The following is a 72,089-nucleotide window of genomic DNA, read 5'->3' on the forward strand; positions in this document are numbered from 1 at the left end:
GCAAGCAGGCCCAAATGGGACACTTTGTGAAACTATGAGGGTGAAGCCAAGGTTGCAAGAAAAACTCCTGAGATTTAGGAATGGCAGAAACGTGGAACGACCACAAACTATGGCTGCTAGCTACAAGCCATGGAGCAGACTGGATAGTGACAGTGAGCCCCTGCTTCCACCAGCCGAGCCACAGGAGGGCGGCAGTGAGCCCTTGCTGCCACCAGGCAGGCCACGGCAGGGCGGCAGTGAGCCCCCTGCTGCCACCAGCCAGGCCACAGGAGGGCGGCAGTGAGCCCCTGCTGGCACCAGCTGGGCCACAGGAGGGCGGCAGTGAGCCCCCTACTGCCATCATCTGGGCCACAAGAGGGCAGCAGTGAGCCCCTTCTCTCACTGGCCAGGCCACGGGACAGCGGCAGTGAGCCCCCTGCTGCCACCAGCCAGGCCACAAGAGGGTGACCGTGAGCCCCTGCTCTCACCAGCCAGGCCACAGGAGGGCAGCAGTGAGCCCCCTGCTGCCACCAGCCAGGCCACAGGAGGGCGGCAGTGAGCAGCCCCCTGCTGCCACCAGCCAGGCCACAGGAGGGCGGCAGTGAGCCCCTGCTGCCACCAGCCAGGCCACAGGAGGGCGGCAGTGAGCCCCTGCTCTCACCAGCCAGGCCACAGGAGGGCAGCAGTGAGTCCCCTGCTGCCACCAGCCAGGCCACAAGAGGGTGACCGTGAGCCCCTGCTCTCACCAGCCAGGCCACAGGAGGGCAGCAGTGAGCCCCCTGCTGCCACCAGCCAGGCCACAGGAGGGTGGCAGTGAGCCCCCTGCTGCCACCAGCTGGGCCACAGGAGGACAGCAGTGAGCCCCCTGCTGCCACCAGCCAGGCCACAGGAGGACAGCAGTGAGCCCCCTGCTGCCACCAGCCAGGCCACAGGAGGGCAGCAGTGAGCCCCTGCTGCCACCAGCCAGGCCACAGGAGGGCAGCAGTGAGCCCCTGCTGCCACCAGCCGGGCCTCGGGGCGGAGCTGCCAGGGTCCCTTGCAGATGGCATCTCACCACTGCGCCCTGGATGCCAGAGGTGGAGCTGCGACATCAGGCACTTTGGATCCTTCACCTGGCTAGGAAAGTGGCTTTGAAGTTTAAGCAGCAGCTAGTCCAGCTGCTGAATGTGATGAGAGAGGAATGTGAGGGGTAGCTGTGTCACTGATTCTTGTTTCCCCAGTTGATGAAAAGCACAGGTCAATGTGCAGTGCCTCTGCCTTCGTAGTCATGTAGCAGTTGTACAGCCCAGGGATGAGACATCTGGATTTATTTACCTGTTAATGTTAGACACACTTTTTCTTGATCTTTGGTGAAATACAAGCTAGGCAGCTTAACAGAGAAATAAGGGAAAGAAGCAGTTGAGGGGAGCCCTGCTGAACCCCATTGGGCTGGGCGTGGCTCCTCCATGCGCTGAGAACATGTGCAAGGCCCTGGCTCCATACATCCTGCCAAATCGCTGTCATCCAAAAGTGACCAGGCGTGCCCAAGGCCAAGGCTGTGCCTCTGGAGGAGCACCACTACAGCCTTTCCACCGGGTGGGGAGACCAGTAAAATGGCCACACAAACCATTAAGTAACAAACGTCCTTAGATGGAGTGAGTAAATTGGTATCCATATTCACTTTAATGTGTTATATTAAGTATCTAACCTTTAGCTTAAAATTATGAGTCATTCAAAGAAACAGTTAAGTATGAGCCATATTAAGAAAAAATGTAGACAACAATAAAAAATGCTTGTGAAAGTCCCAGAGTTGAACTTAGTAGTCAGAGACTGTAAATATATTCACAGAATGGAAGCAAACCATGCTTATACCGTCAAAGAAGATAGGAAACAATTGCTGAACAAGAACATCTGTTTGTATGTTTTACCTATAATCTCTTTTAAAATGTTTAGTTACCATTGTCCATCTTTTAAATTTTATCTAGAACATTTTTATCACACACACGAGAGAGAGAGAGAGAGAGAGAGAGAGAGAGAGAGAGAGAGAGAAAGAGAGAAAGAGAGAGAAAGAGAGAGAGAGAGAGAAGTAATGTTAACCTTGAAAAATATTTTTAAATGTTTTAATTTTATAGAAATGGACACAGAACTCTTTACAGACACTGCTGAAAAAGTATAATAATAAAAGAACCAATCAAGACACAAAGAGTTTTTCTAATAAGAATAAAATGATTCACATTAACTATGTTTTGTGTATATTCCTGGAGTTGAATCAAGTATGGATCTTCAGTGACAATAGTACCTATCTGGCTATACTACATAGCTGAAATTCTTCATTAATATTCTCCTATAATTGGTTTAACACTAGTATTTCCCATCAATAGAACATGAGGTAGACATTATTAGTTTTAAAAACTCATCTATTTAGAAAGCCATCCATGAATACCTAGTGCTCCAATGATCCTAGGATAAGCTGGGTGGGAATCTTTCCAATGTTATTGCACTCACTTTTTGTTGACGGCCTAGAAATGTTTCGGTTTGAAAAGGCAGAAAGTCCAGCTGATGGATATTGTACGGAGAGCACTGTCGCGTGCCATTCCGTTGTCACAGCTCGCCTCGTCTGCCTTGCACGCCTCACCTGCGGTGAAGTGGCCAGCTGTGCTGCGCTGCTGACAGACTACATGTTAGTTCCCACACCACAGCGTCAAACACAAGTCTCTTTGGTCCTAGAAAGACTACGGTTATGAACCTTTCCAGAGCTGATATTGAAAGCTAGAGTCTGGGATTTGGGATTGGTACCCTCAGAAAAGGGGTGCAGAGATCTCCGCTGGCTCCTCGTGAGGACACAGCAGGACCACAGCATTGTGAGCCAGCCAGGCGGCTTCACCAGGTCCCAAATGTGTCAGCACTGAACCTGAACGTGCAAACACCAAAATATGTGCTTCCACTAAAATTTAAGCTCCGAGCAAGACCTTATGACTTTGGCTTTGAATTTCATATATATCACAATATATTCTCACATCTATTACTGAAAAATAGAAGTATTACTAAAAATAAATGGAGCCGGGCATGGTGATGTACACCTGTAATCCCAGTACTTGGGAGGCTGAGGCAAGAGGATCGCAGGGTCGGGGTCAGCCTCGGTGACTCCATGAGACCGTCAGCAACTCAGCAATACCTTGTTGAAAATGAAGGGGGCAGGGTGTGGCTGGGAGGTGGAATGTCTCTGGCTCGATCCAGTGCCATGGACACACACACGTGAAACTGAGCAAGACGCAAGCAGCCTCCAACACGGGGAGCGAGGGCTGGAAAAGGAAATCGTCTGAGCCAAGCGTTCAGATTTGTTTTGTGTTTCTCCCTAAAACACTTGTGCTTAGGAGGAGCCAACTTTCTGTCTTTAATTTTCAGCATCTTTGTTTAGGCACCTTCCGTTACTTCTTGGCGCACTGCTGTTTAATACGGGGACCCGTGTTACTTTTGAGTAACAACCGTAGACTCAGTAATAAATTCTGTCATCCCAGTCACTCCATTTAAACACTATTTTGTATTAAGAACCACAGTGCTAATTAATTTATAACTAATGAATCCTGTATAATAAAAATGTTCTAGATAAAATTTAAAAGATGGACATTGAAAACAAAAAACATTTAAAAGGAGACTGAAGTTTAAATATAGGTCCTTGTTCAGAATAAAATGGGGTTAGGGTAAAGGCCAAAATTAAGAAAGATTGTGAACGCCGGGCGTGGTGGCGCACGCTTGTCATCCCCGCGCTTGGGAAGCGGAGACAGGAGGATCGCGCAGGTTCGAAGCCAGCCGCACTGGCATAAGAGACCCTGTTTCAAAAATATAAAATAGGTCTGGGAGTGTAGCCCGGAGGTATAAGGGCTTCCAGGAACCCCAGTACCAACAAAAAAAGAAAAAGAAAGATTTGTGCCAGGTGTGGCGGCGCACGTTTGTAATCCCAGCATTTGGGAGACTGAGACCTGAGGATCACGGTTCAAGGACAGTCTCAGCTACTTAGTGAGGCCCTTTGCAACTCAGTGAGACCCGGTTTCAAAATAAAGAATAAAAAATACAGCTGGGGGTGTTAGCTTGGAGGTAGAATGCCCCTGGGTTCTATCCCCAGAACCGAAAAAAAAAAAAAATTAAGGAAAATTCTGTCAAAGAACACAAAGCAAAAATAAGAGAAAATGATAAAGTGCGTTATGAAATGTGGAGTAATCGACATGTGGCTACTCTATAAAACGTGGAAAGAAAAATTCCAAGTTCAGAAGCAAAAACTATACATGAAGTTTTGGAGTAGTGTGTACACAGTCATAGTGTCAATCGGTGACTCTGTGTTTTATTCTAAGTCCAAGTTTATTTATAAACAAGAATTTGCTCACACACCATAAAGAAGAGATCCTTACCCGCCCTATCACCCCAAGCAAATTCCAAACAAAATCACCCATGTGCAGTCAAAGTAAAAGAGATCAGTAAGAAAAGCATCTCCCCGCTTGAGGCCCCGAGGATAAGCACCCAGCTGCTTAGACTGGTGTTAGTGGTGGGCCTTTCATCTGAGTCTTGATGAGCTATTTTAAATGTTCAGAAAATATGTAAAGACTGCTTAGCTCAGGCTTAAACTGCGTGTTTAGCCGGGCGTGGTGGCGCACGCTTGTAATCCCTGCTCTTGGGAGGTGGAGACAGGAGGATTGCGCAGGTTCAAAGCCATCCTGGCTGGCTTAAGAGACCCTGTTTCCGAATAAAATATAAAATTGGTCTGGGAGTGTAGCCCGGAGGTAGAAGGGCTCCATCCCCACTACCACCAAAAACAAACAAACAAACAAACAAACAAACAAAAAACCCCAAACTGGTGTTTATAAACAGCAGCACTTTATTCCTCTCAGTTCTAGGTGCTGGGAAGTCCAAAACCAAGTTGCTGACAGACATGATGTCTGGTGAGTGTTTACTTTCTGGGTCCCTGATGGTGCCTCTCTGTGTGCCTGGGGAAGGGGCGAGGCAGCGATCTGGGCCCTTGGTTTCGATAAGCTTTTATTGGTGCATTATAGTTACACACCATTATGAAGTTGAAGGTCACACAAGCATGCCCACAAGCACTGCGTGGCTCCCATCAGGTCTCCAGCCCCCACCACCCGACCTCCCCGACCTGCCAATGAGGGTGGTTAATGACGCCTGCATGGTGGCGGGGGACAGCATCACTTCAGCTGCTTGTTTCCCCTCCCACCTCGCTCCCACTTCCAGCCTCTGCTGATCCCTCTCTTCGATTATCTAGAGCCTCTCTGGGGCCTCTTCTATGAGCGTTCTAGCCATGTTCACAAGAGTCAAGCCCTGAGGACCTAAGTCCTGTACCATCAAAGGGTGATTGGGTCTCAACAGATGAATGGGGGAAAGGCACAAACTTTCAGATCACAGAGAAAATACAAGCCAGGCATGGGGCACACACCTGTAATCCCAGTACTAGGGAGGCTCAGACAGGAGGTCTGCAGGGGTAAAGCCAGCCTCAGCAACTTAGCAAGGCTGTCAGCAACTTAGTGAGATCATGTTTCAAAATAATAAAATAGAATAGGGCTGGGTTCAATTCAATTCCCAGTAAAACAAACACACGCACATGCACATGCACGTGCATGCGCGCGTGCGCGCACACCCCCCCCCACACACACACACACGCCAATATATTCATAGTTCCCTTTCCACACTGTCACAATCTCCTTTTTGCCACACTTTTGCTGCAGACTTTTTTAACACAGGCATAAATTATACACATTGCTGTTCTGAGAAAGAATAGTCCAAATGTATGCACATGCGTGTGTACAAACATGTGTGTGTGTGTGCACGCGCGCGCGTGCGCGCGCCAGTGAGCGTATGGTGCTGGGCATTGAAGCCAGAAGCATTCTGCGTCTGAGATATACCCCCAGCAATATTTTATTATTATTTTTATTTGGAAATAGGGTCTCGAGTTTCAGAGGCTGGCTTTGAGCCTGTGATCCTCCTGTCTCAGCCTCTGAAGTACTGGGATGACGTGTGAGCTACCACGCCTGACCTCAGTTTTTTTTGTTTTACCCCTTTGTTTCTTATTTCCATTTCATTATTGAGTTCCCAACATCTTCTTCCTCATCACCTACATTACTCAATGTCAAGCATAGCTCATTAAGAATATGCACCTAAATATATACACAGAAATCTTGGCATCGACTCCAAGTTAAATGCTCTTTTTTTAAATTTGGGGTCTTTAGCACACATTTTTGCCTGTTAGCAATACTTTAGGACTATTTGTTCATTTCAACAGCTAGAATTTTAGCTGTTGAAATTAGGACACTTGAATTCTGTATCCACAATTACATTTAACAATAATATCAAGATGTGTCACATATATTTTATGAAAGCAATATAAAAACACATATTTGACGGATAGACCTATCATCCTAACATGTTTTAAGGTTTTTATTTTTAGTGACTCACAAGTTTTCCCAGCTTTTACCCTTATCTGGCAAATGTGAATATCTAGTGTAAGCCCCAGATTCTGAAATAAACTGTGTCAATAATAATTCCTTCTCTCAATGGTTTGCAGTTACAATCTTTGATTAAAACCTCTTGCCCTCTGGCCTCAGTGATTAAAGAATCTGAGGTTTGTAGTGCTCTGTTGAAATGGAAGTCTTCTACAACAACCTATATTAGTTTTATCACAAGTATGATTTCCCCCAAAATACTATTGATTTATTTATTTCAGAAAAATAAAGCACTGATTGAATTGGGGCGGGAGAGCAGTGACTTACACATCAGATGTTCTCTAAAACTCTTCTTCTAAAGGTATCTTTCAAGTGTAGACCACTGTAGATCAAAGATAGTAATCAAGGTGTAGTCCAAAGTCAACTGGGGCTGAAGCAAAGGTCAAAACGAAGGGAGACCCAGCCACAGGACACAGCGAAGACGAGGGTGATGAGGAGCACGCTGCAGGAGCTGAGGTGACGCACAAGTGGCCACTCAGTGAAGGTGGGGCAGTTATCAACACAGGAAGGAAAGTTAACATCAGGGTGTGCGGGTAGTCAGAATACTCATGCAAATTTGGTTCTACATTTAATTTCAGGTATGGATTTACATAAAAACAAAGATACATCCACCCAAAGTCAAGAAGATATTGTTAACAAGAACACCCCACAAAGCAGATTTCCAACAAAAGTGATCAGTTTATCACCCTTTAACAAGAAAGGTAAAGATTATACATGAAGATATTAAAGTATCTAAGTACTCCATCTCATTTGCTCTTTTCGCATCTTATGTTTTTATTCGACAATATTTTAGAGAATTCCATGCGTGCCTGAAAATGGAATAGCTTTAACCTTTTAGCTGACAGTCCATCATCTGTGGTATAGGATACTTTACTATTCATGAAGGAGCGCTGCCTCTCTTTTTTAAAGTTTTTCATGCCACTACTAAATGTATTCATATTTATCTACCAGTATTTGCTTGGGGGAAAAGAAAGTCCAGGATTGAGATTTCTTGTTCAAGTGTACATGAGTTTTTCATGTTTGAGATATTTCCAGATTGCTTTCCTAAAGTGCCATTAAAATTAACAGTTTTCCATGCATGATGGCTCATGCCTATAAGCCCAGTACTTGGGAGGCTGAGACAGGAGGATCACAGGTTTGAGGTCGGAAAACTGGGAAGGAGGGAGGTCTGCGCATAACTATCTGCAAAACAGGTTGATTTGGTTTTATTTATGCACTTCTGAGATTTATTCAGTGATACTTTAACCTTATTTATATTTTGATTTTTATATTTGTTAATGTTCCTTTGTTGCATAACTATGCCCTGAACTTTTAAAAATTAGGTTATTTTCACTGATACATAAAAACAAATATTGTACATATTAATGGAGTACCGTGTAACGTTTTCATATATGTATGTATCATGTAAGGTTTAAATCAGATTAAATGAGCCAGGCGTGGTGGCGCACGCTTGTAATCCCAGCCTTTGGGAGGCTGAGACAGAAGGATCGTGGTTTGCAGACAGCCTCAACTACTTAGTGAGGCCCTTTGCAACTCAGTGAAACATTTAAAATTTTCCTTTACCTTTTTCAGATGCATAGTCTGTGGTTGTTATCTGTCATCATTACTGTGAGGTAGCATAACAGAGCTGCTTACTCGTGTCTAACTAGAACTTGGTACCCGCTGCTGCTTTCTCTGTGATTTCTCCCCTCCTCTGGTCACCATCATTCTACTCTTGACATGTAGGGATCAGGAGGTGGTTGTCTTTCTGTGCCTGACTTATCTCACATAACCACCTCCAGTTCCATGGGTACTGTCACAAGTTACGAGACTTCGTCTTTTGTCGCTGAGTAGCATTCCCTTGTGTATAAGTACCACATTTCCTCATACATCTGTCAGTTGATGGTCACTTCACTTGTTTTATATCTTGTCTATGATGATACAACTGCAATAAAAATGGCACATACATATCTCTTCAACACACTGATTCAATTCCTTTTCACATATGCCCTGTAATGTGATTTCTGGGTCATGTGGTAGTTCCACTTTAATTTCAGGTGTTTGTTTGTTTGTTTGTTTGTTTGTTTGTTGCAGTGCTAGGGATTGCACTCAGGGCCTTATAAATACTAGGGAAGTATTTAATCACTGAGGTATACCCCAACTCCTAGTTTTAGTTTCTTGAGAAACTTCCATTCTGTTTTCTACAATGGCTATACTAAATTGCAGTCCTACCAATAGCATGCAAGAGTTTCCTTTTCTCTACATCCTTGCAAACACTTGTCATATTTTGTCTTTTTGATAATGGCCGTTCTTACTGGAGAGAGGTGCTGGCTCACTGCGGCTTTGATATGCATTCCTTTGATTATCCATGATGCTTCGCAATTGTTCACATACCTACTGGCCATTTGTATGTCTTCTTTGGAAAAATGTTTGTCTAAACCTGTTGCCCATTTTTAAATTGAGTTAATTTTAGCTATTTAGTTTTCTGAGTTCCTTATATATTCTGGATATTAACCCCTTGTCAAATGTATAGCTTGCAGCCGGGCACATTTGTAATCCCAGCACTTGGGCGGCTGAGACAGGAGGATCGCACAGGTTTGAAGCCAGGCTCAGCTACTGAGCGAGGCTCTCAGCAACTTAGTGAGACCCTGTTTCCAAATAAAATATAAAAAATAGGTCTAGGAGTATAGCCCGGAGGTAGGAAGCCCTTGGGTTCCATCCCCAGTAACACACACACACACACACACACACACACACACACACACACACACACACACATGTATAGTTTGCAAATATTTTTTCCATTCTCCAGCTTTTCCCTTAATTGTGAAAATTGTTTCTTTTGCTGTGCAGAAGCCTTTTAGTTTTGTGTAACTCCATTTATCTATTTTTGCTTTTGTTACCTGTGCTTTTGGGATCTTCTAAAAAAAAAAAAAAAAAACATTGCCAATTCCAGCATCCTGAAGTCTTTCCCTTATGTTTTACTCAAATAATTTCCAGTCTTACATTCCTGTCTTTAATCCACTTTGAGTTAATTTCTATTCTTCTACACATGGATATGGAATTTTCCCAGTATCATTTTTTGAAAAGATGATTTAAGCTCCAGTGTGTGTTCTTAGCACCTTTGTCAGTAATCAGTTGGTTGTGAGTGTGTAGGGTTATTTCTGGCTCTCGATTCTGTTTGTGTGCATGTGTGATTTGTCAGTGATCATATCATGACTCCTTGGTTACCATAGCTTTGTAATATATTCGGAGTCATACTGTGATACCTCAGCTTTGCTCTTTCTACTCAAGATTGCTTTGGCTTTTCACAGTCCTTTGTGCTTCCACATAATTTTTTTTAAAAGAAAAAAACTCATACGGAATGTGGAAAAGGTGAAAGGAAGTTTTCTTTTAAAATTTGGAAGGCAACACTACTCTGATTAAATATAGTTCTAGAAATTTTAGTCAGCACAATTAGACAAGAGAAAGAAATAAAAGGCACGTAAATAGGAAAAGAGGAAGCAAATTATACCTGTTACGATTCTCTATATGAAATAACCCAGAGACTCTACTAAAGGACAATTAGAACTGATGAATAAATACAGAAAAGTTGCAGAATAGAAGATCAGTATCCAAAAATCAGTAGCATTTTTATACATCAATAACAAGATTGGTAAGAAAACAGTCACTTGGTGGAAACCATTAAAAGAAGATGCCACCCTTAGCGATGATGGCTGCCTCAACACAGGGTGTAGCTTGGGCGGTACCAGTGTCCCTGATTTGACACGAGGAGTCTTGCACCCACACTTCTGATGAGGGGATGCTGAGCATCTACTGCTAATATCTCAAGGGCAGGAGTTTTAATAATGATACTGGCTCTGTAAATTTTGGAAAAATACAAATCATTTGATGCCATGGAAGGAACTGCTGCTTCTGAAATGAAGAGGTGGACAGTAGGAGGTGCAGTGGCTGGGTTGTATGAAGACCTATGTGGAAGAATTCCTTTAAATGACAAACTATTTTCCAAAGTGGCTACCATTTTATATCCCCACCAGCCAGGATGAAGGCTCCTATTCCTTCATGCCCTTTTGACATTAACTGTCTTCTGTGCCCCCCCACCCCAGCCGGCACTCCAGCGAGCACGCCACCGCTGAGCGGCACGCCAGCGGCCCTTGCCCGTGCTTTTGGTTGCAGGTGTTGAGTGCAAGGTGGCGCCTCACTGTGGTTCAACCCTAATGGCAAATAATGTGCATTTTAGCCTTTGTATCTTCCTTTTCTTTTTTTCCTTCCTTCCTTCCTCCTCTTTCTTTCCTTTTTTTTTTTTTTTTTTTTTTGCAGTACTGGGGATGCATTCTACCTCTGAGCTACACCCCCAGCCCTATTTTTTATTATTTATTTTGAAACAGTCTCCAGTTGCAAAGAGTCCTAGGTTTGAGGAATTTCTTCTATTTTCCCCAAGAGACTTATACTATGGCTACTTCATTTTGGCACTGGTTAAATGAGTTAGCCTTTGTGCAGAGCTCAGTGTCATTTTTTGCAAGTGAGATTCAATTCTCCCGGCGCCATCTGTGCACAGCATACTGTTCCTGTGGAGTTACCTCGGCTCGTGGCCATTGCAGAGGTGTTTACTACTTGACTCTCAGTTCTGTTCTTTGGGCCTATTTGTCCTTAATCGTGCCATTACCACACCACTTTGACAATTGTAGGATTACAGTAAAATTTGAAATTAGGAACCGAATATGTGCAGTTTTATTTGCCTTTTTTAAAACATGGTTTTCACTATTTTAAGTCTTTTGCATTCTCATTCAAATTTTAATTTCAGGTTGTTAATTTCTAACTCCCCAAAGCCTACTAAAATATTAATGAGGATTATATTGAACCTATATACTAATTTGAAGAGAATTGCCATCTTTATTAAAAAGAGGAGTCTTATAATTCCTTACTGTTGGGTTTATTTAGGTATTTAGTTTCCCTCAGCAGTGTTTTATAAGTTCTAATGCACAAGCTTTGCCCCCTTTTGTTATATTTGTTTGTATTTTGCTCTTTTTGATCTAACTACAAGTGAGAAATTTTAAATTTAGCTTTTGGATTGTTGTTGTACATGTCCATCAGTGCGTGGGGGCGCACGCTTGTAATCCCAGCACTGGGAAGGCTGGAACAGGAGGACTGGGGTTCACAGACAGCCTCAGCTATTTAGTGAGGCCCTTTGCAACTCAGTGAGACCCTGTTTCAAAAGAAAGAATAAAAAAAATAGGGCTGAGGGTGTAGCTCGGAGGTAGAATGTCCCTGGATTCCATCCCCAGACCTGCAAAAAAAAATAAATAAATAAATCAACCATTCACAGACAGAGACTACAGAGTGCTTGCTGTCTTACTGTCTTTCACATTTACTAGTGAAATGTGTTCTTTCCTGTATTTGATTTACCATCTGGTGTTATTTGTTTTCAGCCTCAGATGGATGGAAACTGTCCACAGGATAGAACAGGACTGAAGCGGGAGTTGCATTGGTTGGAAGTTCTGGCTTTTCATAGTTTCTCAAGGTGGGATCTGTGATCTTTGGGCACATTTTTATGTATGTAACTGATCTGGAGCTCACCTGCTGTTCCATATCACCAACAGCATTGCTTTTCACTAGTGTAGCTCCTACTTTTACTGATAATCAGGCTTCCTCTTCTCAGCCAAAGTCTTTTCTGTAAGAATTATTCATAAGCAATAATATTGCCTAAAGAAACAGCAAAGAGAAGGAATAAAAGAATTAACAAATGGTCTGAATAATATACTATTGACATTTTTACCCCATAATTCAATGGAAATAACAATAGCATATATTTCTTATTTTCAATCAAAGCATCAGGCTTTGAGTCTGAAAAGAATGGAAGAAATACATTTTTAAGCACTCACCTTAATTAATGGAGGAATTCTATGTTTCATTTGGTGCAAGAAATACATTATTGTATTTCAACACATTAATGTAAATTTTGCCCCACACATTTTGAGAAAATGTGTGAGCTAAATGGCCCACATTCTGGTTTTTTATTTCAGCATTATTTCTGAAAACCAACAGATATTGAAGCTATTTTCATTATGGTTTATTTATAGTGTTTATAAATGTATATTAATAATAGTATTTCTTAACATCTCTCCCTCCATTCTTGCACTAGATTTTCATTGTGGAAATGTAAACTTTTTTTTAATTAAGATACTCTTTTATATAGAGATAAAACATAATCTGAGGATTTATAATTTAGTTATTCATGGTTCTTATGTTTGTTTGATATCCTGTTGTTGTTGTTGTTGTTGTTGTTGTTGTTGTTGTTGTTTTTGGTACCAGGGATGGAACTCAGGGGCATTCTACCTCCGAGCTACAGCCCCAGTCCTATTTTTTTATTTATTTTATTTTTTGAAACAGGGTCTCACTGAGTTGCAAAGGGTCTCACCAAGTAGCTGAGGCTGTCTGTGAACCGCGATCCTCTGGTCTATGCCTCCTAAATGCTGAGATTACAAGCGTGCACCACCACACCCAGCAACATCCTATTGTTTTAAAAAGCCCTTTTCCTGATATTTATATATATGGTATTTCTACTCTTTCTTTTTCTTGATTTGTATTCAAAATATAATTTTATAAATATCATCTACCAGGCAGGGAAAAATCAGAATATATTCATGTTAATTAAGCTGTTTTATGTAGCTGGGCATGGTGGAGCACACTTGTAATCTCAGTACTTGGGAAACTGAGATAGGAAGATTGCAGGTTCAAGGACAGCCTCCATGAATAATGAGACTGTCATCAACCTAGCAAGACCCTGTTTCAAAATAAAAAAATATATAAAATAGGTCTGGTGGTATAGCTTGGAAGTAGAATGCCCCTGGGTTCGATCACTGGTAACACAAAAATAAATAAGTAAATAAATAAATAAAATGAACAAATAAATAATTACTAAAAATTTATAAGGAAGCTGCAGTTTAGAAATGTATTAGTTTTTAACTTCTTAAAATTTGATATTAATTCATTTCTAGTGTAACTGGATACCACTGTTCTCACTTTTTTAGGGCAGCCTAAAACTGTAGCTGTAAGGCAAACATCTCTTGAACTTCCAGATCTTCTTCCTTTTGTGATCTCTCCTGATAAAAGTCCTGGCTCTAAAGGTAAAAGAATCACTGAAATATAGACATGTTAGACAAAACTTTGTTTATTCCCATTGTCTCTGTTGACCAGTATCCTCCTACTTTTGTGCTCATTTGACTAAACAACCAATATGATGAGCCAAAGCATATTTTCCCTATAAATTTTTATGTATAGAGAGTTTTTGTGGTTCTGTACAATATTAGGATCATATGTGTAGATCTGTTTGACTTCTAACCAAGGTAAAATGATAGACTTCTTTAATCTTTCACCCTTAATTTGCTACATGATATTCTAAAATGTAAATATGTCATAGCTTATTCAACAAAATATATACCAGTGTACACATATTTCTATATAAGTAGGATTGCTACAATAAGGATATATATCATTATTTGAATTCACAATGTCCTTGAAGAACGCATACATTAATGGTCAGAGCTGACATAATTAAGCCATGAGGGTTACAGTTTCTCAGTGAACCTGGGTGTATTGTAATGGGTTCACTGCGTGTTCACTTAGCAGTGGTGGCTGGAGGAGGTGAGGCCCGCGGGTGTGGACTGAGGACTGTGCGCGGCCCTGGACCCCGCTTGCTCTTGCTCTGGCTTCTGGCCTCACTCACAGCATTGTTCTCTTTTATTTTATTCTGGAAAGTAAATAATCTCCTATGGAGCTAGAAGTAGCAAAAGTATAAACCATTATTTTATTAACTTAGAAAAGTATAATTTAATTATAAAGATCTATAGTAATGTAAATATGTATATAGTTAAGGTGTAGACAGTATTATTCAGATAAATTATGCGTTTTTTCTATATTTTCATCTTTTCTCTTTTTTTATCTTGCTCTCTTTCTGTTTTGTTTTGTTTTCTATGGTCGGGGATCCCAGGACCTCACATTTACTGGGCAAGTGGTGCTCTACCACTGAGCCAGACTCCCCATTTCTACTTCGTACTTTAAAGTATAGTAATATATCCTGAAAATTTTTCCATAACAGCATATCCAAATAAACCTAATTCTTTTAAAGTTGCTTTTATTCAGACCTACCATAGTGTGTCTCACTAAGTCTGTTAAATGGGCACTTTGGTTGTTTCCAGTTTTTTCTCTACAATGAGCAACGTTGCAGTCATTGAAATCAATAGAGGTTTTGTGGCCTCCTCTTGGCTCCCGCCAACTTGGAGACGAGTCTCCTGCCCCAGTGGGCTGCCTGGTCCCTCTCTGGTCCTGACATGCCTTTCTCCTTTTCCTCTGCACTTCCATTGAAAACCATTGAAAACCAACTGATCTTTTGAAGAACTATCTGGAATATTAACCTTATATATTTTATGTATGCCCAAAGGCAAGACCCCAGTGGATTCTCAATGGGGCTTTTTGAACTGCTTTGATGACAGCTTTCAGTGCGTGGACTCTGGACACCACAGGAGCTTCTGTGGCCCACCAGGCCTAAGACTAGCATGGCCCTGTGGCCAGCGCCCAGGGTCTGTTTGAACAAGCCTCCGGGGTGCTTCTAAAGTGGGCTAATGTGGGAGAACTGTTTCTGTGCTGTGTTCTAAGTTAGGGATGCCCCAGGACTATTTTTATAAAAACAACAGGTTGTCAGACTTAGGCACAACTTTCCATTTCCATAGTTTGTATTACTCATATATCTTGGTTTCTATGATGCTAAACATAATAGCAATTCTATCACGTAGAGTGACGTAAAACCGAATTTTTCAATTTACACAATATCTTTTTTTAAAGCATTAAAAACTGCTACACGGAAAAAAACTGTACCACGTCCATACTTTGGAGAAAAGAAGAAATCGTAGCCAAGTAAACAACGTGAACACAGTGAGGAGAAGGCAGGTGGGGCACCTTGGCAGGGACTCTGACAAGTGTCATTGACTCTGACAAGTGTCATTGATGGAGCTCGTGAGCAGGCGCGGAGGCCCCGGGCCCTGGGTGAACGGGTCGGCCCAGCACGGGAGCCCTTCTACAGCAGTGTGTGAGTGTGGATATCTCAGGTTACTTTCTCTTCCATTTAATTGTTTAAAAGTTAAAATTATTTTTAAAAAATCACAAATAGTGAAAGTAATCACCCTATTCAAAATGTTAATGTTTACAAACTGTATAACCAACTTCAAAAGAAAAAGAAAGTAATAATATATAACTATAATAAATACACATTAAAGCATATTCTGTGGAATTTGCAGTGACATAAAATATAAGTGCCGGGAACTTTAAGGATATAATTTTTGGAAACCAAAGGTATTAAAAATCAAAATATCTTTTTAATTGCATAAACATAATTGGATAAGATTATATTTATATCCTATATTCAGTGTGGATTATCACTGACATAGGTATTTAGACTTGCATAATTTTCTTTTGTACCTTGAATATTTCTATTTATTCCCAGTAAAAACTAGAGCACTTAGCAACAATACTAATCTAAATATTTTAGAGATTTGTTTTGTGTCAAAAATTAATAAAGAAAATTGGATTGCTACTGAAACAATATAAAGTGAAATAAAATGTTTGAAATCATTCCTATCCTTTATAACCTCTCACTGTAAAAACATTGTTTACATTTTACACAGTAGTAAAATGAACCACTTTAAAAAAAAACTCATGAAAGGAGCGAGTCTCTTGTCGGCCAAGGGCCAGCCAGTCTTCTGTTCGGGCTGCTTGCGCTCTGGCTGGGAAGGCCCTGGAGTGGGCTGGGTGGTGACCGTGGTATTGCTGTGTCTGTTAGAGAACACACCCAGACACCAGTGGGGCCAGTGACGCGGGCCAGAGCTGAGCTGGGGGCCAGGTGGGCTGACACGACTCTTGAGTTGAGCACAGCTGGCTGTCCCATGTGTGCTGACTCCTGGGCTCCTCCAAACTAGATTCAGCCCAGAGTCCCAGTTCGGTCCTAGGAACCACCCAGATAAGACTGCCCCCGTGTACATGCATACGAGCTTTCGCTATGTGGCTAGAGCAACTGAAAAGCTAGATTCGTAATTCTACAGAAGTTGGGTTTAAAGTTTCATAACTCTCCGTAGGTCGTGGTTCTCGTACTAGGGATCACAGCCTGAGGCTCAGCAGAGGCTCAGGGAGAAGGAGAAAGAATGCTGTGTTCTGTCTGGGTCGGTGACCCGTGGGGTCACAAACACACAGGGCTTTTAATAGGGCGAGCACAGCAATTGTAACTTAGAAAGTGTGGCTTCCCAACAGGAGTGGCTGGCTCGGTAGCCACTGAACTTCAGCTGAAGCCAGTGCACCCAGGGCTGCGTTAGTCCTTGATCCAGGAAGCTGCCTGACACTTTGAAGTCCACTTCTCCATTGAGAGAAAACATCATTGACCCTGAAGTCTAAGACCTCTAGAGACTTTGAAATATATTACATATTTTCAAAATGCTGTTAGTCTAAAGTATGCTCTAATACCAAGAAATAAACAAAACTGAATGCTTCTGTGTTATTAGAATTTGAATTAAGTAAAAATGTCAATTTCTTGGTTTATTTTCAGGACTCTGCTGTATGGAACGAATTTGGATGTCTCAGATCACAGCCCCTTTGTTGCTGACGGTGAGGAAGGAGCTCTGTGCTGGCGCTTTAGCTCCTCTGCTCGATGTCCAAGCGGTGCCCGGAGAAGTGTAAAATCCATTAAACGGAACTTGTGCTGTCTGTGGTCTGAAAATGTATAGTTCTTTAAGTGTCCGATTATTTGCAAAGCTATTCTGCATGATCCTATAACAGAAAATTCACCTCCATACACTTTTTACACTTTCAGGTAGAGGAATTTAATTTAGGAAAGAAAATATATGGGTGTGCTTTTATCATATCAAAACCAGGAACGCACTGAAGAGACCGGAAGCAAGTCTTCATTTACAGACCATTTCTTAAACCTAGTGATTCTACAAAGCACACTACCATCTTTAGCCGAACTAGGAAAGATATCATTTATGAACTCAAAGAACCAATCTGTATGAAAATGTTAATGAAGATTGATACTAAAGTGGTAATTATCTGATGTTAAGAGAGACACTGAAAAGGATAAGAGCCGGGCGTGGTGGTGCACGCTTGCAATCCCAGCACTTGGGAGGCTGAGACAGGAGATCGCACAGGTTCGAAGCCAGCCTCAACTACTGAGTGAGGCTCTCAGCAACTTAGTGAGACCCTGTTTCCAAATAAAGAATAAAAAATAAGTCTGGGAGTGTAGCCCGAAGGTAGAAAAGGCCCTGGGTTCCACTTCCAGTACCACCAAAAAAAAAAAAAAAAAAAAAGAAGAAAAGGATAAGACCCCTTGTGACTATTAAATGATGTAGCCATCCTGGACTTCCTGACGTCTTGTTTCTCTTCTGGCCCCAAGAGTGATAGATGATCAATATAATCTAATCCTGTGTTACTTTTTCATTTGAAGAATTGTTTTTGCAGTGCTGAGGACTTGAACCTAGGACCTCAAAGGTGCTCGGCAAGCACTCCACCAGTGAGTGGCTTCTGTAGACCTTATGTAAAGATTTGTTTTACTTATTTTTAGAATTCAGTTTCTAATATGGGGATGGGACCCAGGGGCATTTTACTCCGTGCTATGCCCCCAGCCCTATTTTTTTCTTTGAAACAGGATCTCACTGAGTTGCAAAGGGCCTCACTAAGTAGCTGAGGCTGGACACAAAAGTGCGATCTTCCTGTCTCAGCCAACCAGGTACCAGGATTACAACCATGCACCACTACACCTAGCTTAGCTTCTAATATTTCTAAATATAAGAGCTACTATTTTGGTTTCTCATTTACTTGGTAACCCAAATTAAATAATACTATTATAAATTTATTTTGATTTTCCAGGATCCAAAATTATTGTACCATTTTAAAACATGCCTATATCGATAGGCTACTGCTTCTGTGAAAAAATATCAGTAGGTATTTAAATTTCTACACTTAACCTTTTCATGTGTGATTATAGAAGCTTAGTACATAATATGCAGTATATCACTGTATTTCCTAACAATAGATACAAAATGGTTTCCTCGCCACATCATTGGTACCTCTCAGTGGAACAGACAAGTTTTAAGGAAAACATGTCTGTGCGCCATCAGCATATTAATTTAGCCTTGAAAGCTGTGAGACCTGAGTGAAGGATAACATTTCATCTACCTTATCCACACGTGTTCTATACCTTCTTTCAGCAGATGTAAAGCTCACAGTTTGAATTAAGCCAGTCATAATCCAGTGCACAGTTCTGTTGTGTGTGGTGTGTCTCGTGCTTGACGTGTGAAGTGGACCGCCGGCCTGACTTGAGAACCTCTACACTACCTGCCCAGCGGTGAGGAGCCATTTTCTTCAGTCTGAGTTAAGTGAAGTAGAGACCAGAGTGTTTCAACAGCCCTTCAGGTAGCGCATGGCTCTCTAGAACATTCGTACACAGTATTTTGCAAGTAAAGTCTGCCTCACTCCCTGGGTAATCTGGCACCAGGCTCCCCACTGGGAATGGGGCTGTTCTCCTGTGGACCTCAGAGTGGAGAGGGTACGAGGGAAGGGCTGGAACAGGGTCACAAAGCTTCTTTTTTACTTGTTGGTGCTGAGGGTGAAGCCCAGGGCATTCAACCTCCAAGCTACACCCCCAGCCCTGGGGCAGAATGAACAGCACAGGCCTACCTAAAAACTGGATAGACCTGAGCCTTTTGTCCACATAATTGTGCAAACTGCTTGGCCTGTGAGCCTCTTTTGTCTGTAAAAGGGAATGAGAATCGTGGTCTGGCAGGTGTTTAGTGGATCAGATCAGATCCAAGATGCCTGTGGGGACGCCAAAGTGGGGGGTCCTCTCTGTACTCCTCTATCTTCAGAGGTGGGCTGAGAATCAGGCTGCCTGCCCCGCTCCAGACCTCCCACAAGCCTGGGAAGGCGAGGTCCAGCCCTGGGCAGGCCAGATCCACGCTAACACTTCAGATGGTTAGCACTTACCTTTAGAACCTCCATTTTTCTGCAGATTCTCAATTATGTTTGCAAGCAGAAGAGAAATCTAGTCCCCTCAGAAACTATCACTCATTTCTGACAGTTTTCGTTTCTCTTTCTTGAGTTTCTTAGAAAAAGAAACATGTAGGCTAGGGTTGCGCACGCTTGTGATCCTATCATTCAGGAGGTGGAGACTGGAGGATTGCAGCTCACAGACAGCCTCAGCTACTTAGTGAGGCCCTTCGCAACTCAGTGAGACCCCGTTTAAAAAATAAAAGGGACTAAAAAATAAGGCTGGTGGTGTAGCTTGGAGGTAGAATGCCCCTGGGTTCCATCCCCAGTACCGCAAAAAAAAAAAAAAAAAAAAAAAAAAGAATCATGTAGGACATACTTTGAGGGGCTGGGCGCAATGCTTTGAGATTATTTGCGCTGTTGCATGCACATAGTTATTACCTTCTGAGGTTTTCATATGCTGCCGTATCATTTAGCGACAGACATTGGGTTGTTCCAGCTGCTGTCCATTGAGGACAGAAGTGCTACAACCTTAGTGTAATAATTCTTTTTGTGGATGCCAGTGTTTCATTTCTCTTGGGTAAATGCATAAAAGTAGAACTGCTGGTTCTTGTGTTGAATAAATAAGAATCTTAAGAATTTTAATTTTTAAGAATGAACAACTTGTTTTCCAAAGTAGTTGTGAGATAGAATAAAAGAAATAAAATTTTAGGTAGAGAGGAGGCAAATTGGAAAGGATAGTTAAAAAAAAAAACAACTTCATAATCTTTAGTTTTGTTTTAGCAGAAGCGTATTTACTCTTAGGCAAAAGCCAGGCCCATACTTTTAAATCATAATGGCCTAGCTACAGCTAAAATTCCTGGGGGAGTAGATCCCAGAGTTTCACCTTTGTCAGAGCCTCGATTTCCTAGGAAGGAAGTATGGAGAAAATTACAGCTCTGCCCCACACCCATCCGATCAGATCCCAGAGGAAGCCACACACTCCCCTGGCCTGGCTCTTGGTCTCCACTCCCTGGGATTCCCTATCCCAACAAATTCCGCCTTTCATCAGCCTGAGGCTTCCATAAGAGGAGGCTGCCGCCATCTTGCTCCATTTCCCTCCATGTGCTCCTAGCCGCCCCTTCTCTGGGTGTGCTATGAAAAGGATTGAAAGACCCCAGGCTTGCTCTCTGCAGCAGCGCTCACTCTTGAGATGGACTGCATTCCCCTTAAACGTGTCTTTTCTTAAATAAACCTCTGTCTCTTCTGACTGGTGTGTGTTGAAATTCTTTTCACCAGGGAGGCCAAGAACCCCATGAAATTCTCGTGTTCTCCCAGGACAGCTGCACCACTTCACGTTCTCACCAAGTCTATCAGAACTGCAGTTGCTCCACATCTGTCAACGCGTGGGAGTTTTAGTCATTTAAATGTTAGCCATTCTGTTAGGTGTGGAGTGTTACCTCACTGTGATTTTATTCGGTTTCCATTTGTTTGTTTGTTTTTGTAATCCTTGTTTTTTTTAAGTGATCTCTTCTTGCTCAGCTTAAATTTTTTGAGGGGGAGCCTTATTTTTGTTCTGTGTTCTGACTAAAACTTCTTTGCTAAAAGTACGCTTTGCAAATATTTTTTCCACTCTATGGCTTACCTTATTATTTTTGGTACTAGGGATGGAACCCAGGGGCATTCTACCTCTGAGATATACCCTGAGCCCTAGTTTTTAATCTTTATTTTGAAACAGGGTTTCACTGAGTTGCAAAGGGACTCAGTAAATAGCTGAGGCTGGCCGTAAACTGCAATCCTCCTGTCTCAGCTCCCGAGTGCTGGGATTACAAGTGTGCGCCACCATGCCTGGCTCCCCTTATTTTCCTAAGAATAACTCCCCTCCCTTCTTAGTCATTTTTAACTGCTGTGCCATCACCAAAGTGCATCATCGTCTTAAACAGGACCCTCAAGCCATTGGAGTATTTCTCACTTCCATCTTCCCCAGCCCCAGGGACCATCTAGTCTGTTGTGGGTGAGTTTGCAGGTATTTCCTTTAAGTAGAACCGTACAGTGTCTGTCCCTTTGTGTCTGGCTTATTTACCTTAGCGCAGCATCTTCAAATCCGCTATGTTGAAGCATATCTCAGAACATTCTTTCAAATGATAAACAACATCCCATTTTGCTCATCCACTTATTTGCCAAAGGCCACGTCTCTGCTTTCAATTCTTTGGGATATATACGTAGGAGTCGAATTGCTGGGCGTATGGCAACTGTAAGGTAGATCTTAAGGAACTGCCAAACTCTTCTTCACTGTGGCTCTGTTACTGTTCATCCCAGCAGTAATGTATGGGGTCCAGTTGCTGCACACCCTGGCCGCAGCTATCTTCTGCCTGTATCTCCATAGCCGTCCTCGTAGTGACGGGGCATTGCGCCGTGGTTTTCTCTGCAGTTCCGCACGGTGTGTGATGCTCTGCTGCCCTTCGCATGCTTGTCTTTTTCTTAATTGTAGAGATTCGCGTCTGAGCAGATACATAATTGATGTGTTTCCCACTCTCCAGGTTGTCTCGTCACTCGTGATCACGCCTTTACTGCATAAGGTCCTTCAGTCCGATGAAGTCGTTTTTCTTCTGTTGCTCATGCTTTGCTCTCATGCCTGTACACCGGGGCAAATCCAAAGCGTGAACACACACTCTCATTCTTCCCAGTCTTCAGGTTTGGGCTTCTAGTTGGGTCCTTGCTCCATTCTGAGCTGATGTTTATATTACAGTGAGAGGTAGGAGTTCGGCTTCATTTTGACAAGGGGAAATACAGTTATCCCGAGACTCTTCTTTCCCACTGAGGGGACTTGGTGCCCTTGTCAAAAGCCACCTGGCCAGAGATGTATGAGTTACACAACTCTTTTGAGTTGTAAAAGTGAAGAAACGTGGGTGGTAACTATAGCATGTTTACTACTGACAGGAGCCATCTACAGAAAGGCTTCTCCTAGCCAGCAGGAGCCTCTAGGACTGGAGCGGAAGGTCTGGCCTTGGAGGCGGGCTCACCGCAGGAGCTGCAGGGTAGGCCAGGCTGGGACAGTGGAAGGAAACCGTCACGGCCCTTCCTCTGTGTAGACACTGTCCTAAGGACACGTGGTGACTCAGCGCACAGGTTCCTGTGCTCGTGAGCCACAGCCCTAAGGATGAAGCAGGCACCCGCAGGAAGGACAGGGGAGACCACGGCCTGGGTGTCAGCTGCAGGGGGTGATGACATGATCACGTCTGCTTCTTACACGGCCATTGAGAGGCCAGCTGGCTGTTGTAGGAGCTCTGGACGCTGGGGTGCTCCTCAGGAGTATTCCAGCCAGTGAGCAACATTAACACTGTCATCAGTGTGTGAAAGCCATACGCCAGCAGTGACACACGGAACCGCACACACCTGCCTTCTAAAGCAACGAATCAAGTTACGGAACTGGATGAACTCTTCTGACTAGTGTTTCACACAAGGTGATCAATAGTAACTCTTTTTTAATATGTCAGGGCTGTTTTAAAATTAGCCCTAAAAAGACCATCAACCTAGCTGGGCGTGGTGGTGCACGCTTGTAATCCCCGTGCTTAGGAGGCTGAGACAGGAGGATCGCACAGGTTCGAAGCCAGCCTCAGCTACTGAGTGAGGCTCTCGGCAACTTAGTGAGACCCTGTTTCCAAATAAAATATAAAATAGGTCTGGGAGTATAGCCTGGAGGTAGAAAAGCCCCTGGGTTACACCCCCAGTACCACCCCCCAAAAAAAAATCCTAGGGTAGTACAAAGTTAAAAAAATATTTTTAAAATGAATTACCCCTAATGATTTTTTATAAAATCTCTATACCTTTACATTTTCCATGTAAACTCTTCATACAGCAGACTTATGTTCTAAGCTGATGTAGGAGCAGCTCTAAGATGAGGCTTAGATAAGAGTGGGTTCTGCTTTTAATGTAGGGTAAGACTTATCTCCCAGTTCAGGGGACAAAGGCCCGTGTCCATATTTTACTGCCCCCCCCCAAAGAACTGTTTTACCTTCCTAAGTGTAATAATACCAACCGGAAATATTTCCTTCAGCTTCTTTAACTCATAAAAATTTCATGCACACAAACTCCCAAAACAGATCAACATGGCAGCGAAACATCCACTTAGGGTATTTTAGGCATTTTTATTTAATAAATAACTTCAGTCAATAGCATCGTAAAAAGTGAACTGTTAAAATTAAAAGGCACTTAACACAAGAATGTGACTAGCAGGACAGCTGAGCACCCGCCGTGGGGCCGGCAGGGCCGCTGGGCTTCAGCGGTCAGGCTCCCTAGCTGCTGCCGCGGAAGCCGCGGGACAAATTCACAGCTCAAACCTCAGAGAAAAACTATTGCTAAAGAAGCCTTACCCCAGAACTGCAAACAAACACATGCGAAGATGAGAAGAGGTGATAAGAAGCACCAGGAATTAAAATAAAAATAACAAAATAAATTCAACCCGAAAGGTCCCCATTTAGCAAATACTTCGGAAATTATGGCCTTTATGTAAATAGTGCTAGATCAAGGACTCTTTAGCAGAAACTTTCCCAGTACTTTTATCCAAGGTTTAAATTTATAAAGAGAAGGCATAAAAGTCACAGAGGTGAAGTAACTCTTGAAATGGCACACAGGTTTTAAAGCTATTTGTTTTTCCTTCCTAACTCTGAATTTTCCCCATGGCCTTCACAGGTAAACTGTTTTCTCATCAGTAATTCCCTTGTCCATCAGATATGCCATCAGTCATGTCTAATAGGCAAATAGTAAATATAAACTTAAAACAATCCTAAGCTAGCTAGCAGGATATTTACTTTGGGTTCTGTATAACTGAAAAATGACATATCCACGAAGCTAAAAGTCAACTTTAACACATGGTTAGCACAAACTCCCATGACGCTCGTTACTTCGCTTACTGCCCTTTCAATCCCTCGAACTATCGCTTAATCCAACAAGAGCTTGATTTCAAAGGTCCAGGAAGAAAAGGTCGAAAAGGCACAAGGTGACCTTAGCTGGCGAGGAAAGCGATCCCGCCTCAAGTTTTTGTCAGTCCCTGGCATGGAGTATAACATTATTTCAAAATAATAAAAAAAAACTTTAAAATTATACATATTGTACATTTTCAAAATCTGCACATGAACGAAACCTTGGCGGCGGTGCCCTAAAGCTACGACTGTGACCACGAGAGCGGCTGCGGTGCGTTCGGTGAGCGAGGGTGGCGCCGCCGTCCTCATTTCCCCTCGTACTTAGGATTGACCACAGTTGTCACGGCACTCTTATAAATGGGATTTTCACCCTAGAAAGAAAGAAAGAGACAGAAAACATTACTTACTCTATTAAAAGCATGTAGTGTTATTTTACAAAACAAAAGTTACCGTCATTTTCAGAGGCCATTACCATGAATTTTTAGAAGGCGCTAAGAATGGCTTAGCAAAGATAAAAAGGAAGGCACTGCCCTAGAGTCTAGCGCTGCCCCGATTCCTTCCTCTACTAGAGGCTACTTCACAGCACAGAGCACACTGCGTGGTGACGTAGTGGAATACACTTTAGTAAAGACGGCCACAGTCCCCACAAGTGGGCACCAAGCCACAGCAAGATCCAAACACATACTGACAGAGATGTTTTAAGCAGAAAAATAGCATACAATCGTATTTCTGTCCTCGAGGAAGTTACAGTTTGCTGGTAACAGACATGACTGGGCACTCTGGGGCAGTACAAAATAGAATTATGTACCTAACGTGGGACGGTTAACTATCTGAGAAGATTAGGAACATTTTTTATAGTGAAACTGACTACAGAAAAATTACTGGAAGGCAAACAGGAATATTTATGTAGGCGTTTGTAAGTTTGTATGGGAAGGGGGCGTATGTTTTCAGGCGTATGGAAGAGACAAGAGAAAGGGGCTGCTGAGGCATCGGGGCCGGGAGGCGCTGCACCTGGAGGTTGGTTCCTGAGACTCCAGGCGCACGAGCAGCAGCGCCACAGCCCTTGCGCCCGACGCCTTCAAACACTGCGCGATCTGGTATCCACACATGGAGGACCCGCCCTCAGCAACACGCCCTCTGGACGGCAGCCTCTCAATGCCAGGCTCAAGTGAGCTCCTCGTGACACAAACACTGCGGGAGACGTTTCCACGGGGATCCTGACAAGCGCCTTCTTAGGCAGAGCCGAGGGACGGGGCTGGCACACCGCCTGCCATCTGCACGGGAGGCTGCACTCGGGAGGCCCTTCCTTTCAGGTAGGTTGGGGACCATAAGTTATCATCCAACTAACTTCCTGTAAAATAATAAGCTAAACTAATATTTAATCTTTGGTTGGGGACAATAAATTATCATCCAATTAGCTTCCTATAAAATAATAAATAAAACTAATATTTAATCCTTGGTTTGGGAAAATAAATTATCATTCAACTAACTTCCTGTAAAATAATAAATTAAACTAATATTTAGTTTTCCAGAATTATAAGGGAAGGACAAAAACCAAAAAATAAAATAGAAAAACTCAAATATCATTGATGAATCCAAAGTATAATTCATAGGGAAGAACTTACCTTTGGAAAAAAGTTCGTTTGCCATATAAACAACAATTTTATTATTTCAAAGTCCATCCAAACAAAAGTGTAACATGCAAGGTTAGAGGTAGGATTAAACTCATTGTCTGTATTAGACATCAGTTTAAATGGAGGTAAACTAAACTAATTCAGATTAGTTTCTGTCATTCAGAGTGCAACCCCACTCAGCAAAATAACAAAGCATATGTCTATCTAGGAAACAAATTATACGCTGGGACGCAGCCATCTGTGCTCAGTACAGGTGGCCCCAGTGCTCACTGCAGAGTGGCCAGCAGTGGTGACTATAGAATCCATTCTATAAAATAATATACTAGAGCTGGGCGTGGGGCGCACGCTTGTAATCCCAGTTCTTGGGAGGCTAAGACAGAAGGATCGCAGGTTGGCAGCCAGCCTCAGCTACTTAGTGAGGCTCTCTGCCACTTAGTGAGACCTTGTTTCAAAGTAAAGAATAAAAAATAAAAAAATAAATAAATAAATAAAAATCCAGGGCTGGGGGTGTAGCTGGGAGGTAGAATGCCCCTGGGTTCCATCCCCAGCTCCACACACACACAAAATAATAATTATACACTAGATATGCCTTAGCTGGAGGAGAGCTGGAATCCACATTTAAACTTCCGTAAGAGCAGGGGAAACAGCCTAGGTAAGTCTTTCAATTTCCTTTAAAGGCTATAATTGATAACTGGATGTTTCTTTAAATATACCTACATGGTAGTTTTCCATACCAAATTATAGTACTTGCTAATGAAATAATTAATGACTGGCACACCTTGGTCCTATCCGAAAAGTGCTTTATAATCCACAATTTGTTTTAATGTCTTGATGATTATTCAGAAATTTTAATTATTAATTTCTACTTCATTTTTTCTTGAGAAAACATCTTGACTAATCTCTAGCCATGAATTTTCTTGGACTTTACTAGTTCATAAAGAAATTTTTATGTAATATTTACTTCTTGAATTATATGAAATGATCATTTTGTTAAAGGAGCATTTCTGCCAAAATTTAAGCCAATAATATAAATATTAGATATAACTAGTAATTATATACTGAGAATTTCCTTCACAGCACAATTAAAGAGCAAGGGTGAAAATTTCACCTCAGTAAAACAAATTGAAATTTTTTCTTACGTGAGAAATAACCACACAAATTGTCAAAATATTTTTAACCTACAAAGAAAATAGTATGGAGACAAAAATCCCAGTAATTTTGGGATTTTTGTCTCCATACTATTTGGCTAATCAGTTTTTCTCTAAAAATGACTTTCTGTAGAGTATTAGGTAAGAAAGAAAAGATTGTATCGATTCTTAGACTACTGCAAAAATGTACCAACTTGCCACTACATGAATTTGCCAGCAGATTAAATTTTATAGAAAATCTACTTAGAAATAAAAGAGATCTGTGCATCATGACTCCTGCACCACTGGTACTTCCTGTAGCCCTTAAAACACTGGACGTTCCTGTATAGTAGGCTTTTATTCAGTGTCATTTATAAGTCCATTCCCAAGAGCGTCAATAAAGTACGTGCCGTGTTGGCCTCCGTGCTGAGTGACTCCCCAGCAGCATCAGCCCCAGCAGCTGTGTGAGCAGCTGAGAGGCCGTGCTCTGGCACTCTGCCAGTGACTTCCTCTTCCTACCGAGGGCAGGGGACGCAGCGCTGTGAGACACATGGCTGTACGCACAGCGGGGAGGACTGAGCAGGGCCCAGGGCCACACGCCGGGGCTGGGATCTCACTCTCCCACTAATAAGCCACCTCTCCCTCCTGTGCCTCGGCTTCCCCGTGTGTGAAACAGGAATGAAGAGTTGGTACTATCTTCATGATTAACATTAAGTCAACTTAGACCAAGAACTGAGCACCGTGCCTGAGACACACGGAGCACCCGGGAAGTATTCACTCTGATTACTATAATAATCATGCCGGCACCATCTCTAAGCTATACCACCAGGCTGGACCTGCAAAGAGCCAAGCTGGACGGGAAAGAGAGAACAGTCCTGCACTATCAGTCAGGAGTCTGGTTAAAAACACAACCTGCTTCTCAGAGTTTCAGGGCTTATACAGTCATATTAAGATACCCTAGCCAGTGTGGTGGCGCACGCTTGTAATCCCTGTGCTTGGGAGGCGGCGACAGGAGGATCGCTCTGGTTCAAAGCCAGCCTTGCTGGCTTAAGAGACCCTGTTTCTAAAAATATAAAATAGGTCTGGGAGTGTAGCCCGGAGGTAAAAGGGTTTCCAGGAACCCCAGTACCACCCCCCCCCAAAAAAAGGTACCCTGGAAGCACTCCAAAAAAATCCAGATATGAACAGTTTGAATAAGTGTAAGAAAGAATTCAGCCCACTACTGATGAAAGAGAAAATGATAAAAACAGGTGTCTGGGTAAAACATACATTCAAAATAGGTTGCCCATGCTTGGAGAACAGGGTTAAGTAAGCCTTTCTACAACTATGAGTTTTCATCTTAAAACTGCGAAAACACTTTTTAAAGTCTGTTATAAAAAAAAATTTCATTCTTAGACATGAAAATTAAAATCATTTGTAACTAATAAGAAGTCCATGCACACATACAAAAAGTCTTCTAGCTTTTAAATTTGAAGTTAACAGTCAAGAACTAAAACATATCACGTATGGGGAAAGGAGGAAGCGGGGTGGGCCCTGGGGGAGCTCACCTGCAGCAAGCATGTACGCCCCTATCAGACTGCACTTCAGTATGACACGTGACCACGGTACCCCAGTGAAAGCACATGAAAACGTTTACATTTTCTAGTGGTCGTGAATCTTAAACTCTTTCTAGAACCAACAAAAATGATCCTAGAGTTGTAAAACTATATGAACATCTTACCACATTACATTTGTTTTTCTATTTTACACTTTGGATTTTGCGCTCATTTTTAAAGATTCAATCCTAAAACTTACACACAATAATTATAATGCCCCTAGGCATAGTACTGTCCTGAGAATTAGAGATGAACCGGAGTCCGTCGCCAAAAGCAGTCGCCCACACACCGCTTCCCGCCCACCAGGTTCCGGCAGGAGCAGCAGCGCTGGGAAGCCCGGAGAGTCGGCGCTCTTGTGCTCGCCCAGGAAGAGCTGGGGTCCGGCCTAGGTCTGTCTGACTGCAAAGCACATTCTCCTCTCACTGCAACACAACTGCTGCTTCTATACCATATACTTTATTTTAAAATCCTTCTAAATGCTAAGTTAACAGGCAAACGGAGAAGCCACAATTCAGCCATGTAACTACAGCCAGACTTAATAAGAGCAGCAGTGGTAGAGGGCACCCGGTGCAGTAAAAGCGGTAACTTCACATGCAAAGCGAGAACGGGAAAGGAAATACGAACGGCAGCTCAGAGACCAGCTTTACGTCCATAGTTTGGATTCTTGAAATTATTAATAGGACTCTTGTAAATCGGATTTTCTTGCTGAAGCAAAAGAAATAGTTTCTAATGACTTCATCAGAAAGTTGACATTTATAGTGCTTAAAACACTATAAAAGAGAATTTTTACTACTTCTACACTCCTGAAATTCGTAACTGTTTAGAAACCCAAGCAAACTGTAGTAGACTGAAAATGGCCCAGATTCATTTATAGTTTAAAAGACTGAAGACTCTCACTGTCTTCTTGTATCAGAAGATGAGCAAGGAGGCCTGCCGGCTGGCCACCCTGCCCTCTGGCCCTGCCCTCTACTGTAGACACTGAAGGCTACCAGGAACTTCCAGACTCAGCTTTTAGATTTTCTTACAGTCACCCATCACATCCAGACCCCTTGCTCCCTCTTTCTGGTCAACCCTTTCTCCCACTTCAGCTCCCAGCAGCCACTAATGTGATTTCTGCCCACGGGTGACCTTTCCAGATGCAAAGAAACAGAATCATATTACTGAGCCTTTGGAATCTGGCCACTTCAACCTAAGGTTCATTGTTTTAAAAAAGACAAAGACCCTTCCACTAAATACCTTGTAATACATATAACATGCTTTAGGATTCTATTTTATGTCAGACAAGAAGGTCAAAGGGCAGATTAAAGAACTAAAAATACTGGCCAGGATACTATACATTCTTACAGTGACTTGTTTCAATGATAGATACTTAGGATGCTTTCTGCTGTACATTAAATGCAAATTCTCTGATACAGCGAACTTCTGGGGGGATGAACTTCTTACAGAAGACTTGATTGGCCTCACGGTTATAAAAAGCATCACATTTACTTTGGGAGCCGCCTTGGCTTGTTAGGTGTTTGACAACTTACCGTGTCCCATTTGGCATTCATCTTCTCCTTTTCAAATTTAGCAAATTCCCTCCTGTCGTGAATGATCATTAAGAGCTTCCAGATGAGCAGCAACGCGAGGCCGATGAGGACAATCCCAGCGACCACGCCCGCGACGATCGGGATGATGTCCGGGCCCGTGGGGCAGTCTAGGACACAGAGGTTTGACACTGAGTGGACGAGGAAGCCCAAATACCACCCCCAAGAGCCAGGCAGCCTCCCGACAGACAGGAGTGAGAACCCAGGAAAGACAGGTGTGTACTACCCAGAGAGCCCACAGAAGGCCAGCCGGATAAATAAGGGAACTTACAAGTTACCCCACACAGCATCCATAAGCAAAAGTCTTACGATTTTTTGGTACATGTATATATTTATTTCTACATAGTGGATAATGCAAATGTTTTCAATGTCACTTATAATAGCATCAAAATCCATCAGGTTTATGTATAGCTTTAATAACACTTACACAATATATGCACATTAAAAATTACTCAACAGCCAGGTGTGGTGGCACACTTGTAATTCCCCTACTTGGGAGGCAAAGACAGGGGGCAGCAGGTCCTCAAGGCCAGCCTGGACAATGTTAGGAGACTCAGCAACCGAGCGAGCCCCTGGTTCAGACTAAGAAGTAAAATGGAGCTGAGATTGTGGTTCAGAGGTAGAATGCCTCTGGGTTTGATGCCCAGGACTACAGAAAATAGGACACGCAGAAAAAATTAGCACACGATAAAAGAAGTCACGGATGTGAATGAGATGCAGGGTGGTGGGAGCAAAGGGAGGGCCTAGAAGTGAAGCCACGCATCACGCCGCCCACTCCGACAGCGAACACGAGCTGGGACGAGGTGGGCTCTTCCCACTGGACAGGACAGCCGCGTGCAGAAGACGGAAATCAGAGCCCTAGCTCCCACCAAAACCAACTCTAACGGATTCCAGACTGAATGGGTCAACTCACAATGGACGCGAGACCTGAAACTACAAAACCACGTCGAGAACAAGGGCAGCGCTTCAGGACACCGGGCCAGGCGCGAGTTTAGGAAAGAAAGACCCGCAAGCACAGGAGGCAGAAGCCAAGGAGACAAATGGGGCTACGTCCAGCCACAAAGTTAAGAGAGCATCGAGAAAACAGAAGAAAATTGTTTATAAATTGTACATCTGACAAAGAGTAAATGCGGTGTATATAAGGAACTAAAAAATTAATGAACCAATGAGGAAATGGGCCATAGCCCGAAGTAGACATTCCCAGAAGACACACAAGTGGCCAGTGGCTATGTGGGGAAATGCTCAACATCACCAACCATCAGGGAAATGCAGATCGAAATACGATGACACCACACCTCTCCAGACAGGACCACTAGTAACAGGAATGCAAAGGATTTCCAATTCTGGCAAGGATATGGAGAAAAGGGAACCCTGCACACTGTTAACAAGAATGTGAATTAGTGTAGCCATTATGGACAGTATGGAGGTATCCCACAAATTAAAAATAAGGTCAGGTGTGGTAACCCACATTTTTAATCCAAGTACTTGGGAAATTGAGACTGTAGGATCACAGGTTCAAGACCAGCCTTGGGAGCTTAGTGAGACTCTCGGCAACACAGTGAGACACTGTTTCAAAAGAAAATGGCTCGGGGGTAGAAAAGACCAGCACCCCCCCACACACACACACACTCACACACAGACTAACATATATGATCCAGCAATCCCACTACTGGGGTATATCCAGAGAAAATGAATTCAGTATGGCACAGGGGTATCTGCACTCTACGTTTTTACTGCGGTTCCATGCATAATAGCCAAGAAACAGAGACAGCCTAAATGCCCCTCCACCGATGATGAATGGATACAAGAGGATGTCTTATATATACAAGATGGAGTATTAGTCCACCATAAAAAATGAACAAAGTCCTGTCATTTGGAATTGGAGTTAAGTGCAGTATGGCAGGAGAGAAAGACAAGCACCACATAATCTCACTCATACATGAAATCTCAAAGAGTTGACCTCACAGAAGCTGAGAGGCGTGGAGGTCAGCAGAGGCTGGGAGAGGGTGGGGCAGGCAGGACTGGGGAAGGCAGAGCAGTGAGTGCTAGGCTGCAGAGAGCTCTGAGCTGGGGAGCTGAAGGCAACAGTAATGATGCTGCATCTTCAGGAAGCTACAAGACAGTGCACGGCAAGTTTTCACTGTAGAGAAGTGCTGCTTGAGTATAGACAGCCTGACTTCAACATCACAAAACACACCTGCACGAAGACATCACGCTTGCCCCATTAGCATAGAATCCCTCAGTGAAGAAATTAAGTTAAATGGAAAAAAGAGGCTACTTATGAAGCTATGAGACAGGGTTGTCTGGCTGAAGGACAGGCACGCAGAACAGAAGACAGAAGAGAAGCAGGTGGACACACAGGCCTCCTCCACGCAGGTGCGGGGCTGCGCGGCTGTGCAAACCGAGCCTCCACCTTCCACGAGGAGCTCAAGGCGAGTCACAGGCTACCTGCAAAACCAGACGCCGGGACGTCTGCCAAGAAAACACAGGAGGAACCTGCACGCTCTTGAGCTAAGCGAAGAAGTTCCTAGATACACGAGGAAAAAAGATCCAAAGCCAACAAACTTGGCAAACGAGCTTCCTCCACACTGAGGCCTCAGGGCTGGGGGGCGCTCACGGTGCAGTGCTGGCCTCCTGTGCTCAGGGTCTGGGGTTCCATTCTCAGCAACACACACACACACACACACACACACACACACACACACACACACTCTCACACACACACAGTCACACACACACTCACTCACACTCACTCACTCTCTCACACACACACACTCACACTCACTCACACATGCACTTTTCTGGTATTCAAAAGATATTCCTAAGAGAATAAGAAGACAAGGAGGTAGACATTGGGAAACAATATCTACAAAACACCCATCTGATAACACAAGATCACAGAAACTTTCAAAAGTTTGGCAGTTTCTTACAGAGTTAAGTATATGCTCTACCATATGCTCCAAAAATTGTTAGAACATTCCAAAGAACCTACAAAAAAACGGTACTAGAAAAACAGAGAGGCATGGTGGAGCATGCTTGCAATCCCAGTACTTGGGAGGCTGAGGTAAGAGGATCGCTGTTCAAGGCCAGCCTCAGTTACTTAGTGAGACCTTGTTTCAAAATAAAGAATAAAAAAATAGGGCTGGGGGTGTAGCTCAGAGGAAGAATGCCCCTGGGTTCCATCCCCAGTACTGGAAAGAAAAAAAAAAAAATGAGAGGAAAAAAAACACCTCATATCCTGAGAAGTTGAACAAATTCAATAATACTATCCTTAGTACTTTATCTTTTCTATTACCCGAGGTTAAGTCAAGCTCAAATTTAAGTACCAATAATGGTCACCTGTGGTGAGCACCCCTGACTGTCGGGCATGGTTCCGAGGACAGACGATTGCATTCTTTAAACGCTCCATTCAGAAAACGGAAAACCTGACTTTTCTTTGCTTTATTTCATTTATAGTTCAACATTATTTTAACCTGAGAGGAAAAGTTTCTCAACTTGAACCTAAAATATCAGCTGGAGACTGCTTCTGGGCATTAGGAAACCTGACAGCAGGCCTGATGGCGGAAACCAGGCATAAGAGAATAAGAAGGGCTTTCTGCGATTATCCAATTCCTACCTGGCGTCTCCACGACGTGGACGGTGGCTTCGCCATTCCCGTTCACCGAGTAGGTGAAGTAGAACCAGCAGTCGTCCACATCCTTCTCCTTGCAGTGGGAAAGGGGGTCAAACTGCCCCGGCTGCGGCAACTTCTCCCGACTTTCCACCTTGGTGAGGTTGAAGTGCGAGCATTCCTGGGCACACGTGTCTTTCTTTTCTCCTTTGTTGAAGGCTCGGCACTGAACGCACTCTCTGTGAAAGCCCGAGTCGTTACGTTTAAATGTGTGAAGATGAATCAGTGTGCAAGGAAACCATGACCAAACAAAGAGGCCCTGAGCAAACTGGAGGGCCATGCTACATTTCTGGTTGGGAGAATAGACAGAGATGCTAGTTTCCAGTGGCTGCAACCACACGCTGCTATCACTGGCTAAAGCCTGCACAACCCTGGCTCGCGAGCCCCAGCGGGAGGAGAGAGGACAGGGAAGGGGGCCTCGGCACATCCTGACCCCTACAATGCCCACTAATGGACTGGTGGCACAGCACCAGGAAGCACCAGCTGCGCCCTCTACTGGTCGGGCGAAGATACCTCATCCAAACAGGCTCCAGGAAATTCAAAGTTATCAAAACTGTTTCCGGGACCTGCTGCGGGAAATTGCTTGGGACTTGAAAGCGATGTGGCTTCTAGCTGCAGGAGGAGTGAGACCTATGCGGTTGGCCTTCCTAAAGACATCACCCAGCTGGGCGTGGTGGCACACCTTGTAATCCCAGTACTTGGGAGGCTGAGACAGGAGAATTGTAGGTTCAAGGACAGCCACAGCAAGTAGTGAGACTCATCAACCTACTGAGACCCTGTTTCCAAACAAGAAATAAAAAATCGGGCTGGGCGGTAGAATCGAAGGTAGAATGCTTCTGAGTTCAATCCCCAGTAACACACACACACACACACACACACACACACACACACACACACGACATCACCCATGTGCTGACCGAGCACAGTGTGAAACAACTACACCACAGACACCCAGCGACCGCGTGGTCCAGAGGAAGCTTAAGAAACCTGTGGTGCGGAGAGCCACTTCCTTCTCCAAAGGGTCAAGACATTTTCTTTCCCTCTTATTGGTAGTTGTGAATTTTCCTCCACAGAGTTAAAAACTACCCAAGTATATGTCAAAAATGTAGAAAAACACGAGCCAGCAGGCACTGTGAGCCGGGATGTGGCTCAGTGGTACAGCGCTTGCCTCACACACGGGAGGTCCTGGTTTCAATCCCCAGTAACAACAATGAAAAGACAGCAGCAGTTGCCGGGCGTGGTGGGCACGCTTGTAATCCCCGCGCTTGGGAGGTGGAGACAGGAGGATCGCGCAGGTTCAAAGCCAGCCACTCTGGCTTAAGAGACCCTGTTTCCAAATAAAAATATAAAATAGGTCTGAGAGTGTAGCCCGGAGGTAGAAGGGCTTCCAGGAACCCTAGTACCACACACACACACAAAAATAAATAAATAAATAAAATAAAAAAGATAGCAGCAACTTAACAAAGGTGCCACGTGAGCTCAATTATATTGCAAATTCCCATCAGAGTAACAGTACGGGTTTTATACGGTATATTTCCACCTCAAGCCACGGACACCTCCTACTGAGAAAAAAGCCTTAAGAAAGAAGAGTGGGCTTCCTCATCTTCCTCGTAGCAGGCGTCTTACGTCCTAGTGACGATGAGGACACGCCCTGGTCTATCCCACCCGCCCTCCGGGGCTGCGGACTCACTTGTGTTCGGCACAGACCCCGAGGCAGGTCTGGCACGTCTCGCAGGTCTGCCCCTGGAACTTGGGGTCAGTGCACTTGCAGACGCCGCACTCGCAGATGCCGCGGCCGTTGCAGATCTGCCCGTTCCCGGCCATGCAGGGCGCGGTGTCCAGGGAACAGTCGCACGCGCTGCCGGTGTAGTTGGGGTAGCATTCACACACACGGCACCTGCAAACACCATTGCCTGCGGGGAAAAATATCGTCCCTCGAAGTCATGGCCAAAAAAGGTCAAGACCACGCCAGGAGCCCAAACGTGAGAGCAAGCCGCTGCAGGGAGGCGAGCGTCTCAAGTGGCCATTCCGCACCCGCTCCAGGTAAACTCTGCGCACCCGAGGCCCAGGCCGCCCGGCCGCCTTGCTCACCACCGCAGATCAGGCCGTTGGACCGGTCACAGTTGAAGTTATCGCACTCGCAGAATTTGCCAGAGTAGATCTCGTTGGTGTTGTCCCTCTTCCTGCACACGCACTGCCCGCACACGCACTCCCCGTTGTTGCTGCAGATCTCCGAGCTGTTCTCCTTCCTGCAGTACGCGTCCATGTCCTCGCTGTTCACCTCGTCCGTGCTGCACTCGCAGTGCCGCCCGACGCGGCCCTCATTGCACCTGAAGGAAGACTCGCAGTTGCAGCCACGCAAAACTAGCCACTTAGCCAGGCGTGGGCGCGCTTGGAATCCCAGAAATCAGGAGGCTGAGACAGGAGGATCGTGGTTTGCAGACAGCCTCAGCTACTACGTAGTGAGACCTTTCGCAAGTCAGTGAGAACATGTTTTAAAATAAAGAATAAAAGAGCTGAGGGTGTAGCTCGGAGGTAGAATGACCCTGGGTTCCATCCCCAGTTCTGCAAAAACAAAACAAAACAAAACAATAACCACTTAAAATAAGTCACAGGAGAGGAGACAAAAATGAAGAGTCTCTGCAACTCTGATCAATGTATAAAGCTGAGCCAGGTGTGGTACTACACACCTGTGATCCCAGTATTTGGGAGGCTGAGACAAGAGGATCGCAGGTTCATGGCCAGCCTCAGCTACCTAGTGAGGCCCTGTTTAAAATAAAACATGAAAAAACATAGAGCTGGGGGTGTAGCTCGGAGGCAGAACACCCCTGGCTTCGACTCCAATAACACCAAAAAAAAGAAATGTGCCTGAACAGTGTGCTGAGGGTACTTTGTGTGTTATTCCAAAGCTTTCATTTCGGGGTCAAGAATAGTGTTCAGAAAAAAGACCATCAAACTCGTTGTGTGGTGGGCTACAGTGCTTGGAACAAATGCGTTCCAAGCCGAGGTCCTCCCTGGGAATCCCCACGGCGCGGCACTCACCGGCAGGCTCCACACTCGAAGGTCCCGTTGCCGTCGTGGCACAGGGGGCTGGCGGGAATGCCTGCGCTGTGGCACGCGCACTCACAGATGAACTCCAGGACGATCTCCACCTCCTCCGTGAAGCCCAGGGGCTTGATTTTAATGGTTTCTGAATTTTTATTGGAACATTTATTTGCGGTTATGCTGATTTCAAATTGAACCTTGAAGGAAGAAACACTACATTAGCAACTTGGCAATGAACACAAAGGGCACTTGCAAGCGTTCTTCAGGTTAGACACGAGGCTCGCTCACGGACAAGCAGTTTCCCCTTTTGCAGGAGGTGCCCAGCGCCCTACCTCGTCTCCAATGGAGATGTTGGAGCATTTCCTGCCGTTCTCCCCTGTCCCGTTCACCCCGTTCTTGCAGTAGGACTTGTAACTTATTGTCACTCCTTCTGGTAGTTTGCTGTTCTCCAAGATAACTTCTGAGGAAAGGGACTAAATGAGAGACCAACCGTGAGTAAGAAAGTTACACGACACGCTGCCCTGCAGAAAACCAGCGGACCAACGAGCTGGAGGAAGAGCCGCTTCAGGAAAATACTCGGGAGCCGGTTTCCATGGGGTGATTGGGAAACACAGAGCCCAGAGCAATGTGTTCCGACGGCCACAAGTCCAACCTTTACTCTAATACACACGACTGAGAAGAACACTTCTGTCTTAATTATTCAGGGAAATATCAGGAATCATATAGCTCGGAGTCCTGATATTCACTGTGGGAGACTCTCTGGTTCCACCCCTACCAGACAAGTATGGAGCAGAGTAAGCGATTTACTGCACAGTCTAAGTACAAATTTGCTTAGGACCAGTGTAGCCCTGGTAAAGAAAAAAGAAAGGAAAAGAAAGAAAAGAAATGAAGGAAGGAAGGAAGGAAAAAAAGGAAAGAGAAAAAGAAAAGAAAGACAACGCCTAAGGGGCTGGGGTTGAACTTAGTAGTAGAAGGTTTGCCTGACATGCCTGGGGGCCTGGGTTTGGTCTCCAGCAATGCTGGGGGGGGGGAAAGAATCTTTAAGAGGGAAGGATTTGCTAAACACCGCGGTACATGCCTACAGTCCCAGTACTTGTGAGGCTGACACAGGAGGGTCTCACATCACAGGTTCAAGGCCAGTCTGCCATTTAGTAAGCAACTCACTGAGACCTTATTTCACAGCAACTTAGACCTTATTTCAAAATAAAATATAAGAAGGGGTTGGAGGTGTAGCTCAAGGTAAAATGCTTTTGGGCTCAATCCCTGGTACCTAAAAGAAGAGAGGGAAGGCTCGAGCCAGTGCTTGCTTACTTGCAGGATGAGCGGAGGGGCAGCAGAGGCGAGCCACCTCTGCTCACACTCCCAGGACAGGAGCGAGGCCAACGCTCTGTCCAGACAGACGGAATGCGAGGATGGGGAAGACACGGGACTGGGCTCCTCTGACCCTCTGCAAAGCCTCTCTTTGGGAGTCAGGCCTTTCCAAGGCACCTGGGGGTCCCCGAGGCACCAGGTAAAAACTTCCTAAAATTCAACCCACGAGACGGTTGTGCAGGGAGTGCACACAACAGTGACTAAATCTGCTAAAAGCCTTCTGATTAAAGTTAATTTCAACCACTAGTGAGAGGGTGTCATTAACACTGCTCTGAATTAAGCTCTAGAAGAGCAAGACAAATCCTTCTTCGTGCCAATTCCTTCCATATCCAAGGAAAGAATACTACTATAAATCCTTCCAAAACAGGGAAGTCACACGCGTAGTCACAGATTTTTGTATTTTATGGTATACATGTGTGTATATGTCCTCCGAATATATGACAAGAAAAAAATGGAAAAAAGAGCTTTTCTAGCACAATTCATGAAAGCAGAGAATCTATAAAGGACACTTCAGGGAAGAAAAAGATTAGGGCAACCTAGAAGTCTAAACCTGAGTGATGTCATCTCTCGTTGCTTTCCGACATAGAAACAGATGCTCAGAGATTCCCGGATGCCTCGGTCACGGCTTGGCTTTGCCTAGGCTCTTTTCATACGACAGCAAAGCTTTTCCTGCACAAACTGAGGTTTGCTGTTGTTGCCTCACAGCTTACTAAATTGTGTATAAAGGAAATTCTACGTTTTTTGAGCAAAGCATTTGTAGGATATTATCCAAAATGGATCTCACTTAAAATGTACTCACGTTGTAGGCATCAATGATCAGCTGAATTACGTTGCTGGAATTTGCAGACAGGGTCCCTACTGCCGACTTCGGGATCAAATTTTTCAGTTCCTACAATTCAAAGAAAAAACATGGGAAATACAAATACCAATCTAACCAATCAGAGTGCACTGGGGAAGTAGCACGTATCTTCACGTATCAGTTCTCTACACATTTCCTAAATGTCTCTAGGAGTCAAACCCGCAAGAGGCAACTTAAAGTTTCATGGTATGTGACTAAAAATTAATGTGAATCTCTTTTGTGAAATTCAGTCATGCGCCTACATTTCAATTCAGACATTTAATTTTGCCTCTAATGACTAAATAAAAAAGCCAACTTTCTTTTTACCTCACACATATTTACCTTGTACACAGGTTGAAACTCTTCAGTCACTGCAAAAATCGTCTGAATGTTGTTTTCACTGAGCTTCTGGACGAGGTGAGCAATGGAGGGATAATCCTGGAAGCCAAGAGTATCCTTCAGTATACAATGGCATTCTAGGGCTCAACACTGTTTGAGGATAATAGTGACGTCTTGGGGTAACTGCATGGCTTATATGAGAGTATACACAAGAGCACAAAGGCAAATAGTTGCAGAGGCAGGAAGTATGTGTATGTGGGTTTCTACCCCCCAGCCACTGGGAGCACTCAGCACAGAGCACCACCGCCTACGCCCCAGCCACTAGGAGCACTTGGCATGGAGCACCACCGCCTACCCCCCAGCCACTAGGAGCACTTGGCATGGAGCACCACCGCCTACCCCCCAGCCACTGGGAGCACTTGGCATGGAGCACCACCGCCTACCCCCCAGCCACTGGGAGCACCTAGCATGGAGCACCCCTGCCACTCCCCTGCCACTGGAGCACTCAACACGGAGCACCCCGCCCGCCCTGCCGGCCTCCCTCGGTGCTCACGTAGTAGTGGCTCATGGTGTACACGTCGTTTTCCAGGTGGCACCGGCCGTCGTTGGGAAGGACGATGCCGCCCAGCTTCCCATCTCCAGCAAAGTGGAAGCCAGCGTCCGTGGAGAATACCAGCAGGCGCGTGACGTTCCTCCAGCCGATCAGCGACTGGGGAGAAGAGGGTTTCGGTGCTAAAGTACGACACACAGCAGGGCGCCATAATGTTCTTCCCCTCTCCCCGGACAGGCTCCAACTGCACTTTAACAGAGTCTGTATTCTTCTCTCTTCTCTCAAGTGCTGACGACCTTGCTGTCGCTCTGGCTCTCGGCGGCCACCCGGGCTGGGCTTGTGCAGCCTGCGCCGTCCACCCTGGCTGAGCCCTGCCAGTCAGCAATGCCTGGACCCTGCCTTCCCCACTGCGGGGCCTCACCCATCCACCCACCACCTCCAGCTTCTCTGCCCTGAGCCTCCTTTATCGGCCTTCTGTGTTCTGCCCTCCTTCTTTTATTAAAAAATGAACTATAGCCAGGTGTGGTGGCGCACACTTGTAATCCCAGCACTCGGGAGGCTGAGACCAGAGGGTCGTGGTTTGCAGACAGCCTAAGCTACTTAGTGAGGCCCTCTGCAACTCAGTGAGACCCGGTTTCAAAATAAAAGAATAAAAATTAGGATAGGGGGTGTAGGTCAGAGGTCGAATGCCCCTCAGTTCCATCCCCAGACCCGCAAAAAACAAAAAGAAGAAAAAGAACTGCCAAGCCTTGCCCTGCTGAATTTCACCCATTCTAACCCCTCACTCAGTACTATGTATGTGCTCACTTATTTATTTGCCTCCTTTTACTTTTTTTTTCTCTAGCTCTGTGAAGAATGTCACATATTTGATCAGGGATTGCATTCTATCTGTAGACTCCTCGAGCTTCCTGCATTACAGTACGCAGCCGGCCAGCTCGCAGTCTAGTAGGGCCATTCTGATGTTCTTTCTATCCAAGAAGACAGGAAGTTCTTTTATTCTGAATTACTAAGAGAGAAAAAGACATGCGTTCCACAGATAATGAGTGGAAGATAGCAAAGAGAGAGGCCGTGAGGTGCTATTCCACCCCAGCACTTTCAAAGTTCGTGGCGAGGCCTCAGATAACACCAATTCTACTTCAAGTACACAGCCAGAGGCCAGGACTCTCGGGGCCTCTTCCCAAACACTGGGGACAGGCTCAGGCTCAGCAGCGCAGTGCCTGTCTGCTCTACAGAAGTGGAGCCTGACACAGATGGAGAGGGACACCGAGCCCTCCAGGGGCTGGGACCCAGTTAAGTAGAGCTAAGCTGCTCCACTGTTCCAGATGGTCAGCTTTCCGGCTTTACAAACTCTGAATGAACTGCCCGCCTGGCTCTGAGGTGCACTATGACAATCGCGGCGCCAGGTTATTCAGGGCTGAGTCTCTGGGCTTCCGCGGTGTAACCTAATGATATGATGATAAAGGCTTTCTTTTCTCTCCTAAATGGTAGAAAAACTGCACTTAATATTTACACAGTACAAATGATATCTCCAAGTAGAAAACGAGTGCACTTACGCCACAAACTGCAACCTGCATGATCGCATCGAAACCACCTTCCGGAGAATCCAAATTCCCAGATATGCGCTGTTTGCCCACAAGGTCATTAAACACCTCTCCTTTATCCGTGAGGCTGAGCACATTCTTGTAGCTAAAGGGGCTGGTGCAGTTCTGTTCGCTGGTGCAAGGGTTCCTGAGCTTCGCTGGGGTCGTACTGATGTACGGCATCACAGTTTTCTCCACAAATGAGCCAAAGCCTGGAGGAAAAATGGATGGATGGATGGAGAGGGCTGGGAGATAAACTTGCATTGTTTGAAGAAGTATGGCATCACATGGAAGTTGCTACGGACCAGTGTCTGAACCCCAGAACGCCCTGTTGGAAGCCAACACCAAGGTAAACAATGTTAGGAAATGAAGTCTCTGGGAGGCGCTGGGCCTGTGAAGCCGGGACACTCCCGTCAGGATCCGAGGCCTCATGAAAGAAGCCCCAGCAAGTTGCCTTCCTCCCCTACCAGGAGAGACACGGCGGGAAGGTACCACCTCTGAACCAGAAAGTGTGCCCTTGGCAGACCCCTCGGCCTCTACAACCACAAAAAATCAATTTCTATTGTTTAGGAGCTACCCTGTGTATGGCATTTTTGTATAGCAGCCTGAATGGGCTGAGACGTAGCTCTGTCTACCCACTTTAAAGATAACCCACATTCACTTTCTTAGCATATTAGCTCCCAATAACAGCATGATGAGTGAAAAGTGAATAAATGATAAAAGACAGATGATTGAAGGAAGAAACAAATGAACAGGATGGATTTCTGACCACTTCGGCAAAGTCGCTTGGTGAGAGCTGCCGGTCCTGTCGCCCATGTTTGCAGAAGAGAAGAGACCGTAAGCAAGGCTAGTTTGTACACTTCGCGTGGACCTAGCGCTGGGAGGCAGCTGGGAGGCTTGGGCAGGCTGGAAGGTCTTTCCAACACTATTTTTTAGTCCCTGCTGGACCAGGAGCGGAAAGGCGCAAGCAGGAGCCCACTTGGGGATGCATGAAATGAAGAAACAGGTCCAAAGGAGGTCGTAGGAAGAGAACCCAGGTGAGCAGTGAAATGAGGCTGGACAGGCAGGCGTGGTCACAGGAACTAGTAATGGAACAGAACTGGGGTACCTGCACATGTTCGTAAAATAAACCAACCTATGAACGGGCAGAATCCCGTGAACGCAGCGTGGGCTCACCAGCTGCGGGCACGCTGTGTCAAACGCCACGTCAGCAAGCGCAACAGGGGAGACTGAGGCGGGAGCAGAGTCGGATGTGTGACAGGGTACGCAGGTCCCTCTCAGAAGAGGTTACAAGCGGGCCTACTGACCTCACAGGTACGTGTGACGACAGAGGAAATAGAATGGCCGTGAGACGCGCCACGACCCATTAGTAGGGAGGCTCCGCCTCCCCGACACGCCCACCTATCCTGAAGTCGGAAGTGATCCTCCTCATCTCGTTCATCAGGTCTGTCCCGAGACTCTTGACGTTCTCCAAGTCATCCTTCATGGAGTACGAGAGGTCCATCAGGTAGTAGAGGTCGATGGGGTAGTCTTCGGCCCTCTTGAATTTCAACGTGAACTTCTGGGGCTCTCCTAGGTAAGCGGAAGTCAGAAAATGAAGTCAGCTCACCAGCAATGAAAAGCATATGAGAAAAAAAAATCTGAATTACATTGTCAACATAAAGGATTACAAGCATGCGCCACCACACCCGGCAGCATTCAACTTTTACAACATCTGAGAATCCTGTAAGTACTTGATTCACTCAACAAACATTTAAAACACGGGGCCTCAGGGAGGCAGACAGTATCCCCGATGAAAAGTAGGAAAGACGGTCGATTCTGCTGGTATGGAGGTGGCGCGTCCCCCACAGGCCCCGGTGTTAACAGCTCAGTGGCCAGCGTGGCGCTGGTGGGAGGCGGCGGAACTCTAAGTGGTCGAATAGGAGATTTCAAGTGAGTGGGAGTGTGTCTTGGGGGACCCTGGCCCCTCAACACAGGCCCAGAGGCCACGCACAGACTGAAACTCCAAAACCAAGAGCCAAAATAAACCATTCTTTTATAAGAATATATATGTGAAATATAACTATTTCCAATAGTTTAGTAGAAAGCTCACTCACACAAATTTCTAATTATGAGATGGGGAAACAGAACACTGAGCTGGACATGGTGCAGCACACCGTAATCCCAGTATTTAGGAGGCTGAGACAGGAGAATCACAGGTTTGAGGTCAGCCTCAGCAATAAATAAAGCACCAGGGATTAGACTAGGGGGGCAAGGCAGAAGACAATCTAGGGTACAACGGACATTCCGCAACTTAGTAATACATGATAAAAAAAATCTGTAACAGGGTGCTGCTCTAATATGCAAGCGAACAGTATGGCCTGAATTTTACCTTGGGAATCCTGGCAAATATGTTTTAAAAATGAGCTGGACGGGGTGGCACACACTTGTAATCCCAGCATTTGAGAGGCTAAGACAGGATGATCGAGGTTCATAGACAGCCTCAGCTACTTAGTGAGGCCCTTCGCTACTCAGTGAGACCCTGTTTCAAAAAAAAAAAAGAATAAAAAATAGGGCTGGGAGTATAGCTCAGGGGTAGAATGCCCCTGAGCTCCATCCTCAGTACCGAGAAAAAAAAAATTAAAATTAGGTTGGCGGGGGTGGCGCTCTGCGGAGCAGGTCAGAAGCTGAGGCCCCAGAGCGGGGTCATGGACAGGGGTGTGCCCATTCCGCTCTCCCGTGAGACAGGACAGGGAGACAGTGGAGAGCACACCCTGTTGCTCTTGAAACCCATTGAGTCTCATTAACACTCCAGAATCTACTAGGATTTGCTTCTGACATCAGGAACCTCTAAGCCGAGTCAAAGCACCCGTGTTTACAAATACAGGTCTGCGGAGATGGAGGTGCTCAGATTAGCCGTCGAAACTCCGCATGCAGCCGGGCGTGGCCCAGCGGTACAGCAGCTGCCTGGCACACCAGAGGCCTCAGGTCCGCCCCAGGTCCAGGGGAGCCACGACAGACACCCGCAAGAGGAAAGGCGGCTGCGCGGAGCGGGGCCTCCTACCTGAGCGCAGCTGCAGGACCAGCTGCTGCGGCTGGATCTGCGTGATCTCCTCCGGCCGCAGCTTCCCCGCCACGCCTTTGCTCCGGTCGGTCACGTTTTTATTCTTCTTGATGCTCTTGGAGCCTCTGGGGTTCTCTATGTCATCCGGATGGCAGCCCTTCTTTCTTAAGGCTTCTAAGTCATCGCATCGCGCAGACGTGGGCATTCCTTCTTGTAGAAACGTCTAAACAACACACAAAATACCGCATAAACCAACCAGCCTTCTTACGCCATCAGAACTGCAGCGACACAAAGCACAAAATTCACATGGCGTCCAGTGTACTTCCTTTTTGACTCCGAATCAAAAAGTAGTGGGCTGGGTGTGGCGTCGCATGCTTGTCGTCCCAGTAGTTGGGAGGCTGAGACAAGAGGATCAGGGTTCGCAATAGCCTTAGCTCCTTAGTGAGGCCCTCACAACTTAGTAATACCCTATTTCCAAATAAAGAGTTAAAAATAGGGCTCAGGGTATAGCTCAGAAGTAGAATGCCCCTGAGTTCCATTCCCAGTACTGCAAAAAAAAAAAAAAAAAAAAGTTTTGAAATAAAATTTAAAAAGCTCCTATTTTATCTTTCAGATGGTCGCACCAATCGACATGTCTCACCAGTTACGGCCACAGTTAGGCCCTGGTAACAGGATCCAAACACCTGGGTGAGGATGTAACCAAGGAGCTCGTGCTTCCACACGGAACCGCCAACCATCCCCTTCCCAGCCTGCAGGAGTGCTGCACTCACGGAAACCCAGGTACAGAGGCACCGTGTTGGGCAAGGCGCAGAGGTGCTTTTAAAGCAGGTCAAATTCAACTCCCAACCTCAATAGGCTCATATCAAGGTGAAGATCAACCCTCAATTATTGCAACACAAGCAAAATTAAGGTTAATTTATACCTCCCCATCACTAAGGGGGATCTAAAACAGTCAAACTAAATGGCTAGGTTTTTATGAAAACTTATCAAACATAAATATAGTATGTGCCACAAAGATGAGGTACCTATGTATTTTGTTTATTTTATCTTATTCATTTATTTTTGTGGTACTGGGGATTGAACCCAGAGGCATCTACCTCTGAGCTGCACCCCCAACCCTATTTTTTGTTCTTTATTTTGAAACAGGGTCTCACTGAGTTGCAGAGGGCCTCACTAAGTAGCTGAGGCTGGCTGCAAACCTGCGATCCTCTAGTGTCAGCCTCCCAAATACTGGGATTACAAGAGTTCGCCACCATGCCTGGCTCCTATGTATTTTTAATATATTTTCAAATAGCTTCACTAAGATAAAAAAATAGGAAATTGATTTCACCACTTATGACAGATCTACATATAATAATACAGCTCCAACGTTACTGATTTGCTTATCCCATGTCTTCAAAACTCTGGCATGTGCTCACGCTGTAAGCAATGAGTTGTACGTCCAGAGCTCGCGCACTCGACAGCTGCAAAAGCCCAGTGGCTGCTATGTTGAACGTCGCAGTTCTGACGCGGTTCTGACACGTTACTCAACACGCATTGAGTTAAGCGGACCTTCCTAGCCACGACTCCCAAAGACGCGCCCTGGACAATTCTTAATGGTCAGACGGAGGAGAGAGAGGAAGGGATTGGTCTTACTTACTACATTTGTGCACCACCCACAGTTTGGCCCGGCTTGGATACATTCTCCACACGATTTGGCATTTGCTTTTAAACATCTATTTTTATCTGTTGTGGGGGGGAAGAATAGACCGATTTACTTGAAGTTTCAGAAAAAAAATAATGAAAACTCAGGATCACAATGACAAAGAAGGCAAATACATATAAATGTTAAATGTGAATGCTCTGACCCAGTTACAAAGCTAGGACAGACCCCGGTTCCCTTGGCAATGGAAGCCTGGGGGACATGATTCTCTTGCCTCTTACACCGCAGGCCAGGTCCATTAACCTACAGCCCACTTACCATTTTTAGATGACTTACTTCTTTTTTTTCAGTACTGGGGATGGAGCCCAGGGGCATTCTACCTCCAAGCTACACCCCCAGCCCTACTTTTATTCCTTATTTTGAAACAGGATCTCGCTGAGTTGCAGAGGGCCTCAGTAAGTAGCTGAGGCTGGCTGCAAACCGCGATCCTCGCGTCTCAGCCTCCCAAAGGCTGGGATGACAAGTGTGCGCCACCTCGCCTGGCTTAGATGCCTAATTTCACAGTCTATCACTAGGCTCGTATGAATGTCATGCGTTTCCCATAGTTGGATAAAGGATTATCGCTTCTCTGTTCCTAACAGCAAGCCCACCCCGTCTTCCCTCAGTTTAGTATGTGGGAGAGGGGTCGCTGCAGGGCTTGGAGGGGCAGCGGGGCCTACGATTGGAGTTGGGTTTCCCACAAATCTAACTGATCAAGAGTAGAACAGGAGAGCAAGATACAAAGATAATGAGGCAAACTTTTTTTGTTGTACCTGTTTGGCCAAACACGTAGCAAACTGAACTGAGCAGTCCAAGGCAGAGAGCCAGTTGTAAGTTCATCTGAAATATAAAACATGTATCATTATATTAAGAAAACAGGAAAGAAACAAAGGAGGCGTTGCCTATAACAGGCTCCACCCCTGGTCTTGTTGGTTTTGTAAACAGAACTCACGCGGACCCCTCCCCAGCCCTGGCGCCCTGCGCCTCCCTCCCCAGCCACCTGCTTCGCCTTTCACCTGTTCTGAAATAACTTCCACGCCAGATGCCCAGAATCCATTCCTGCGTTCTCTAAATGTCTTAACGTTTCATTAACAGTGCTCATAAAAAGAATAGTGGGCTGGGGAGGCAGCTCGGTGGTCGAGCGCTTGCCTAGCACGCATGAGAACCTTGGTTTGGTCCCCAGTACCAAAACAATAAAATTAGGAGCCAGGTGTGGTGGCGCACGCTTGTAATCCCGGCGCTTGGGAGGCGGAGACAGGAGGATTGCACAGGTTCGAAGCCAGCGGCTGGCTTAAGAGACCCTATTTCCAAATAAGATATAAAATAGGTCTCAGAGTGTAGCCCGGAGTACCACCAAAAAAAAAAGAAAAAAAAGGAGAAAAAACAAACAAAGCATTATTGCTGGCCGCAGAAGCAGCTCAGGGGTAGAGCACTTGCCTAGCTTGGCAGGGGCCAGGTGGGGGGATGGGAAGGAGGGAGGGAGGCAGAAGGACCCAGCATTCCCCACCACCAGAGGGCAGGGTGAACGTGTGCCCCGTGCCACCCCACCTCTGCTCCTGTGGCTCTCGGGCGCCTAGACTGGCACATCCAGACTAGACCCTAACCCTAACCCTAACCGTATTGCCCCTGTTGCCTCAATGCTCTATGACAGTTTGAACAAACTTTTGAAACTAGGAATGTAGTCATTTCAGGGTGAAGCCAACATCAAGGCCCTGCAGCTGTTCTACATGTACTCCTGTTACTTTTTCTCTTTTTAAAGAAAATCAACTATGCATGCACTTAGTAAAATAGTCAGCTTAATTTTTTACACTTTCCAGATCTGCAAACGAGACCAAAGCAATAATAATAAACGGAAGGAGGACCTATGAAGACTCTGAAGGAGTCCTGGGTGCCTTCAGAATCGCACAAGAACATGAAGAGAGCAAACATACGTCCCCCAAAAGTCTAGCTTTATTAGTTATAAGTGTACACGTACACACACACACACACACACACACACACACACACACACATACACCAAGAAATAAAAGGTGAACTAGCAAGGAAAAATTAAATGGCTTTTTTAACTCCTCAAAACTCTACGAGAGACGGCTGCAAGACCAACGGGCAGCTCTGCAGACTGGCCTGCCTGGGGAGGGCGGTGTGGCAGCCTTTGGACACAGAGCAGGCCTGGTTTGTTCCCTCAGAGCTCAGGCATGGAAAGCACAGACCCAGAGCGGGAAGGCTCTGGCAGCAAGCTGCCTGGGCCCCTCCTCTCCCTCACCCCGACTGAGGCCGGCTCCACTCTGCCTGCACCCAGCAGCCTCGGTTTCTGCCTCGGAGCTCGCCCTCCATGGACTCAGTGCCGAAAACTGTGAGGTGTTTTGGCCAAAGCCAAGCAAAGCTAGGGACTAAAAATGTTTTTACCTTCTAGCTTAGTAATTCAGCTAATGCAAGTCTACTCGAAGGTGAATGGATAATGTAAACACACACACGCACGCACGTGCGCGCACACACACACACACACACACACACACACACACACACACGTTTAGTATGTACTCCAGCATGTTCGCAATAGGCAAATGCAAACACCCTGTACAACAGGATCCCGGGGATCTGTGCCACAGTGGCAGTGACTGCGGCATCCTGAGTAACACAATGTAGCAATTAAGAGGCTTCTGGAAAGAAAATCTGCATCAGTATCAGAGGAATAGAAAGTAACAGTACACGATATAAAAGGTAACCAGAGACCCCCAGACCCACACAATAAAAAAACAAGGGGGGTTGTTTGTTTTTAAAACTGTTAGAGTGTTTCAGTCTTTCCCTTTCTTTTTTGTAGTACTGGGAATTGAATTTAGGGGCTTTCTACTCCAAGCTACACCCCAGTCCTATTTTTTTATTCTCTATTTTGAAACAGTCTTGCTAAGTTGTGGAGGGCCTCATTGAGTGGCTGAGGCTGGCCCAGCCTGAGATCCTCCTGTCTCAGCCTCCCAGGTACTGAGATTCCTTTTGCTTTCTTAATGAAAACAATGACAACATAGTTTAACTGTGATTTCCTGGCAGTTTCTTTTGATTAGAAGCAGAGTCCACTGACGTCAGCGCTGACACAGGACATTTCCTTTAAGGACCTTCAGCCAGCCGGGCGTGGCGGGCACGTTTGGAATCCCAGGACTTGGGAGGCTGAAACAGGAGGTCACAGGTTTGCAGCCAGCTTCAGCTACTTGGGCCCTCTGCAACTTAGTGAGAACGTTTCCAAATAAAAAATAAAAATAGAGCTGGAGGTGTAACTTGGAGGTAAAATGCCTCTGGGTTCCATTCCCAGTACAAAAAAAAAAAAAAAAAAAAACCCAAAGCAAAACAAAACAAATAAGGCCCTCCACCCTCAGCTTATGCCCGTGATGCCATCCCAGGGCTCGGGAGCTTTGGTTGGGCTGCCCGCCCTCCCCTGCTCAGCGCGGCTTGCAGAGAACAGAGGAGCCAAGCTGCATCCTCGGTCGCTCCGCAGCAGTTCGGCCCACAAGTCCCGTTAGGCTGCGCCATCCCACTCTACTCACGGATCACTTGTGCGTGACTCACACTCGGCATGCCTGTCACTCGTGACCCATCAAGCGAAAGCTGCGTGTCACAAAACGAGGCCCCTCCGTGCCTGTCACTCGTGACCCATCAAACGAAAGCTGCGTGTCACAGAAAGAGGCCCCTCTGAAGGCCTGTCTGAAAGGGTCAGCACGCAGGGAACTGCAGCCAGAATGCCAAGCAACTCCAATAATGTAACTGACCCGAAGCTAGGACTGAAGACTTTGAGGAGTTCTTATTGAAGACTCACCCGCCAAGCAGAGCACCTGGGCTCTCCAACAAACCAGGGACAAATATTTGTCCTGTATAAGGACTGATACCTATTTCTCCAGCTGGTGACCACGGGACTGCCCAGAGAAACCTTTCAAAACATTCTTGGCCAGGCGTGGTGGTGCCCGCTTATGATCCCAGCATTTGGGAGGCTGAGACTGGAGGATCTGGGTCGCGGCCAGCTTCAGCTACTTATTGAGGCCCTTTGCAACTCAGTGAGACCCTGTTTCAAAATAAAGAAAATAAAATAATAGGGCTGGGGGAGTTGCTTGGAGTTAGAATGCCCCTGAGTTCCTTCTCCAGTACTGCAAAACAAACAAACAAACAAACAAACACCTTGACTGGGAAGCACCCTGATTCTGATTATGCAGTCCCAGAACACATTTCTCTGTGGCTTTAAAATGCCCCTGTGACCAGCACTGCCCCTTTCTCCTGTAACCCCCAACGAACCTAAGGACAACCGCCGCTGACCCCTCACCCTGGAGAACCAGGGTGAGGGCCAGAGGTGGCTCAGGGGCAGATGCCGCTCTCCTGTGATGGCTCGGTGCACTGGCAAGAAACAGGGAGGTGTTGTCATTATTTGGTGGCACCTGTGAAAGGCCAGGCTTTCAGTGAAACGAAGAAGCAACCACAGACAACAGCAGCTAAGAATAAGGAGGGCCGAGAAGACGGGGCAGGCCGGTAAGTCAGTACAGAAAGTTCCAGCCTGGAGGGACGGCACAGCCTGCAATCCCAGTCCTCGGGAGGCTGAGACAGGAGGACCGCAGGTGCACTGCCAGTCTCCGCAACTCAGCGAGACCCTGGGCACTTTAGTGAAACCCTGTTTCAAAATACAAAGGGGCTGGGGGTCTAGGTCAGAGGTAGAATGCCCCTGCATTTCATCACCAGCACACACGCACGCACTAATAAGGAATTCTATGAGGACCACAGGCTTGGAAGAGGCTGCGGAGTGTGGAGCAGGCTGGCAGCAAAGGAGAGTCTAAGACAGCAGATAAGACGACCTAGCCGAGGGTGGGGGGGAGGGAAGTCCTCTAACGCGCGCGATGTGCATTCACAAGCAGCAAAGTCAATCACTCAGCCAAACAGACCGAGGGAGGGCCGGGACTGGGGAAGGCTACCTGGGTGATGTGTGCATGTCTGCCCCCACCATCGTGTACTCCTTTAAGACGTGTGACTATAATGCACCGATAAAAAATTAAAAGAAATAAAGAAGCAGCAGCAGCAGCAGCAGCGAGTATTCCACAGCTTCCCCACCAGCCTGGCAGTCTTTGGAAGGTACTGGAAGCCCTCCTCCCTGTGTGGGGAAGCAGGAGGAAGACACACCAAGGTAGCACTTCTCACCATGGCCTGAGGAGGGACCGCCACACTCGCACGGCTCCACCCAGGCCGAAAGCCACCACCTCTGGCAGCAGGGCCTGTGGGTCCGTGGCTCAGAGGAGCTGAGGCGTTCCACCGCAGGCGCGGCAGGTAGGGTGCCAGGCAAGGAGGCCAGGCAAGGAGCCACTGCCCTGATCCCAGCGCACAGCCAGGTCTCCTCCAGCCCCTCTCCTCTCCGCAGCCTGCTCCCACTGCTGCCCGCTGCACCACTCGCTGGACCACCCACCAAATAACTTCTCCAGGCCTTCCAGGTGTCTGCCTCCTCCCTCCCTCCCTTCATACATTTCTTGAATCTACAGAAAGCAACATTCAATGCTAGCCCCCTTCTTTCTCAACACTGTCTTGCGGTGCTGCCGGACACCCTCCCTGGAGCAGATGTCGGGACCCGCGCATCACCTGGAAATACATGCACCACAGTCTCAGGGAACTCGCAGCTCGCTTCAAAGACAAAAATACTACGATACAGTATTCTGGAGGCTGACACCAGAGGATCGCGGTTTACAGCCAGCCCCAGCTACTTAGTGAGGCCCTCTGCAACTCAGTGAGACCTGTTTCAAAATAAGGAATAAAAAATTGGGCTGGCGTGTCACTCAGACATAGAATGCCCAGTACCCAGTACCATAGAATTTTACCCCCAGTACCACACAAAAAAAGAAAGAAAACAAATTATTATGATAGGAAGTGATAGTCTGTGTAATTGAGACAGGACAGGACAGAGTGAGCTGGGGGGGTGCTAAACTCCAGCCGGGCCAGGCTGAGACCTCCCAGAGGGCAGAGTGGGCACCATGAAGGTACCAGGATAAAACAGAAGCACTGAAGAACCCCACACGGCGGGAGCAACGGCGTGTGTATGAAGGATGAGGCAGGAAGGGCACAGGCTGGGGTGCGCTGCCCGGGTCAGGGCAGACGGGAGGCTGGCACCGGGAGTCAGAAGCTACCTCCTGACCACGAGCATCACTGAACACAACGCCCTTGAAGCCTACTTAGTCACTAGTTTTAAAGAAAACTGACTCAAAGCCCAGAAATAGAAAGGGCTGATGATGCTCTGAGGAGTCTGTGCTGGGCTCTCAACGGGAATGCCACCTTAATTGTCCTATTTCCTAAGTGCAGACACAGGCCTCCTGTCTTCTTCCTATAAGAGCATTTCACACTAAGATCGCTTTTTACCGTATCCAATTTTATCTAAAGGGTCCTAATTCATTCTTTGAACAATAATTTTTTTTCTTTTTGCAGTACTGGAGTGGGGCATTTTACCTCTGAGCTCACCCCCCAGCCCTATTTTTTAGTCTTTTTATTTTTATTTATTTATTTTGCGGGTCTTGGGATGGAATCCAGGGGCATTTGACCTCCAAGCTACACCCCCTGCCCTACTTTTTATTCTTTATTTTGAAACCGGGTCTCATTGAGTTGCAGAGGGCCTCACTAAGTAGCTGAGGCTGTCCACAAACCACAATCCTCCTGTCTCCACCTTTGGAATGCTGGGATTACAAACCCGGCTTTGAACAATAAATATTTTTAAAGCCATCCCACAAATAAATTTTTAGTGGCAAACTAAATTAATTTTTAGTGAACTAAATAAATTTGAGTGGTGAACAATCCAATTATGGGTGGCTGTTACCACTGTCAAGTCATGCATAGGCCGGGCGTGGTGGCGCACATTTGTAATCCCGCGCTTGGGAGGCAGAGACAGGAGGATCGCGCAGGTTCGAAGCCAGCTGCGCTGGCTTAAGAGATCCTATTTCCAAATAAAAATATAAAAATGTGTCTGAGAGTGTAGTCTGGAGGTAGAAGGATTTCCAGGAACCCCAGTACCACCAAAAAAAAAAAAAAAAAAAAGTCATGCACAGCCAGGCATGGTGGTGCACTCTTGTAATTCAAGCATTTGGGAGGTTGGGGCAGGAGGATCATGGTTCCTGGCCAGCCCAAAAACTACTTAGTGAGACCCTTTGCAACTCAATGAGACCCTATTTCAAAATAAAGAATAATAAAAAAAAAATAGGACTTGGGATGTCACTCAGGTAGAATGCCCCTGGGTTCCATCCCCAGTACCAAAAAAAAAAACCCCAAAAAATGCAAAACTGTTTTAGTCTTCACAGTAAACCCGTCTTATTTATCAATTCATCTTTATTCATAAAGAATAAGTTTGGTTTTACAATCTGTCCAAACTTTTAAACATACTCTCATTTATTAATGGTTTTAAACAGATTTGCAATGAATCTCTTAGCATTTCCTTTTTACATTTACAGATGAAATTTGTGGACCGAGCATCCCTTATTTGAAAGGCCTGGGAACAAAGTCTTCAAATTTGTTCAGATTGTGAAATATTTGCATATAGATAATGAGATACCTTGAGTAGAGAAGCCAAACCCAAACACAAAATCCAGTGGTGGCGCACACTTGCAATCCTGGTACTTGTAGGCTGAGACAGGAGGACTGCGGCAGGTTCAAAGCCAGCCTCAGTAACTTGGCAAGCCTCTCAGCAACCTAGTGACACCCTTTTTCCAAATAAATAAAAATCAGGCTGGGAGTATAGCTCATCAGTAGAATGCCTCTGGGTTCAATCTCCATCCACACACACACACACACACACACACACACACACAACATCCACTTGTACTTCACACACCCCTTATGCACATCGCCAGAAGGCAATTTTACAGTGTTTTTAGCACTTGCAAAGGACAGCCACCCTTGACAGGTACTCATGTAAACTTTTCCACTTGTGCTAGGCTGGCACTCAGAAAGTCCCGAATTGTGGAGCCTTACAGAGATTAAAGTGAGGACGCTCAATCTATACCGTCTTTGAGGGAGCAAATTATACTTTGGAGAAAAACTACTTTAAAATAAGGTGCCTGCAAGCCAACACGGATAAAAAGAAGTGCCCGCCAGATTGCTTCCTATAAAATCTTTTGCACAAAGGCACATTTGTGCTCAGTACACTTAACTAAACTCAAAAACACAAACCTACATGTGTTAAACATGTCGGTGGCCAGGTTGTTAGGAACCCAGGTCTGGTTAACAAGCCCAAGCTTTCAACATCGTTGGGTGTCTCACACCAAAGCAAATGTTCCCACCATTCAAGTACGGGCCTCCTTCCACGGCATAACATTTTTTCTTTTATTTATTTATTTATTTATTTTTGTGGTCCTAGGGGTGGAACCCTAGGGCTTTTGCTGATCTACACTACAAGCCCTATTATATACTTTATTTGGAAACAGAGTCTCACTAAGTTGCTGGGGCTGGCTTTGAACCTGTGCGATCCTCCTGTCTCAGCCTCGCAAGCGCGGAGATTACAAGCGTGCGCCACCACTCCCAGTCTACGTCATAACATTTTAAAATCCTTTTACCTTAATGGCTGAAAAGATTTCAGAGCTCTAGTAAGGTATACCATAGATCTATTTTTAAAATATAATAGAGCTGAATTCATCCCAAGTCTGTCTGACCATCATTTTCTGTACCTGCTTTTAAAAGAGAAAAGATAAAGACCAATAACACATTTTAATATTTAAAAATCAATGTATTCCAGAAAAAGCACACGGCCCAACTGAAAGACTCCAGGAATTGTCTAGTAATTCCTCCTGAGCAGAAGAGCAAACGGGGAGAGAGTGCAGGGGGAGAAATCACCTGAGTCGCTGGAGGCACACGCGGAGCGGGTTTCCGCCTGGAGGGAGCACCTTTCCCTTACCAGGAGAACAAGCAAGCTGCCAAGTCCCTCCTGTCTGGCAGGAAGGGGTGCGGCGGTGACTAAGGGTGCGTGTGTGGCCCAGATAATATGTGAGAAGTATTGACTAGCTACCCTAAGCAGTAGAGACGGAGGCTAGCACTCCAGGGCACAGGTGTAGGAACGCCTAGCCTGAAGCCGCCACGCCCATCAAAGGGCAGCAGTCTGCCCTAGGAAGCCCGAGTGTCCTCCTCCCTCAGCAGGGAGGGCTGCTGCTGGCTGTAGCTCCTCCCCCAGGAATACAGGACCCGAGGCTACTAAACTGCACCAATGAAGCTAGGTGGCTCCAGGCAAAGCCATCTGACATCTGTAAAGGACTCTAATTGGCTAGATGCTCTAAGAAGTTACAGTGAAACAGGAACCAAGACAAACTGTGAGTAGAGAGGACTCCTGCACACGCCCAGGACGGAGGAAGGTCAGCACAGGACCAAGCAAAGCTGTGGACACTTGTGCTCCAGCCAGGTGGGGCAGGGGAGCCTGAGCAGTGAGTATCTTGGAGAAGGTAAAGACTGGAAATGCACCCAAGAAAAACTTGCACAAGAAAGCTGAAATAGTGGGCGGGGTGGTGCAGCGTGTAATCCCAGTACTTGGGAGGCTGAGACAGGAGGATGGCAGGTTCGTGGCCAACCTCAGCTACTTAGTGAGGCACTCAACAACTTAGTGAGACCCTGGCTCAAAATAAGGAATAAAAAATAGGGCTGGGGGTGAAGCTTGGAGGTAGAATGCCCCTGGGTCCCATCCTCAGTACCAAAAAAAAAAGTTGAAGAATTTTCTCTGAAAAGAGAAGAAAAGCTAGATGAACTCATTCTTCAAGGAATTTGGAAAATCCCCACTGGGTCAGATCGCAGATCTCATGGTGATCACAACCAGTCAGGACTGGGCTGGGAATGTCACTGAGTGGGGCACTGCGGCGGTGAGGCCGCGTCTGGGTGCACTCCCAGCACCAGCAGGCCAGAACAGAGACCACCGAGGACAGGAAATGGGCACGGGGCTCAGGAAGCAAGTCTAGGTGGAATCCTCTGCAGAGCTGGGAAACAGAAGGAGCACAATCAACAAAACAGGATCAGACTGAAGGAAATTCACATCAACAACCTGGGCTGGTGGGGAACTGGTGGGAAATATAATATCACGAATCGCAAGCGCTTAGCAACCAGCATCTTCATAGTGCGCGCAATTCACCCAATTCCTGAACTTCCTTCTTGCTCACCAAGTTATTCACTGGCTCTGGGCTTCTAAAACAAGAACCCGAAGCCGGGCGTGATGGCGCACACTTACAAACTCAGTACTGGGAGGCTGGGACAGGAGGATCACATGTCCACGGTCAGCCTCAGCTACTTAGTGAGCCTCTCAGCAACTTAGTGAGACCCTGTCTCAAAATTAAGAATAAAAATGGTGTTGGAGATGTAGCTTGGAGGTAGAATGTCCCTGAGTCCCATCCCCTGTGTGTGTGTGTGTGTGTGTGTGTGTGTGTGTGTATACATATGTATATATATACACACATACATGAACCCGAGTAACTATTTAGCACATATTTGCCAGCTGCCAGCTATTTTCCTCCCGTGGTGCCTTATGCACGCAAAGTGTACAACACCACTGAACTACACCCACCCCAGGCTACCTGGGTAAACTCACGCTTCTTGAATAAGCAAAACTCAAATTCTCTACTGTATTCTTGTTACATTTTCCTAGTATAATACTTAATATACTAACTGTGCTTTTTCCAACTATAACCTCCTCCCCTGATACTCAGGTAAGACCCTACCACCATCCTTCAAGAAGCACTGAAATCGTACCTAAGCCATAAAGTTGAGGGGGTGAGCTAATAAGTTACTAATGGTACAGAGTACGCAAACTTAAGTTACCTACATGCTCACTCAATAAACATTTCTTCACTGAAATGTGACTCACACTTCAAATAGTACATACCTAATTTTGCATGAAAACATTCTCCTCGTCCCTCTACTAAAAACCATACTCCCTACGCAAAAGTGAAGGCTCGTCTCCCTGTCCGGCTTAGTTTGGCCTCCACTGGCTCCTCACTCTGCAACATCCACGGTATACAGAAGTGACAACTCTGCGAAGGCCCCAAAACACATTCATGACGAGGCCCAGCCTCCAGCGCCGCCCGGGGACAGTGTTACCTGAGTGTCATGTTCATCCAAACTTCTAGTATTCACTCATCAAACATGTCCACGTCTTTTGCCAGACTAGATGGAGTCAGGCCTTCATTTTATATACATATATGTATGCATGTATGTATGATTATATATGAACATTATATATTATACATAACACATGCTATACATGTTATATATATCATTTATATATTTATATAAAATGTGTCCTATATATGTACAAACATAAACACGAATGCATACACACATATATGCCTAAATACCTACGTGTGTGGCTAATGGGTAACCACGTGACCAGCGGCAGCTGCTAAGGCTCCAGGAGCCCCGTCCTTCATGCCCCCGCCCATCCCACCCCAAGTGCGGGCTCATCCTCTTTGCTCGTCTTCCAATTTGGCCATGGTCACCTTTTTCTTAAAAACCACAGTGGACAGTATCACCTGGTGTGAAAGATACTTTGGCGTTTGCTGTTTTCCTGAACCGAACACAATTTGTCCCAATGAGACCGCGTCCAAGCCCTGAGCTATGCTCTCGTGCTGTGACATTTTTCAGATAAGTGAATCTTAATAAACGGAGAGACGACAACGGACGATACAGCTGAGCTCCATCCTGCCAGCGCCGCCGGGATCCTGCTGGCGGGGCGGCGGCGGCGGAGGCTCAGGGGAACCGGCACAGCACTATGCTCAGGGCCTCATGGCGCTGATACAAAGTGCGCTCCGCAGTATTTGGACCAGGCAGCGACCCTCCCGCCGCCGCCCCGGTGCCTGTGAAGCCAAAGCCCCGGCGGCCCCTCTGGGAAAGTCACCGAGAAGCTCGGCGGGGCGCAGAGACGGGGTTCCCGCCTCTCCACCGACAAGGCTCTGGACCTCAAGGGATGGGGCTGGTGAGTCTCTGGCCTTTACCCTGAGCACCCCCATCACTGGGCCAGCCCCAGGAGCCCGGCCCCTCACTCAGATGAGGCCACTCCCAGAACTGGTTGAGAAGTCGCTGGGGAGGGAAGCCACTGTCTGCATCCCTCTAGCTCCCCCACCCGACCTCACAGGTCTCACACTCAGCAGTCAGTCCTAAAGGGCCGGCCCTCTACACAGGGCCTCAGCCCGGGGCCAGCTGGGAGACTCCCAGGATAAACTCTGTTTCCGGGTCACCCTACAACCAGCGCCCCCTGGTGGTCACAACGCTGCCCTGGTGAGCAGCCAGGACCTGCGTCTCCCGGGCTGCTTTCACTTCTCCAGAGCGGCCAAGTCCCTTCCCTCCTCCACGCAGCAGTTCCCTCCCCCCCAGCCACCCTCCCCCAGGCTCTGCAAAGCTGGGCTACTCGCTCTATTGCCAAACAGAGGGCCCACGCGCCCAACATATATGCACGTGTCCTTGTAAGTAAAATACCTGTATTTCTATAGCAATAAAGTGGGGTATTATCATAAGGAAATTTTAAATTTTGGAGTGATAGATTTGCATATATATGCATATCTCACCAGGCGCACACCTGAAATCCCAGTACTTGGAAGGCTGAGACTGGAGGATCGCAGGTTTGAGGCCAGCCTCAGCAACTTACTGAGAGCCTCAGCAACTTGGTAAGACCCTGTTTTAAAATAAATAAAACAGGCTGTGGTGTGCATCAGCAGTAAAATGTCCCTGGGTTCAATCCCCACTACCAATCAATCAATAAGTAAATATAATAGTAATCCTAAACTATTCTTCCTTAATATTTCAGTCAGTCATTTTACACATTGCTGGGGATCACACTTCTATGAGACTGGTCCTGTAGAGAGAGAGAGAGAGAGAGAGAGAGAGAGAGAGAGAGAGAGAGAGAGAGAGAGGAAGAGATAGAGGGGAAGAGAGAGAGTGTGTATATATATATATATATGAAGCAACTTTTGTCCACACACATACATTTCCTAGGTGATAAACATATTCTTAAACACATTGCTAAATATAGGTAATCTTATCTTCGAAGGCCACAAACCCAAAGTAAACTTAAGTTTAAACTTTAAAAAAAAAACATGCATTATTATACAAATAAAATTTTACTCCTTTAAAATCTTAGTCAATTTTTAAAAATGCAAAATTTACCACATACAATTTGGTTCCTTTTACATATGGCTCCTGAAAAAAAGAGGTTCTTTCTGTTCACCTGTCTTCTGACACATTCTCCAGCCGCCAGAGCTCGGGCCGGCGCCTCTAACCTCTGTGCCCGTCGGCCACAGCTCCTGGGCCCCCTTCAGAACCAGGACGGGCTGTGGGCTTTCCTCCCCCTCTCCCCTCCATAAAGACAGCTTGGCACACACCCACACTGTACAGCCAAATTCTCAGAACTCAGAAGTTCTTTGAACCTTTGGCCAGCTACTTGTCACCCTCGGAGCAGTTGAGAGCCAACCAGTATACCGACAGAACGGAGTGAACGCTTCTCCATACCTCGCCCCTACGCCACAATTCACTCATCAAGAAGTAAAGATACCCCTTAGGTGGCGAGCATCCTCACAGAAACCAGCACATGGCCACACTGATCAGTTTTCAGGATGGAAGGCGGGGTCAGGTGTCCCTCCTGCGGCTGGGAGTTTATCAGTATCAACGTGGAACTACATTTTCATTCAGTGGTCATAATTCAAGGCAGATTTCAATTATACTGACCAGGAAATTAAGAAGAAAGCTAGCAGCCGGGCCTGGGTGGCACAGGCTTGTAATCCCAGTCCTTGGGAGGCCGAGACAGGAGGCTCACAGGTTCCCAGCCAGCCTCCGCTACTTAGTGAGGCCCTCTGCAACTTAGTGAGACCTTGTTTCAAAATAAAATATACAATAGGGCTGGAGGTGTAGCTCAGTGGCAGATTACACTTGGGTTCAATCCCCAGTGCCAAAAAAAGGAGAAGAAAGCTACCTGAGTATTAAACTTGCTAAGTCCAGTGATTTCTTTCAAAATTGCTGACTCTGTGCTTTTCATGCAGAGAAGGTTGAGGGGGCTAAAAAATAGCCTGAGTGCAGAACTTGAGTCTTTAGTAAAGAAAACCAGCACCACGAATACTCAAGAGCCAAGGTCTGCTAGGCCAGCGCAGAAGTTAAACTGGAATGCATTTGCTTTCTGTTTATATAAGCAGGGAGCACATTCCTGTGTTTCTAATAACATCCTCTCCCCAAATGTGTGCAAAAACGTCCAGATGACCTGTCTCATTTGCCCTCCTCTCCAGTCATACAGAAGTCATACTTACCGACAGTCAGACATAATATTAAACGAGGCAAAACCGCTTAGAAACATGAGCGTCAGAGCGGGAGTCTCGGGTGGGTTCTAGTCTCTGGACCTTGCTATCCACAAATGGATGATGGTTAAGTTTCCACTGGAATTCCTTAGCTATTTTAAAAGTGGTCTCCTATCTCACCTACTGGAAAGGGTGTCCTTATGTGCTTAAGAAATAAGTCAGCGCGTGTCTGCAATCCCAGGACTTGGGAGGCTGGGACAGGAGGATCACAGGTTCTAGGCCAGCCTCAGCAACCTAGCAAGACCCCGTTTCAAAACAAAAAATAAAAGAGGCTGGGGGTGTAGCTCAGAGGTAGAATGGGTTCAATTCCCAGTACCAAAACAAGCAAAAACAAAAAACAAATTAGAGACCAGATTGGACAACTTGGTGAGACTTTATCTCAAAATAAAAATAACAGTAGTAGTAGTAGTAATAAAGAATTTGGGATGTACCGGTACCAAACACTAAATAAATTTTTAAAACCACGCTGTACTTATTTCTGTAGCATTAAAACAGCAATAAAAAATAATAATAATAAGCCAGGCATGTGATCCCAGCATTCGGGAGGTGGAGACAGGAGGATCAGGGTTCTCAGCCTCAGCTACTTAGTGAGGCCCTCTGCAACTCAGTGAGACCCGGTTTCAAAATAAAGAATAAAAAATAGGGCCGGTGGTGGAGCTCGGGGGGAGAATGCCTCTGGGTTCCATCCGAGCACCAAAAATAAAATAAAATAAATAACAAAGTAATTCTGCTCACCTAAACGTGTGCAAGGCAGGCCCCTCGCTAAGGATGCTGCTACGGAGTCGGGATCGAGCGAGTTGAGGGGCCTCTGCAGGGTGCTAAGGGCCCAGGAGCGGCCTGGCGACCCGGGGCTGCCGCCTCCCCCAGGCCCCGGAGGCCGCGCTGGCCGGGGAGGCCGGGGGAGGCGGCGCGGACCCCCGCCCCGCCCGGGACGCGGCCGAGCCTGCCCACCGCCGGCCTCCGAGGTCGCTCGCGCCCGGCCCCGGGTCCCGGACGCCGGCTTCCGACTCGCGGCCGGCGGGGAGCCGTGTAACTCGCGGGCCATCGCCATCGCCATCGCGGCGGGGGCCGGTTCCCACCCCCGGGGCCGACCCAGACCCCTACAGATCGGGGACGGGCCGCCGCCCCGCAGCCCGGCCGCCGGAGGCCGGGGCCGGAGGCCGGGGATGGAGGCCGGGGCCGGAGGCCGGGGATGGAGGCCGGGGCCGGAGGCCGGGGATGGAGGCCGGGGCCGGGGCCGGGGCCGGGGCCGGGGACGGGGCCGAGTGCGGCCGCGGCCTTACCTTGCGGCGCTCCGCGCGGCCCGGGTCCGGCCTCCTCCTCCGGCGCGGGCGCGGCCTGGCTGCGGCGGCTCGGGCGGCTCCTCCCGGCCGGCGCGCGGACGCGGGGCCCTCCTCCGCCTTCCTCCGCCCTCCTCCGCCCTCCTCGGCTCCTCCTCCCGCTCCTCCTCCCGCTCCTCCTCCCCGTCCTCCCCGCCCTCCTCCGCTCCCTCCGGAAGCGCATTCCTGCCGCGCCGCGTCAGCGCGGGGGGAGGGCGGGCAGAGCGCCGCGGGCCTCAGTTTCCCCGCCGCGCCAGGCCGGCCCACCGCCCAGGAGGCCGGGAGCTCCGGGGGTCGCGGGGCAGCGGGCGCGGCGCCCGTCGGCTGCGGCGGGAGGTCCCCGCGTGGGGACTGAGGATGCAAGGGACGCCTCCTCCTGCAGGCCCGCTCTCTTTGTTCTTTTTCTTTTTTGCGGCGTTAGGGATAGAACCCAGGAGCATTCGACCTCCGAGCTACACCCCCAGCCCTATTTTTTGTTTTTAATCTTACTTTGTAACCAGGGTCTCATTAGGTTGCTGGGTCTCACTACTTGCTGAGGCTGGCTTTGAACCTGCGACCCTCTGATCTCAGCCTCCCAAGTCCTGGGATGACAAGTGCCACCAGGCCTGGATTTCTTTTTCCCCTTTCTTTTCTTCTTAGTAAGGTGTAGTTGGCAATTGGAAGAAAGGAAACATAGACAAGAGGATCGCAGGTACAAATTCAGCCGCTCAGCAAAACAGTGAGACCCTGTTTCCAAATAAACAAAAGTCGGGCTGAAGGTGCAGCTTGGAGTTAGAATGCCTCTGGGTTCAATCCAGAGAGAGAAGAGAGCGCTAGAGCGCATGGTGGTACACACTCCTGTAATCCCAGCCACGTTGGAAGCTGAGGCAGGAGGTCACAGGAAAGTGTTTGGGGATATAGCGCAATGGTCAGCGCCCAAGGTCAGTCCCCAGTGGAAGGAAGGAAGGGAAGGAGAGAAAGAAAGAAAGGAAGGTGGGAAAGAGAAGGGAAGCGCTGGCTCTGAGATGGCTGGGCACATTTGGGCTAGAGGATCAAAATCTCCACCAGCCAGCAAGGTTCTGAATCCCAGCACACAGAAGGCTGGTTGACAAGCGGCCACCCTGTCAACAGAAAATGGTGTGCAGGCCACCTGGCCAGTTGCAAACCTTGTTTGAAAAAGAGCTCAAATTACTGTATTTATGAACTCAAGAAATAGTATTTCTGTTGTGGGAGATGAGACTGGGATGCCCATTTGGGCTGCTAATTTTTTATTTTATGTATGTATGTATGTATGTGTGTATTTATTTAATTAATTTATTTATTTTGGTACTGGGGGTGGAACCCAGGGGACTTCTAACTCTGGGCTATACTCCCAGACCTATTTTTTTTAATATTTTATTTGGAAACAGGGTCATTCTAAGTTCCCGAGAGCCTCACTAAGTAGCTGAGGCTGGCTTTGAACCTATGATATCCTCCTGTCTTAGCCTCCCAAGCCCAGGGATTACAAGCATGTGCCACCATGCCCGGCTGAGCTGCTAATCTTAAACATTTGAAAAATATAGCTCATCAGCAAATTCATGTCTACTGTTTAGCCAATATATGAAGACCTCTAAGAAATGAAGCTCTGAGGCCCTGCCGCTGAGCTCCATCCCCCGCCCTCACTGCTTTTTACTTTGAGACACTGTCTCTAAGTTGCCATGCAGCCTCAGCCTCCCTAGTCACTGGGATCACAAGCATCCTCTGCCACTCACGGCCTCAAACCTACTACTTTTCAAAATCACGTTTCTAAGTTGCTCAGCAACAAAAATGTCATTAGAACCCCAGGTTTGTTCAAATTCGCCTTTAATTTTTATTTCTATGTGTAATTACAAAAAGGCTTCCATAGACGAACCATTAATATTTAATCAGACGCAAAAGAGGCTAAAGGCTCCTCAGGGAACTTGATTTTCTCCTTCAAACAGTGGGATTAAGCCAGACGTTACAGCTGGAGCCTCTAGTCCCAGAACAGATGTTTGAGGCTGAGAGAGGAGGGGTAGAGTCCAAGACTACTCGTGGTAAGTAGCGAGGTCCTATTTCAAAATAAAAAAATAATAACAGTACGTAGCCAGCGAGGCTGGGATCGGAGCCTGCTGAGTGGCAAGGCCGGTGCCGGGGCCAGCGAGGCCTGGATAGGACCCTGCTGGGCGGGGAGGCTGATGCCAGGGCCAGAGAAATCGAGATAGGAGCCTGGCATGTGGCGAGGCCGGTGTCGGTATTGGAGCCTGCAGTGTGTTATCCACAGGAAAATGTCACAAAAAAATAAAAAATCAGATGCTTTTCCTAATATGCAAAAACTAGGGAGAAATGGGTGATAGGAGGAACTCTAGTTGAAGAAAGGGCCCTATGGAGGAGCAATTAAGGTGACCTATCTGAGGGGATGGGAGGGGAGAAGGTGGAAACTCTTTAAAGCACATGATGTACTTAAATATATCAAAGTCAATCACTAAATCGAGCATGGGATCGAGGGAGGGGGAGGGAATGGGATGGGGATCGGATAAAGGCTCATTGGGTGATGTGTGCTTGTATATCCTCACAAGTCTTGGATTCCATTGAGATTTTGACTACAATGCACCAATAAAAATATATTTTAAAAAATAATAGTAATAATAAAAGCCAGGCGTGGTATCGCACGCTTGTAATCCTAGTATTTGGAAGGCTGAGACAGGAGGATCTGGGTTTGTGGCTAGCCTCAGCTACTTAGTGAGGCCCTTTGCAACTTAGTGAGACCTTGTTTCAAGAAAAAGAATAAAAAATAGGGCTGAGGCTGTGGCTCAGAGGTAGAATGCCTCTGGGTTCAATCCCTAGTACCGCAAAATAAATAAGTAAGTAAGTAATAATAAAATAGGACTGGGGGTCTAGCTCATAGATACAAAGCCCCTAGTCCCCCACAGCACATACACACATACCCCAACAATGCGATCAGAGTTAACTACTCACCTTTAAATCCAAACTGAATTTAACCATATAATCGTGGAATATAGGATTTGAAATAAGTGGGGGTCAGCACTGGCTTCAGGGACAGATAGATAGCCGTCTGTCTGTCTGTCTGTCTCTGGTTTGACACTCTCGGACTTGGGCTTTCAAATATTAGCCTCTCCTCCAGGCCACCATCATCCCATGGTAACTAGAAGCCTTGTCAGTCTGGGAGCAGACACCACCCTAAACAGCGGAAACTGTCGCAGGCAAGTTGTCTAGTTAGTACACCTTTATGAGTTGTCTTGCAAACGCAGTAACCTTCAGAAGGCAAGACTCCAATGGCCTTAGAGCAGAGGATGGATACCGCGTTGTGAGAACAGGCCCATGTGGTGGTGCTTGAAAATGCATGGATAGCCTGGCGTGGTGCATGCCTGTAATTGCAGTACTTGGGAGGCTAAGACCGGAGAATCACAGGTTCCGGGCCAGCCTCGGCAACTGGCTAGACTCTGTTTAAAAACAAAACAGCTCGGAGGTAGAATGGCCCTGGGCTACAAAGAAAGAACCAAACAAACCTGTAATTCCCAGCTACCCTGAAGGCTGAGGCAGGAGGATGGCAAATTCGAGGCCAGCCTGGGCAAGGGAGACTCTGTCTCAAAATAAAAAATAAAAAGGCTGGTGAAGCCCAGTGGTAGAATACCCCTGAATCCTTTAAAGAAAAAAAAAAAAAATGAGAAGATGGGAGCAGAAGGAACAGAGTCTCTAATAACATTGTATAACATTAAATGACTCTCATTTCCTGATAAAATGTAGCCCTGGGAATTACTGATACTTTGATAAACCAAGAAGGATGAGATAGTCCATGCAGTTTCTCCTCCTCCTCCTCTTCCTCCTCCTCCTCTTTTTCCTCCTTTTTCTTTTCTGTCTCCAAATATATAAATAATGTACCAAAAGCCATAGAATGTAGAGAAACCAGAAGCGTATTTATTTTACAGCTTCTTCTTTTTGCCCTGGGGCCCCCTCCATACTGCCCAGAGGAACTACGGAAAGTTCGGGTGGCCGGAGAGGATTGGGTCAGCGCCTCCAGCAGCCGGGCTGAAGGCTTCAGCCCGGGCTTTGCTTCTCTGCGTATTTAAAAGGAAGGGGGAGGGCAGACACGGGCATCGGCAGTGTGCCCCTCCCAGCTCGGCCAGCCATTAAGTCTTCCTTTTTTAGAGCTCCAGAGGCTGGATCCGGCTCTGGCCGCGGGTTGCCAGAGTGGGCGGCCTCTGCTGCACCAGGCCGCCCGGGCGGGGGCATTCTTTGACAGAGGCTGAGCATTTTCCCGGCCAGCAGGAGCCGTGTTTGGGGGCAGCTCTCTCCAAACACTGAGGTCTTCAGCTGTGGAAGGGAATGTACCTTCCCAAATAAGAATACAGAATATGCCAAGTGTGAGCCAGCCCCTAGCGCCCGAGTTATTTTGGGGAGCCGGGGTCACTCCGCACCGGAAGTGAGCACCAAGGGGCTGGTGGCCAGGAAACAACGTCCATTTCTTCCCTCACTTAACTACTCTTGAGTGGCTGGGAGGAGAGTCAGCAGTTGCGATTTTTGAATTAGGAGTGGCTGACGTCAGGCCCGATCTGTCGGGGAATGCTGGCCTTCCTGCTGATCTAAGGCAGATGCCGCCACACTGAGTTCTCATTTCATGCCTATAATCGGGGTACTATGAAACCCCTAAATTGTAGACAGAGTTTTATGTATTCATATACATAGCTGTGGTTTTAATGGGATCTTAACCCCAAAACATTAGGAATCACTTTTTTTTTCTGTACTGGCGATGGAACCCAAGAACATTCTACCTCTGAGCTCCACCCCCAGCCCTAGTTTCTATTCTTTATTTTGAAACCGGGTCTCACTGAGTTGCAAAGGGCCTCCCTAAGTAGCTGAGGCTGTCCTCGAACTGCAATCCTCCTGTATCAGCCTCTTGAATGCTGGAATGACAAGCCTGCCCCACCGAGCCCGACGGAATCTCTATTTTAAGCACACCCTCCACTTCCTCTGGACTAAAGGCCTCACAGATGTCCTTGTCATTTTCCTGGGCTTGTGAGTCAGACATCGATTAGTCTTGCCTGAGACAACTCCCAAAGGCAGCTCTCATTTCCAAGTATTTTGTTTGAATGAGATTTTCACAGCTTGTTATTAAACCTGCAGGAGGAGGGGCAGAAAAGGTGATCGCACTTCACAAGGAAGACTGCTGTTTCTCCTTTACTTTTCAAGGTAAACTCAACTTCAAAGGGACCCTATAACTCTAATTTGGAATTTTCAGTTTCAGGGCTGGGGGTGTAACTTAGTGGTAGAATGTTTGCCTATCACAAAACAAAGGAAATTCCCATTTAGTTCTGATTTATACACTAGGACTTACATGCCTGCAGATGATATCTAGAAATCATCCCGGTTAAAAACTGCTGTGAATTTTTTACTACATACAGTTCTGAAACTTTTTTTTATATTTCCTAACAGTTCCGCCGTGTAGCGGTGGAAGCGCAGGCCCCTGGCGCTACTGCTTTAAGATTTCTGGATGACTTTTGACTGATGTCATAGACTCTCCCTCTAGGATCACAGAATTCCCTGTTTAGAACTGCTTGTGGCTGCCCGTTGGGCAGCATTTTAAATTGAAAGAATCTTGCACTTTGCGTTATTTTATGGTGCTAGAAGGAAATCGGATTGGTCTGAAAATTTTTTTGCTTTTTTTTTTTTTTTTTTTTCGGTACTGGATGGAACCCAGGGGCATTCTCCCTCCAGGCTCCACCCGCAGCCCTATTTTTTAGTCTTTATTTTAAACGGGTCTCGTTCTCACTAAGTAGCTGAGGCTGTCGACAAACCGCAATCCTCCTGTCTCGGCCTTCCAGATGCTGGGATTCCAAGCGTGCGCCCCCACACACAGTCTGAAAAGATTCTGATGGTTTAGGAATTTAATAGCTTGTCTAAGCTTATACTGGAGTTCTGAACTACCATTCTCCTCTTATGATAAAATAAAGCCTCCTTATCTATAAATTGTCCAATAGCTTCCACATGTCTGAAATGTCAGCTCCACTGGTTTTCCCTTGCATCAGAAGATCAGCCATGGCAATAAAATGCTTCAATCAGCACTTCAGCGTTTGCTGGGCATGGTGGTGCATGCCTGTAACCCCAGCTACTCGGGAGGCCAAGGCAGGAGGATCACAGTTGAGTCCAGCTTGGCAGCTTAGGGAGACCCTGCCTTGAATTTCAAAAAAATATATTTAAAAAAAGGCGGGGAGTGTGGTATAGAGGTAGAGCACTAGCCTGGCGTGTACAAGGCTCACTCTAAGGCACCGCAGGACAAGACAAGAAAACGGAACGTTGCCGACACGCACGAGCCAGTTCCTGGAGGACCCGCCTCAGGTCTCACAGTTAAGAAATCCCCGCTCATCGATGGGGAGATTGGAGCATGTCCATCGACTCAAATAAATCCGAAGCTCTCGACCAAAACGAGTTGGACAAGTTGGACAAGATGCAAAACGCATTGAGCTGTATATACTCTCTACGTGAGGTAGTATTCGCAGGACCCGCGTTTTATACGCAAAGAAACGAGTCGAGAGGCCAGGCTGCAGAATTAAATAGTGTATGCTATCCTGAGAGACAGAAGCCAGAATGGACCCAGGCAGCAGGACTCGGCGTGTGTGCGTGTGTGTGTGCGTGTGCGTGTGCGTGTGTGTGTGTGTGTGTGTGTGTGTGTGTGTTACAGGGAGCTGGACCCAGGGGTGTTCTGCTACTGAGCTACACTTCTGACCTTTTTTACTTTTTATCTTGAAAACACGGTCTCACTAAATTACTGTGCACGGGCTTCAAATTCACAGTCCTCTTGTCTCAGCCTCCCAAGTATTGGGATGACAGGCTGGTGCCACCACACCCAGCTCACGTGCCAGGCTATAATTCTGGCATTCAAGAATAAGAAGTCAAGGTGGGTGTGGTGGCGTGGGCCTGTCACCCTAGTTCTTGAGAGTCTGAGACAGGAGGCTTGCGAGTTTGAGACCATCCTCAGCAATTTATGAGGCCTAGGGCAACTTAGTGAGATCCTGTTTCAAAATAAAAAAATTAGCCAGGCATGGTGGCACATGCTTGTAATCCCAGCATTTGGGAGGCTGAGATAGGAGGATTGTAGTTCACAGACAAGCCTCATTTAGTGAGGCCCTTTGCAACTCAGTGAGACCCTGTTTCAAAATGAAGAATAGAAAATAGTGCTGGGGGTGTAGCCTGGAGGTAGAATGTACCCAGTACTGCAAAAATAAATAAAATAAAATAGGGCTTGGGGTATATGTAGCTCAGAGATAAAATCCCCAGAGCCACAGAAAAACAGACAAAAAAAATAAAAAGGGCTGGGGATGTAATTCAGTGATAGAATGTCCCTGGATTCAGTCTCCATTCTGTCCGTCCATGTAAGCCATGATTTCCAACATCAGAATTTATACTCTGCCTCTAGTTACGCCTTGTCTAACTCTTAACTGATGCGGAATTGGGTGGGCACAGAGTGCTATCACAATCTCTGGGATCTCAACAAATATATGTCATTTGTTTGGATTTAAACGTCCCCCAGCCCTCATGGAAACAGGCAGCCGTGTTAGGAGTGGGGCTTGTGCGTTCCTGGGGTGTGGCTGGTGGTGTGCTTTTATCTTTTATCTTTGAATCCCCCGGCCGCCTCACTTTATTACTTCTGGGCTCTGTGATGTGAGGAACAAAACCCGTGTTCCTGTGTTCATTCCCTGTCTCCCTCTCCCCTCTCTCTCCTCTCCCTCTCCCCTCTCTCTCCCCCCTCTCTCCCCTCTCCCTCTCCCCTCTCCCTCTGCAGTGCCAAGAGCCATAGACCTTCACATGGACTGAACCCAGAATCACCAGGAAACAGCAAATAAATCTTTCTAAGTTGTGTGTGGGGTTGATTTAACCGTGAGAATATTGACTAAGCCTATAGATAGCTATAGCTATAGATAGACTGGATGACGTATTACAGCTGTTAAAATCAGACCCACAGCATAGCTAAAGCTGCTCAGCTAAGCCATCCCACAATTTGCTACTTTTTTTTTTTTTTTTTTTTTTTGGCAGTACTGGCAATGGAGCCCAGAGGCATGCTACCTCTGAGCCACACCCCAGCCTTATTTTGAAACAGGGTCTCACTGAGTTGCAGAGGGCCTCACTAAGTAGCTGAGGCTGTCCTTAAACTGTGATCCTCCTGTCTCAGCCTCCCGAATGCTGGGATTACAAGCCTGCGCCACCACGCCCGGCTGTTAGTTACTGTTAGTAATTTCGGTATTGAGAATGGAACCCAGGGGCATTCTACCTCCGAGCTACACCCCCAGCCCTAATTTTTTATTCTTTGTTTTTGAAACAGGATCTCACTGAGTTGTGAAGGGCCTCGCTAAGTAGCTGAGTAGCTGAGGCTGTCCCAGGACTGCTATCCTTGGTCTCCGCCTCCTGAATGCTGGGATTACAAGTGTGTGCCACCCTGCCCGGCTTAGTTACATATTTTTTATTAGAGACCTTAAAAGTCTTTCTGAAGGCAGTGACCATATATATTATGGATATATATCACTAACACAGTTTTATATATGCAGTTTTGTTGCTTCTCTTTGAAATAAAATCACCTTTTCTCTTGGATAAACCTCATCTTCAACAATAACCTACAGACACGGCTTCGATTAAAGCAAAGCAGAACCAGGCTGGAGCATGCAAGAATCGATGAGCACGCGCCGGGCGCGGTGGCGCACGCACAGCCCAGTACTTGGGAGGCTGAGACAGGAGGGTCGCAGGTTCAGGGCCAGCCTCAGCTACCTACTGAGGCCATCTGCAGTTTAGTGAGACTCTGCTTCAAAATAAAGGATAAAAAAAATAGGCCAGGAATGGTGGTTCACGCTTGTAATCCCAGCATTCAGGAGGCAGAGACTGGAGGAGCGCGGTTCGAGGACAGCCTCAGCTACTTACTGATGCCCTTGCAACTTAGTGAGACCCTGTTTCAAAATAAAGAATAAAAATTAGGGCAGAGGGTGTCGCTCAGAGGTCGAATGCCCCTGAGTTCCATCCCCAGACACACACACACACACACACACACACACACACACACACACATATATATATATATATATATATATATATACTAATAATAGGGCTGGGGGTATAGCTCAGAGGGAGAATACCCATGGGAACCATCTCCACTACCACACACACACACACACACACACACACACACACACACAGAATTGACAAGGATGCAGAGAAACTAAGGCTTGAAACTTGGCTGATAATAGCAATAGTATTTTTGTTTTGGGTGGTGGTACTGAGGGTGGAACACAGGTGCTTTTCTACCTCCAGGCTACACTTCCAGACGTAGTTTATATTTTATTTGGAAACAGGGTCCCACTAAGTTGCTGAGAGCCTCACTAAGTAGGAACCTGTGCGATCCTCCTGTCTCAGCCTCCCAAACGCAGGGATTCCAGGCGTGCACCGCCGCGCCCGGCAGTAAGGGCAATAGTACCGGGAGTGTAAATTGCTACCACTGCTGCGGGAAATGGCGTGGAGGCTCCTCGAGTCTCCAGAAATAGAACCCACGGCCCGGCGGCAGCGCGTTGGGCATGTGCCTAGAGGAGCTGAAAGCCGGCCTCCAGGAGGCACTGGCTCACCCTGTGGGCAGCAGCATCAGAAGCACGGGCTGGAAATGGAGGAGCAGCCCCAGGTGTCTCCTGGGGAGGAGGAATGAATACGCCAAACGCGGTTCCCACCGTAAATGGAATAGTATTCAACCGCAGAGGCGTGAGATTCTGCGGCGTGCCACCACACAGTGAGCCCCAGGGGACGCCACGCGGCGTCACCAAGAGGACAGATGCTATGCAGTCGACTTACAGAGGACACTTGGAGCAGAAAACTCACAGCGAGAGGGAATTCAAGTGCAGCTGCCGTCGCTGAGGAACTCGGGGAAGAGGGAATTACTGTTGGCCGGGTCCAGAGCTCCAGTTCTGCCAGATGAAAAGCGTTCTGGAAATGGACTCCACAACAAGGTGAATGTGTTTAGCTCTACTGAATTGCATACTTAAAATAGCAAGATGGGCTGGGCGTGGTGGCGCA

General features: G+C 46.5%; 1 protein-coding gene across 2 annotated transcripts; it reads right to left on the minus strand.

The window, feature by feature from the left end:
* Positions 1-24,672: 24,672 nt before the first annotated feature.
* ITGB1 (integrin subunit beta 1) lies at positions 24,673-47,266 on the minus strand (the record flags this gene model as incomplete). Of its 2 annotated transcripts, none has more annotated exons than XM_080716885.1 (15): positions 24,673-24,738; positions 30,253-30,419; positions 33,926-34,158; positions 35,670-35,892; positions 36,071-36,309; positions 37,022-37,221; positions 37,357-37,497; positions 39,195-39,284; positions 39,576-39,671; positions 40,126-40,281; positions 41,676-41,914; positions 43,104-43,274; positions 44,746-44,968; positions 46,385-46,470; positions 47,200-47,266. In XM_080716885.1, 15 exons carry the CDS (start codon positions 47,264-47,266, stop codon positions 24,673-24,675), a joined length of 2,397 nt encoding a protein of 798 aa, XP_080573011.1. The 2 variants fall into 2 exon arrangements, with proteins under 2 accessions (XP_080573011.1, XP_080573010.1); XM_080716884.1 differs by lacking the exon at positions 24,673-24,738 and adding an exon at positions 29,354-29,428.
* Between the last annotated feature and the right edge of the window lie 24,823 nt (positions 47,267-72,089).

This window comes from Muscardinus avellanarius (genome assembly GCF_963383645.1).
Source record: "Muscardinus avellanarius genome assembly, chromosome: 20".
Lineage (NCBI taxonomy): Eukaryota > Metazoa > Chordata > Mammalia > Rodentia > Gliridae > Muscardinus > Muscardinus avellanarius.